This window comes from Oenanthe melanoleuca, chromosome 11 (genome assembly GCF_029582105.1).
Source record: "Oenanthe melanoleuca isolate GR-GAL-2019-014 chromosome 11, OMel1.0, whole genome shotgun sequence".
NCBI lineage: Eukaryota > Metazoa > Chordata > Aves > Passeriformes > Muscicapidae > Oenanthe > Oenanthe melanoleuca.
In genome coordinates this window covers 14096174-14167527 of record NC_079345.1, presented here as the reverse complement: position 1 = coordinate 14167527, position 71354 = coordinate 14096174, and the positions used below count along the sequence as shown (strand labels likewise).

Here is a 71354-nt window from a genome sequence, read left to right as displayed (position 1 = left end):
TCAGTGGAAGCTGGGAAGGCTCAGACCTCTTAAAATCAGGTCCATAAAGACTAACACCTAGAGAAGTGTGTCCCTAAGATAGCCAGAAACTAATTGGTCATGGATAATAATATAACATGCTTGCCCTCCACCATTAATATGAGGCTATATTAATATATCATGGCTTGGTAACATAGTATGACTGGAATCTATATCAAATGATTATGTCAATGGTCCATTAAGCAAATAGTACATTAAACCAATAGAAGAGCATTAGGTGTTTGCTCCATAAATGGGTATATAACAGCAGATTTAGGATTTAAGACTCCCCAATAAATGCAATATTATATAAGCTGCAGGTTAGCAACAAATTTGCTCTACCTCGTTGATTTCTATAGAGAACCAGACACAAGGAGCCATTTTCTATCCTAAGGTTTGCACTGCAGCCAATTAATATGAAATATTTTCTTATGAAAAGCCATACAAACATGGCCATTTAATTCTCTTTTAACAGAAATGTTTCATTAGTGTTTCTGATAGAGGTCATCAGTTCTTCTTCATCACATTACTTCCTTCTTGTCCAGCAATTATTTACAATACCAAGGACACCAAACACATCTCCTATGCTTTTTCTCCCCCACCAATATTTGGGTTCAGCTTGTCACAAAAGTTTAGTGATGATGAAAACTCTTGGACAGGAGCCTGTGCAGAATGAAACCCTTCCTGTAGTTCCCTGATGTTAAAAGGAAATTATTCAGATAAAAGAGGACCCATTCCCCCTGCAGGGTTGTGATGAGGACTTCCATAAAGAAAAAAAAAAAAGAAAGAAAGAAAAAAAAAAACTAATACAACGCACCACAACAAATTCAAGTTGTGATTGGAGATATTTAACCACATTTCCAGGAATGCATTGAAATTGCAACACTTGCACAGGTCACAACTCAGCCATCAGCTGACATCTGACCCAGCCACACCAGCTGGGAGCTGGACAGCAGTGTCAGGGTGAGGGGCACCACATGACAACAGGAAGGTCACAAAGAGCCGAGTCCTCCAATGTCTCTGGACACAACATTATTCCCAAGTCACTTTGGTGGTGTTTTGCTGCACAGCCTCTGCCAGGCACCCCCCAGATTTGCCTGGCTTCTCACTGCAGCTGCCAAGAAAATTCTCACAAGAGACTGAGTTGCTCTGTACCTCCCCAAGCCTTCCAGCCCTCATCTTCAAACCATCTGCAAGGAAAGCCCCTTCCACCTTATAAAGAAAACACAGGATACATTCTTCAAACAAACAAATAAACTGAAATTAAATTATAAAAATCTTTAAGCATGTTTCCATGTCCCACCAGCAGAGCACAGGGCTGATGTCCTTCAGCACACAGCTAAGTCATGGCAGCAATCACTCCCCCACCAGCACCTTCCCAACCTGCCTGTCCTGCACACTAGATCAAGTGTCACCTTTTTGTGTATCCCTTAACAAACACACATAAATAAAAGCCCTGTGGTAATGATAGACACTATGACTCTATAAGAAAGACTTCAAAAAAACAACATGTATAGGAGATGCAGAACCCAAAGATTCAGGCCAGCTATTATAAACGAAAAAGGAATTTGAAAATAAACCACTGAGTCACTTGGTACACGCTGCAGCTGGGGGTGGGGGCCATGTCTCTGCTGCTGCACAACCTGAGGAGCAGCAGAGCTTTGGGGGGCACGTCCCAGAGCTCCCCCACCACTGCTGTGAGGTTCAGGTGCCCAGCCCTGGCTTTGGGCAGCTCAGCTGCAGGTCCCTGCCCTTTCCCAGGCCAGGCATCACTCAGTGCCTGTTCTCCACAGCAGGGCTGTCACCAGCACTCCCTTGCATTATGCTCCTGGGGTTCCCAGCACAGCTCTCCCACCTCTGCCCCCCTCAAGTGCTGCCCAGTGCAGTTTCCATGCCCCTCTGCTGAGGCTTCCCCCAGCCTTTCCCTTCCTGGGATTTTTCCCCAGCACACACAAGTTCCAGCTCCTCTGGTTCTCTCACACATCCAGTGCAAATCGCTCCCCTCCATGTGTTTTCTGTTCGTCACTACACGGATCTGGTGACAGTAATCCTCTTTAGTTTCAAAATGGTTAATGGTTTTGGGCTCAGCTTCTCTCCACTGTGTGTTCAGCTTTCTGGCCTCTAAAAAGCAAGCATAAAACAGAGTTTCAGACACTTCTGTTCACTGTGCACAAGAGTAAAGTGCTTGAAAAGATGCAAGATAGTGAAAAATCAGTGCGGTGTGTTTCTGCCTCATTCATGCCTGCCAATATCATTTTAAAAAAATCAATAGATTGCAATTTGCATTCATTTTAATACATTTGCATAAACTCAGGCAAATACATTGAAAGCTTTGTCCCTAACAACTTTAAAGTTATGCTGGAGCAAAGCACCAGCACTGAGAGCTCACTGGGGCTGCTGCCTTGGGGGTGGTTAAAGTGGGCAGGATTTCCTCTCCTGCTCACAGCACCTGGGCAGGCAGCGTGGGCAGGGAGCAGGGCTGGGCTCTGCCCTGGCAGCACGCTGGGAGGGATGGGCAGGTCCCTGCTTACAGCAAGGCAACCTCCTGGTGAGCCCTGACTGGTTTTATGGCTGCAGGTGAGTTCCCAGGCTCACACTCTGAGTAGTCTGTGTTTTGTTTCACTCCCACGTTTCGGAGCCTGGTGTTAGGTCCCTGAAGAGCTGATCTGGCTCACACTACCTGCAGCAGCCACTGAGCAGGTGATAGTTCAGGGACACACAGAAACGTGGTTTGATATTGGGACATTGAGGCTGGAGCAGGCTAAAACAAAAAAAAAAAGCCTTTCTTCCCTTGACTGAGCCTCTAGGTCAGATCTGTGAATTCACCCAGCTCCACCAGCAAGTGTTTCTCTTTCCAATAAGTTATGTTTCACCTCCCAAATCCATAGCTGATCACGTATACAATTTGGTGCAAGGCTGTGGGATTGCTTTAAAAAGCATCAGGTTTGCTGGCTCTCAGCTGTGTTCAGCCAGAGCAGCATCCTCTCAGCCTGTGGTACAGCCTGCTGCACACTGGGGCTGTCCCATGCCCTGCAAGGCACTTCCTGACATGGCCCAGGTAAAACTGGGCAGGCAGGGCAGTGCTGGAGGGACCCTCAGGGCATGTCCAGAGGAGGGAACAGGGCTGGTGAGGGAACACAAACCCTGTGAGGAATGGCTGAGGGAGCTGGGGGTGCTCAGCCTGGAGAAAAGGAGACTCAGGGGTGACCTGATCACTCTGTACAGCTCCCTGAAAGGTGGCTGTGCTCAGGTGGGGTTGGTCTCATTCTCCAGGCAGCACTGGCAGAACCAGAGGACACAGTCTTAAACTGCATCAAGGGAAATACAGGTTGGATATTAGGAAAAAGTTTTTCATAGAAAGGGTGATCAACTACTGGAATTGTCTGCCCAGGGAGGTGGTGGAGTCACCATCCCTGGATGTGTCTAAAAAAGCCTGGATGTGGCACTTGGTGCCATGTTCTAGTTGAGTTGTTGGGACATGGGTTGGACTTGATGATCTTGAAGATCTCTTCCAACCTAGTGATTCTGTGAATTCTGTGAAAGCCACAACCCCCCATTTCCACACTGCCCATCCCAAGGGATGCAGCTCAGCCCCTCAGCAGGGCACACAGCCCACCCCACACCCAGAGCAGCCTCCTCTCAGCATGGAGAGTCTGACTTCTCACTGTCCTCAGCATGGGGAGACAGCACCAAACCACACTGCTCTGCCACAGTGATGCTGGTGACAGACAGGCACAGCATGGTACCTTCAACATCAGCAGTCAGCCACGGGCAGCACCAGCAGAACCTACCAAGGTTTGAGGGAAGAAAAACAATGCTGCTTACAGGCCTAAAACAAAAAATGCAAGGGTAAAAAATGAAATGAGTAACAGTTTTTCTGCAAAATGTGTAAAATATCATTGAGAATAAAATCTGCACTTGGCTGGAATATGAACCATAAAAAAATTCACAAATGCACCAAGGCCTTCAACATTGCATCTAGACCAAAGAGGAGCAATGCGTTGGAAAAAATTCTTTCAAATTCAGTTCAGAGAAGCTGATTTCTGATGTTCTTCAACTCAGAACTTGGAATAATTTTTTCCCCTGTAGGAACTTATACAAAAATGACAAAGAAGGAAAAATATATAAAAAGCCAAGAAATAATGACTTTTTAATCTTTGATGATATCTACTCAGAGGGTAACTATCTATAAGGATTGCAAAATTTAACCTATCATTTCCATAGTGACAACAGAATTTATAGATTAAAGATTTATAGAATTTAAACATTTGGAACAAAACCATCTGGCTGTGCAATAGCCAGCCCCAGACTTAGTGCTTCAATAGCTAGAGCTCTTCTCACTGAACAAAAGCCAAACCTCAAGTCATCAACAGCATCTGGCTATGATAAAGCCCTGCTCCAACACCAACTATTCAGGGATGCTCTGCTAAATTAGCAGGATGAGCCTGAGAAGCTGAACTGCACAAAGGGGTAAGTGGAGGCACAGTAGGTGTCCTCTGGGGGGCTGGAGAAGGTGCTGAGCATGTGCCTCATGGGGCAGGAGGAGAAGGGTTGAAGCTGAGGAGACAGACTCAGTTTTTAAATCTGTTCTCATAAGGGTCAGCTGCTGTCTGGGTGCTCACAGATGTTTCCAGCTGGGGAGGGGGCAGCCAGCAGGGTGGTGCCATGGCAGGAAGGGTGACAATGCAGAATCCAGCCCAAGGAAGCCACCTCCACACTCTGTCCCTGTCCCCATCCTGGGGCTGGGGACACAAACCACCCAATTCCCCATCAGGGAAGCAGGATCTCCAGGGCTGGGGTGTCCAGAGGCTTGCTCCCCACCCAGCCACCAGCCCATTTGGAAGCCACTTCTGTTCCACAATGTTAAGGTGGAAATGGAAAACTTGAGACAAATCTCTGACATTTTATAACTGAATTTGCACTAACAAATGTAGACGACATATTTATTGACATTGTAACTACTCCTCCAGGACAACTACATTTTTAAAAAAATGGAAGAATAAAGATAAATCTCCCATAGATATTGCAATGAATCTTACCCTGACATCCTAACAGCTCTGATTCAATCCTTGAATAGGGAAGAGCTCATTAAAAATATCTTCCCCAGCCTCTGCATGAGGCCGATGGCTCCTTCAGCCCAGCCCCAGCGACTCCTGCATGCAGCTGGTGATGCCAGACAGGCACAATTTATGGTTCCATGAATTTGATGAAGTGATATACACACTCAGATTAGTACGTTTGTAAGAATTGTAAAGGTTTCAGGCCCAGATTTTGTGAACTACGAGTTTAATTGGCCCGCGATTACCGTGACTGCATATGCAAATTAGATCAGCGCAATTTCACATGTAAATGGCCGTAAATTGGGCACGCCGAGCCTGCTGTGGCCTCACTGCCACTCCAGCCAGCCCCTGAGCTCTCCACACCTGCATCTTGCTGCTGCTGCCCCCAGGATCCACCCACACAGCTCCACCAGTGTTTTTGGAAACTGCTGCAGGCTCAGGGTGAGGGAAGCACAGAGTGATGCACGACCGTGGCATGGCAAGGAGGCTGCTTCTCTCACCTTGTGAAACCCTCACCCAGGCTTCTGCCAAGGGCTTGTCCACCCTGGTAACTCACCAGCAACTAGCAACAAATTGTATCCCAAAGTTTTTCATACAGGCTTGGTTGTACTTCAGGATTTTTGCAAGTTTTCCAGACTTCAGCACATTCCCCCAAGACAGCCTCTCCCCCCTGGGTTTTGATTCAAGCCAAGAAGTGTCCAGAGCTGATGGAACTCCTGAGCCCCATTTTAAGGCCATTTGGCAGTTTTGAACCTGGACTGTGCATTCCCACCCAGGGTCTGGAGTTTTGGTGCACTGCAGGGCAGTGTCTTGCCTTGCTGCAGGGATGGGGACACCCAGCTTTGGGGCCCAGGGGGTGATGCTGCAGCACCTGGGGACCCTGCAGAAGAGCCACCCCATCCAGATAGAGCAGCTTCTGCTCTGTTTCCCTAAATATCTCATTTGCACATTGTAGTTGTTGTTGCTCTTTTTAATGAAGAAAGACTTCAGATCTTCAGCCATGGACTTGGAGCTCTTCAAAAAGAAAAAAATTCAAAGGCTAAAAGCCTAATATTAATGAAGAAAAACAGAGCTATGCAAGCCTGAGACAACTAATAACCTATTCAGAGCAATAAACTGATAAAGATTTGCTGGTCTTTAGTAAGAAGCAAAGCACCAAGAGTTTTCATATAATAGGAAGACTCCAGCATTCAGTCTATCTGAACAAGATGCCTTAGGCTTAGTTTCCTCAAGACTTTTGTGCCATTTATGGACCATTTCTGCATGTAAAACTGGAAATTAGTGCACTAAAAATGACTTATGCACCAAATTAGTCTGTTTTCATACCCACAAAATCCCAAAGCAGCTCTATTTAACTCTGACCCAAGTATTCACCTCAGGGGTGAATTACCTAGAGAAGCTGGAATCAGATGGAAAAGCATTTGCAGCTTTAGAAAGCTTATTTTACATATTCACCAGTAACTTCACGTTGTGGAAACAAGTGCAGATTTGGTGCATGTTGTGCCATGACCCAGCATGGCAGCAACCCAAAATAAAAAATGAAACCAGAGTACCCAACCTCAGTAACCTGCACAGGCTGCAGTGCCACAATTTCCACCCCCTGCTGCTGCTGGGCTGTGAATCTCACATGGGGATGGGGACACAGGTCTTGTATTCCCACAAGGAAAACTCCCTCCACATCATCCCATGCCTGACACAGGGGCTGAAGGCACTTGGGAAGGAAAGTTCATGTTGTACAACAACCTCCCAGACTGTGGAACTTGCTCCCACCCACTTTTGGGGCATTTTCCAGAAATAAAGATATCCTCCCAGAGCAGGATGTATCACTCAAAACTTCCCTGTAACTGTTGTCCAGCCTCTGGGTGGGGATTAGTCTTCAGAAGGTCACAAGCAAGAGCTGGAATAGAAATTTGCTACTTTTGCTCCCTTAAACTCACTGCAATCTCCTCTGTTTACATCTGCTAGCTACATCAGCAGAAACATCCTGCACAGATGAACTCTACGAGTACATAATAAATAAATAATAACAATAACAGTTTGTGTTAATATAGCACCTCTAATCCAATTATCTGAAAGCTCTTTGCAAATACTAATTAATTAAGTCTTGCAACACCCCTGTGACATAGGTTATTATTATCCCCACTTTGTATATGATAAACGGGAGTCACTGGAATTCCGCTTCCCTGGAGCACGTGTTTAGGGCAGCACGGCCAGAGCCACGGGCTGTGCTCCAGCACCACACATCACATCACTCTGAAAAGGGTTTCTCTTGGTAAAGACCATCACACTACAGCAGCAGAAAGATGGGAAGAAAGATGGGAAGCTTCCCAGCCATCTCAGGCTGCCAGCAGAGCCAGCCCTCACCCATAGCCGAGCACCAGGCTCCTGCTTGCTGCCTTCCCCAGACATCCCTGCAGATCCTCACCGAGGGAAAATGAGATCACACCTTACCTCTCCAGCCCTCAGCACAGCATGAAGCAATAATTATTTGCCTTGGGTCTAGTCCAAGGCCAGGCTTGCCAAACAAAAAGGTGCAGAGAAAGAGCTCATGCTCCAAAAGGGCTCACAGGAGCACAGGATTCTTTGCTGGCTTTGGTTTCCTTCAAGTGCCATGAATTTAGCATCCCCTGAAAAGTCTGTAATTTGTGACTGGTGGAGCCATTTGTGTTTCATCAGGAAATGGTCCATCTCCAAAGCACAGGTGGGTGGAGGTTGGAGGCAGTGGTGCTGCCCAAGGGCTCCCTCACCCTCTTGCCTGTGGAGATTTGGGCTCAGCCTCAGCTGCACAGATAATCCACCCTGCTTCCTTTTATTTGTCTCAGTTTCAGTGCTCACTTTTTTCATAAACCTTTACAAGACATCCTAACATCATAGAAGCAAATAATTTTTTGGCTTCCATTTAATGAAAAATTAATTGTTTAAAAGAAAAGAGAGTTGCTGCTTGCTCTCTGTGGAAAGCAGGCTGGGTTGCTTTATGTATCAGGAAAACTGAGGCAAAATACCTCTGAAAATGGTTCTGTTTTGCTCCCTTCTGACAGGGAGACACATATGAAGGCCTTCTAATTTGTTAGAACCCTTTTATGCTCACACTGTTTTTAATCATCTGCTGTAGTCTGGGAAAGCTTTTGGAGCTCCCTGGATCAACCATCCAAGTCCTCAGGTACACTTTTGGCAGCAATGTGCTTGGAACCATCCATCACCTCATTTCAGCTTACCCCAGCACCAATGAAATGGTGTGAAAATGGAAATATTTTATATTCCTGTTGTACCTTTTCAGGAACATGCTGACCTTTGCCCCAGAAGTGTGTTTCTGTCAAACCCATCCCTGCTGTGCATTGAGCTGTAGTCTGCTTACTACTACCAGGGGGGAACCACCCTTTCATCCACAGTGAAATCCATTCTCCCCATTTTTAACATCCAAGTAATAAAATTCACACAGCTGAATGAAAGATGTTGTTAATTATTTTATGGACTCATTGCCAATTCATTCTCTCCCGTGTTAAAGTGAGGTCAGTTAGGTGCTGCTGGGGAAGGGAAGCTGCAGCACCACAGGTGCCATGTGGAGAAAAATGGGCAAGAAGGTGTAATGCTTTAAGTCAAACAAGATAAGGTGTGTTTGCCAGTTGATTACTAAGCCTAGGAAAGATCAAACGGCTCCACTGGAGGAGAACTGGGTACAGCAGCTCATAGCAAGTGCTGTGGCTAATTCCAGACCAAAGGGGAGGCAGGATAAGAGGAAATTTATGAGTAAGCTCTTGAAGTAATGAAACGAAAGTAATGCTGATTGGCCTCATTTGCAGCAGTTCAAAAGCTGATCAGCATCGCTGAAGTAGTGAAGGATCAACTGACAATCATTTCCGTGGTGAGGAGCGGAGCTGACCCGCGGAACACGGCACGGGTGGTCCGGGCACGGGGGCACGGCTGCCGCTCCCAAATTCCCTCTCTGCATCTCCCAGACATCCATCCTGCTGGTCCCAAATTCCCTCCCCGCATCTCCCGGACATCCATCCTGCTGGCCCAGCTTCCTGGGGAAACAGAGGATGCAGCGCTGCGTGCTGGCCGGAGCAGCTCCCGGGGATGGGGAGCCAAAGCCGGAGAGTGGGGAGCGCCCAGACACTCCTCCCGGGAGCTGAGCATGGAAAGCGCTGCCCCAGGGCGAAGAGGAACCTGAGACCAGGTGGGCTGCACAAGGGCAGGACACTGGCTGAGATCCCGCCGGGAGCTCCTGTCCTTGGCGCTGGGGGGCTGTGGCAGCCCGGGGGGACCATGGCCCCGGCAGAACACGATCTGCCCTGTGCACAGAGAGCCAGGAACCAACAAATCCGCATGAAAGCTGCTGGATCTTCAACTACCCCAGAGCCTGTGTTTAGGATAACAACAGTTTGTGGTGTGCTCGCTCAGAAATAGGACGGGGAGGAAGAGTGGCACATTTGTTACTAATATACTTTTGCTTCAAGACTGAGTCTGACCCGTGTCCCGGTCAGAGTTGTGTGGGAATACATTATTTGTGAACATGGAGACATCTGGAACACATGTGATTCCACTGAATTTGGACAAAACCATCTGCCTATAGGTTGCAATGAAACGCTGATGGAACATGCAGTTTATGGAAATGTTTGTCTCTTCCTGGCTGATGTGCTGTATTATGACTAATTTTTGAAGCCCACATTGCATTAAGTCAGGATGTGCAGTGGAAACAACATGCCTGATAAAAATCTTATGTGAGACAATGATTTGTAATATGTAGATTTTAAGACTGTGGAGAAAAAACACCAACCTTTTTCATCTACATATTGATTCAAGTCCTTACGTAAGCACAAAATCACTGACCATAAACAAATAGAGCCAAAACTATTGTGTTTCCAGTAGTGTTTCACATACCTGGGAGGGAAAAGAAAAGATTAACCCCAAATTAGCAGAGTACTTTTGAGCTTTTTATTTTGGCACTGGACACAGTGAGCTGGCTTAGCTTAGTCACTGTAATGGGGAGAATATTAATCCACTCCTGCACCAGCAGTTTTACAGGACACAGTGGTTGTGCCTCAATGAATTTCTTCCTCACCAGACTTTATTCGTGTGGAGAACAAAATCCTCTGAGGGTCCAAGGGTTCCCGTGTCTGAGGGGTGGCCCTGCGTGAGGCTCTCGGGGCCGGGCTGCTCCGCCAGAAATTCCCCGCACGAGAAACTTGTTCTTTTGGGGTGGGGGGGATGGAGTGGCGGGAGGATAGACGGGAGTCTGCGGGTGCGGTGCGGGAACACGGAGGATGCGGTACCTTGCGGAGGGCGTAGTACCGCGGGGAGGATGCGGTACCGAGGGTGGGATGAGGATGCGGTACCGGGGGAGGATGCGGTACCGGGGGAGGATGCGGGGCGGGCCCGGCGGGAGGTTCTGCGGGGCCCGGCTCGGCGCGGCCCACGAGGTGGCAGCAGACCCTTTGGAATGCGGCGGAGGGCCGGGCTGTCCCGGCAGAGCCCCCGCCCGCCGCCGGCCCCGCCGCCTCCGGAGGGGCCGCACGGAGCAGCGGGACCGGCCCGCCCCGGCGGGGCTCCGGCAGGGCTGGGCGGAGCGGGAGCATCCCCAGGCGGCACCTGGGGAGGAGGGACAGCATCCCCGGGCCGTACCGAGCATCCCCAGGCGGTACTGGGGAGGAGGGACAGCATTCCCGGGCTGTACCGAGCATCCCCAGGCGGTACCGGGGGAGGAGGGACAGCATTCCCGGGCTGTACCGAGCATCCCCAGGCGGTACCGGGGGAGGAGGGACAGCATTCCCGGGCTGTACCGAGCATCCCCAGGCGGCACCTGGGGAGGAGGGACAGCATCCCCGGGCCGTACCGAGCATCCCCAGGCGGTACTGGGGAGGAGGGACAGCATCCCCGGGCTGTACCGAGCATCCCCAGGCGGTACTGGGGAGGAGGGACAGCATCCCCGGGCCGTACCGAGCATCCCCAGGCGGTACTGGGGTGCGGAGGGCTCAGCCCCAAGGAGCGCTGCCCGGCTCCAGCCCCCGCTGCCGCCTGCCCTGGGACTCCCTTTCTGCTGCCTCTGCACAGCTGCTGCGGGGCTGCCGGAACCAGAAGGAATTTAGTGTAGTCGAGGTCTTTTAAACGTTACAAGAGGAGGAAATTGTACCTGGAACACCTGTGGTTCCCGGGGACAGCCCCTCGGGGCGAGTGGGGGACAGCCTGCCGGGCTCTCGGGGCAGTGGGGCTGCTGAGGGCACGGCAGTGCTGGGGCTCACACGGGCCCTCGCCCACCCCGTGTGCCACAGGCCGAAACAAGCTCCTCTTTTCCTCTTTTTCTACTCATCTGTCTGCCGGGGCAAAATTAAAACCGAGCAGCCCTGCACTGTCCATCCTCCTCCGGGAGCCGTGTCCTCGGGCACCGCTGCCGTGGGGACGGGATGCTGGGGCTGGCAGGGTTGAGTGTCAGGGTGCCGGGGCTGTGTCAGGATGCTGGGGCTGGCAGCGCTGAGTGTCAGGATGCTGGGGCTGTGTCAGGGTGCTGGGGCTGGCAGCGCTGAGTGTCAGGGTGCCGGGGCTCTGTCACGGTGCTGGGGCTGTGTCAGGATGCTGGGGCTGTACAGGATGCTGGGGCTGGCAGGGTTGAGTTTCAGGGTGCCGGGGCTGTGTCAGGGTGCCGGGGCTGTGTCAGGGTGCCGGGGCTGTACAGGATGCTGGGGCTGGCAGGGTTGAGTGTCAGGATACTGGGGCTGTGTCAGGGTGCTGGGGCTGTGTCAGGATGCTGGGGCTGTACAGGATGCTGGGGCTGGCAGGGCTGAGTGTCAGGGTGCCGGGGCTGTGTCAGGGTGCCGGGGCTGTACAGGATGCTGGGGCTGGCAGGGTTGAGTTTCAGGGTGCCGGGGCTGTGACAAGGCTGAGCGGGGTCCCCGTGCCGGCTGGCACCACTGGGGCAGGGTTTGGCTGCAGCTACAAGGCACGGTCAGAGGTGCAAACCCAGACAGGGCACCGCCGAAATTCAGCGGCTGCCAGCCGTATCTGGGGACCGGCGGGGCGGTGGCAGATGGCAGAAGGAGTTTTTTTGTAAACTGAGAATGCAGTCGTGGAATTGCTGTCCACACTGATTCTCCCCCCAAAAGAGCCCGCGCGCTGATAGAGGCTGCCGCACATCCCCGCAATTAAGCAGCCAAGACGTGGTGAATAATAAATGAGCGCAGAAAGGCCTGGGCTGCAGCTGGGACCGGGTCCCCGGTGAATGTGACAAGTGCACAGGCACACGCTGGCAGAGCGCTGCCAGCCCGGCTGAACAGGGGAGCTCCCTCTGGAGAGAGCAGCTTTCCCACCAGGCCAGCGCCTTCTCCTTGCCCCCACCAGCACGGGGGAGACCCCCAAGACCTGATCGCTGTCCCCACCCGTCCCTCTCTGCTCACAGGCTCCCTGCCACCTCTGCACCTCTGACACACGGACCCGCTGCTTTAAATGAGCTCGGAGGTAGTCTGTATACACGTGAGAATAAAGGAAAAGGTAATTAAAAGATATGACCTACATCAAGCAAGATCATCAAGTGCCTGTTACATTAAGTGAGGTGGATGAGTCCTCCATCCTGCCTGGTTTTAGCACTTATTTTTGGGCAGAGCATTAGCACAATGGCATTTTACCTCCCCCTCCACTCTTTGGGTGGCAATATACCTTTGCTTAAAAGAGCGTAAGGAGCAGAGAAGTGAAAGGAATGAATGTGGTTTGAGGTTATTGCTTGAGTGGACAGAAGAACATGAAAATTCAAAACATCCCAGCAGCCTATAGATGTAGACAAACTCCTGGCTGTTCAGGCAACTGATTGCTCAATAAATGCAAATGGACAAAGCAAAGCATCACTGAACTTGAGAGATAAAGGTCCCCTAACAATAGAGGCTTTTTACAGCATTGAGTCCAATTTTTTTTTTCCTGTTTGTATAAGTAAAACCCAATTTGAGCAACTGAAGCATCAGCTCTTTACAGTGAAAGATAATTTGTCTGGAGCAGCCAATAAGATAGTGTAAGATCCTCTAAAGAAAGCCCAAAATATGTATCCTCATTTCATTAATAAATTGCTTGAATCCAAGCATAAAAATGATGTGACTTTAATGGTTTTTCCAACTGGTAGCCACATTCCTTGTTAGTGAGAGATCCCATGTGGGAACATTAAAGGGAGACAACCCCACACAGGCTGGGAGTGATGAAACATGACCCAGCAGCTTCAGCACGCATCAGAGGATGGAGCTTGGTAATAAAATATTCAAATAAGCAGTTCAGCCCTAAATGATGCTCACTGTCCAGATTTTGAAACTGGGGTTTGAAGAGCTTCATATTTTGAAGTGCCAGGTTTCCATAAGTAAATACGAAACTGAAAGTCAAAAGCTGGTGATTATGATCTGGCTGTACCTGGATATCTGTCTGGTTAATTTAAACATGCATTTTGGGTTAGTCCAGGAAAACTATCAAAATCTAGCTTCTCTTTGTGAAGAAATCTTTGTGAAGTTGGCATGCCACAGGTAGGAGAGGGGTCATGTGATCTGGTATGTTCTCATTTTTTGCTTCAGTAGACTCATTTTTTATTGAATAGCAGAGTAAATATTTAAGCAAAACTAGTGTAAACTGCTGGCAGGTATGCCATGCTAAGTAGCAATCATTTACTTTTAAATAATTAAAAGTCAATATACAAGCATAGCATTCTTGTTGCAGTGCAGCACATGGTGCCACTGCTCTACCTACATGTCACTTCAGAGCCTGGTTTACTAACAAAGCATTCAGATCAGCTCCTTTGAGGAAAAAAAAAAAAAAAAAAAAGAAGAAAAAAAAGGAGGTTTTTAATAGCCCACCCTCTCTGTGCAGGTATTTTGGCTATCAGACCCCAGCTATTTCTAAGTAAGGCTGAGTCTGCATTACTTGTGGGGCTGGTAAGGAAAGCCCTGATTTCCTTTGCATTATGCATAGTGAAAGTGTCAGGATGGCTCTGATGGTGTTTAATTAAATATTTGGCAGTGTTTAATTAATTAAATATTTAAACATTAAATACTAAATAGGATGTGATGTCTGCTTAGTGGACATTATGTCTCAATAGCCATTAGTCATTAAATAGGACTCAAATTGGCCCTAGAAGACTCCCCTTAGCTAAGCAAGGTCTTAAGTACATGCACTTTTGGATCTTCATTAATAAGTAATAGAGGCCAATTCAGACTATGTAGCAACACAGAGATCCCTATTAACAGAAATTAATGTCTCTGTTTGAGACCAGACTCTCCAGTGCAGACAGCAGATGAGCTGCTCAGGGGTGAGGGGTGGGATGGGGCTGTGGCCAGCGTGGGAGGGCAGCCACAGCAAAGGAATGGCCAGCGTGGCTGTGGGGATCCTGCCAGCACAGCAGCTCTGGGCAGGGACAGGGCTGCAGCCAGCACGTGCCTGTGCTCTGCCAGCACCACGAGGTCTCCGTGGGACTGTTTTGGGTTAACTTCAGGGGGTTTTCAGTTCATGGCATGGTTCAGTGTTCGCACACACCCAGGCTCTCTGCACGAGCCTGCCCGCCCAGGGAGCCCTGCACAGCCACCTCCAGCTAAATGAGAGTCAGGCTCCTCACGCCTGCCCTTGGCCACGTTCCCACGAGTGCTGGCCACAGCTGATCCAGCCAAGCATTCCCACATGGCAGCACTCCCAGCCTGCACTCTTCCCACAGCACAGCACAGCAGCTCACACGCTGCACACTGAGCTCAGGCAGAAGTGGGGTCTATAAAAGTGAGGGGAGCTGATGTTTTAAAGATTTTTCTATAACATAATTTCAGCAGGGAAACAACATTTTACAGGCCCATGTGGTTTTGAATTTGCTAGTTTATTATTCTCTATTCCCCAGACAACCATTAGTGACAAGCACTTCATACTTTTCACCTCGGTGGTATTTTTGGTAAGATTTATCGGTTTTACCACGAGATCCAGCGCTGCCCTCTAACACACTGACACTGCCTTCCAGCACCTCACTGCTCAGGTTGTGGAGCCCACTCTGGGGACTCAGGGACAGCAAGGGACCTGGCACCCACCCTGCCAGTGACTTGGGGCTTTTCAGGGTGTGATAAACTGATTACAACTCGAAGCAAGTCTGAAGTTGTTTTAATTGATGCTAAAATCAAATTATAATCCAGCAGGGGGATCCCTAATTAACTCAAGGTTTTACTTCTTTGGGGAGCTGTGGTAACAAGCCATGTGCCATCAGTGGGACTTGTGGAGGGCCAGAGGTGGGCAGGCAGCAGGGTCACTGCATGGAGCCTGGTGTGGTCCTGCCCTGGTGCTTCTCTGTGGATCCAGCATTCATAGATCTCCTGTGCCTCCCAGGCTGCAAACACGCCAGTAATCAGATTGTGCTCTGCCTAGTAGTTCTTACTTGAAATATCATTGAGTTAGCTCTTGAGGGATTTGTGTCTGGTGACATATATATTGGTACCAAAGTCAGAGGTCGCCTATTGCAAAGATCATCTTGATAGGATGATTATGAAAAAAGCCATGCTGGTTAGAGGACCCTCTAACTAGATTTGGCCATCTTCTTTCAGCTCACATTAGCGGATCCTGGTTTCTCTCTCAGTTTTAGTGATCCAATCTTTCTTCTCCTGAATTTCTCTCTTGGGAGCTTTCTACACAGACATTTTAATATATCATGCTATTCTCTGCAGAAATCATTTGCTTAATAAAGAGACTGGGTATTTTTTAATTGTAACATTAGCAGTGTTCAAGAGCAGCCACGATGCCCATACCTACACCTGGCACAGGCTGGGAAGGGCAGGTCCTGGACCAAAGCCATCACAGCAGTGAGTCAGTGCTTTCACCTTCACATTTCCACCATGCACAGCTCCCAGGGCTGTGGAGAGGATGGTGTGGCTGCTGGGAGCAATGCTCTGCACAAGATGTTCCTCCACCATTTTGCTCCTTGCAAACTCCAGCTGGACCTTTTATAGTTTGTGATGAATTGTCAGTGGTGGGATAGGCACTATAAAGCAAGCACCCTATCAAACATTAAGTCACTGAATTACCAGCTAACTGCCACACACAGGTTTATTTTTCACTTTCAACACTACTTGTTGCACAATGTAAGCTGTCAGAAGACACTGCCTGCAGAACATAAAACAAATATCAGTGCCAAACTTCCTAACAATTCAGAGAGCCTGCTCAGCATCCTCTGCCCAAAACCCCTTCCCAGGTGAGCCCACATGAGCTGCAGGTGGGCTGTGCTGCTCCCTGCACTCCCTGCTCTCCCAGTTATTTCTCCTGGTAGCTTTGCATGCTTGTTGCACGCTGTTAAAAGGCTTTTCATTTCCTGACAATTTATAAATATGTATTGGGCCTGAAGGATGAGGGTAAAGCAACTGCTTTTCTTTTTTTAAAGAAAATTAAACATGACAAACTTAGTTATTCATGCAAACCATCCGCCTGTTATCTCTGATTATGCAGGATCCAAATGGTGAAGCTGAGTGAATGAGTGCATTCATCAAAGTAAACTGTCAGAGGCAGGAACACTGGCTTTAACCTACCCCTACCTATTCTCTTTTGTACTTATGTTTCATCATCTTCAACAGGCAGTGCAGTTGCTTGGTATCAGGAGCACCTATTTCACTACCCTCTCTCTCTTTAAGGGGGTTAATTAGCCCCCAGAAAACAGAAGAGACCCTGTGTGTAGTGCTCTCCTGCTTTAAAACATCACCTCACCAGGATCTTTTAGGCTTTTAAGGCCAGATCATATGGTATTTCAGGGGCAGAGGCTGGTCCCCCAGTGCTTGTGTGTCCCTGCACTCACCCAGCATGAGAGGAGCTGCAGTGTTTTGTTAAGCCTTGGCACTCATGCATGTGTACATATGTGTGGGAGAAATAAGTAGAAATAAACTTCACACACTGGAAAGTGACAGATTGATTCTCACCCATGCACCAACCTGCCTCACAGCAACAGGAAAACCCGGGACACATAAACATGAGAAAACAAGAAAGATTGTTTCATACTGTCTGAAATTTGTGGCAAGCACCACTGTTGGCTTGTCTATTTTAATGCAGAGAAGCTGCTTCAGACATCAGCTCTTATACTTAGGAACAGCTTTGATGTATCTTATGAGGAAGGTGCCCTTTACCTGGCCTGGGAGGGTTGGATGGGGCCAGGTCCCTTCCTGAGGCACCAGAATCACAGAATGAGCTGTGTTGGAAGGGACCCACAAGGATCATCGAGTGCAGCTCCTGGCCCTGCTCACTCCATCCCCAAAAGTTATACCATGTGCCCAGGAGTGCTGTCCAAATGCCTCTGGACCTCTGTCAGGCTTACAAGCCATCCTTTCTTCTCCCCCACAACCACTACCAGTGCCCTGAATGGCACCTCCTAACTGCATGGTGCCCCTCTGTCCTGCACTACCTTCACTGTCAATTCCACTCATTTTGGTCCAAGCCAGGGACCAGAACTTTTAACTCATGGTGCTGTGCCTTGCCAGGGGGGGTCGAACTGGCCAAGGATTTTTAGGGTGGGCTGGAGGGCAAGGAGGACTTCTTGCAGCTTTCAATACCTTCTGTGGTACAATATAATGCTTTAGCACCAGGAAAAAGCCACAGCACTCTCCCAGCATGATTTACACTCTGGTTGAGTCAGTGTGACAGCAGGACTACTTAACGCTACCCTCCGCCCCCACTGTTACAGAGTTATGACTTTAAACGCCAAATATGAATCAAAAATTTCCTCTCCATTCAAATCCTCCTTCTGCCCTTCTTATCTGACTCATTTCCAGGCTGCCCACTGACCTTCATGCTAATTGATCATTACTAATAGATAAGGGTAATGCAGCTTTTGAGCTGTGCTTACTGTGTGCTTTGTGCTTCTTGATTGGCACAGGCGACATTTTTTTGCCTGGACTGAAATTAAATCAGAAGCTGGTGGACAATACCCCTGCTACAAGCACTGGCTGAAATGGCTGGAAAAGCCCAATTCCATCAGAGGTGGGCATTTGCAGGAGGCTGGCTCTTCTCTAGCACCCCCACAGAGCACCCTTACTGTCACCAACCCTCTTCCATCACCACATATGCCCCAGGAAGGTGCCTGAACTCACTGCTGTGAGTGTAGCACTCCCCAGCTGCCCTTTCCTGGAGGCTGAGGTGTTTCACAGCTGTCAATTAGCTCAGGAAGCCATGCAGCACCCCGGGTATCTGTGGAGCTGAGCCATATCTGCCTCTGGATCCAGTGCTCTGGAGAGGATTTAAGTGACTTGTCAGGAGTTACTGGGAGAGCCCGAGGTGCAGCTCAGATCACACTTGCTGCCCTCAGCCTCCTCTGCAGCTGTCAGATAATGCCAGCCCTCTGCAGTGCACTAATGCTGGGGAGCAGGTTTCATACACACATGGATTATTACTGGAATCCTATAGATAAAGCCATTCATCTTCTGAGGCCCTTGGGAGTCTGAGAAGTTAATACACATCACAGCAATAAGACATAAAGCATGCAGCACAAAGACACAGTGAGAAGCACCTGCAGGAGTGTTGAAAGGGAGACAAGAGCCAGAGCAGGAGAGCAAATCTGCATGAGATACACGGATGTACACACAAACTTCACCAAAAATCCCAGATCTTCGAGCACTTTCAGGTGAAAGTCTTCAGAAATAACATGAGCTAAAAACTTCAAACTCTTTTTGTTCAGCCACCAATTTTCTTGGAAAGACTGTCAGTAATAATAGCAATTACCAGCCTTTTTCTCAGACTGGCCCACGCATGGGAGCAGTTGCAGGTGGGAGCAGGTGCTGGTGGCACGGGACACCCAGCCTGCCCAGCCCAGGTGTTTGTACATCTGCCCCTTTATCCAGCCACAGGGACAAAAATAAGAGCAGAAATCCCAACGCCCCATTTTCACCAGCTTAAACCCTGGTGATGAGCACTCTAAGAACCCATTTCAGGCAGAATAGAAAATTAATGAGGGAATAAAAGAGGTTGAGTCACACATCTTACATCTCAAATATGCCTTGCACAAATCGGCCGTGATGAATTGTTGTATGAAGTCTGGGCAAGGCTCCTCGCTGGTCAGAATACAGATAAAGCATGTGTGGGGCTTCTCACATGTTAAACAGAGCTCATTAAGGGAGAGATGCTGTTTATCCTTTTAATTCTGACCACATCATTCATTCGTCATCTTATTTAGACCCTATTTTTCCCCAGACTGGCAGGTGATATGATTGCATTGGCCTCAATACAATCACAGCTCACACTTTGCCTGACAATCCAGCAGCAGTGGCCAGAGCTTTTGTGCTGGTGCAGCTGGGAGAGCCGAGTGCCTGCTCACGGACATCCCAGCCCAGCAAAGCCACGGCCGGCGTGGAAACAAAACCAAAAACTTTCAGTGCCTGAATGTACTGCTCAAAAGGAGCCTCTCCAGCAGCCATGCCAAACGTGCAGATTAATGACAATGCCCTGCCTCTGAAAATGGCCTTGCTCAGTCCAAACACGTCCTCTCGAGGTGCCAGATTTTGTAAGTTAGCAAAAATGTTGAGCTGTCTGTTTGCTTTTAACAATTATGTCAGCTCTGCAAGTAAAATATGTTCCCTCGCCTGACCTCTCCATGCTGATAGGTAGGGCAGCATTTGGCTGGTTTTTGCTTTAATACAGATATCAGGGGACAGCTGGAGACTTTGCCTGAGAGAAGGAGGGCACAGCCAGCGAGGGGAGAGGTGGCAGGACCAGCAGCACCAGCAGGACCCTGCAGCAATGAGTGCTATCACCTGTGCATCACAGCAAAGCCCTAGTACCCCTACAGAGGTAAAAGCCCTGGCCAGGTGTGGGTTTAAGTCTTCAGTGGCAAGTAAAGACAGACCTGTTTTCAGAAGGCAGCTCTTTAAGCAGATATCTGGTGCCACACTTTATTAAAAATACAGTCCTAAAGCAGACAATACAAAGAAGCCTGTTGTTGCTGCTCCCACCTCTCTCCCCAAGGGAGAGCTGCTGCAGAAAGAGTGATTAAATGATTTATCCTAGGTCACAGTAGAAGTTAGTGTCAGAACTGGGAATTGCAGAGGCTCCCCAGGGTGCCCACCCAGTACATTAAGCACAAACTGAACCCTCTTGCCCACAGCACTGGGTGAGAGGCCAGGTCAGGCATTCCCTGCACTGGGACAGGCTGTCAGAGCCTGGCACTGGGCTGCTGAGCAGGAAGCACTGGCTGTCAACACCAGGGGCAGAGCAGCAATATTTATATCAGAGCTAATGGAGGCAAACACCCATGGCTTTCCTGTGATTTACACCCAACACACCACAGCCAAGCTGAGCCAGAGGAGCCCATCCTTCCACCACCTTTCCAAAACCAGCACCCCAAACCAATGGAGCCAGGCTAGAGCCACCTACAGGGGATTTTCTCATATGAGCAAACACTCACTTGACAAACACTCAGTAAAAGGAGTCACAAAACACAGCTTACCCTAGGGCTGATGCTTGGTGTAAGACCTCATGAGGCTCCCAGGCTGGAAACACTGCTTGGACAAATCTGAGCTAGGTAGCAACAGCTTTGAGTGAACGACATGGAAATAAAAGCAGAGGCAAGCTAGTGACAGTGCTCAAACACACATCCCAAATATTTCATTACCAGTATCTCCAGAGCCCATCTAGTCAGCTTTCTGGTATGCAGAAAATCAGGTTTGGGAGAGAAAAAAAATAAATCCAGAATTGCACTGGGAGTTGTGCTGAGATGGTTGATTAGAACATGAGACAGTTCTGAACAGATGGAGGGGGAGAAACCAAACCCATGGGAAAAAAACCCAAACAAGTAACCCACAAGAAAAGTAAAGGGTTGTTCAGCTCTGCACTGCACTGCAGGGACTGTGGGATGGCACATCTGGGAGTCCCTGGGCCACAGAGCTGCTCTGCAGGTCTCTGCTCACACAGAGCTCCCTGGCCTGACACAGAACCCCCTGCACCTTGTAACTACTGATTCAGAAAAGGAGCTTCTTAGGATGCAGCTGCATACAAAGCCAATATTCACCTTGTCTCAAACACAGCAAAAAACTGTGTGAGAATACACAACTGAAGGTACTTCCCATGCTATAATCATGTGACAGTTCCTCAGAGAGAACAGAACTGTGCAACAAATCCAAAAGCCACGACACTTCTGACTGTGATGATTTCACTTCCAAGCTAGCAGCAGGTGAGGACAACACAGTTTGCTCTTTCCAATATTCAAAGACAGTTTAGCATCAAAAAATCTTTCAGAGTGATCACAGTCCAGGAGAATACATCTAATTCCCTTTAAAATAATTTGGAGCTTCACTGGGTAGAAAATTGCTATTTCTGCTCCAATGCCAGAGAATTCAATTTTTAATTATAGAAATTTCTGTTATGCACAATTATAATATTCTTTCATATTCTCCCTCACTCCTAGCTCAAACACACTATTAGCTACTTAAACTACTGCTATGCATTGAGCAGACATAGGTCACTCCTGCTGCACAGGAATGCTGGTGGTTCTGCCTCCACAATCAGCTCAGACCAAATAACAGAGGATAAGGCACCTTTTTTTTGTATATTTCAGGACAAAATCAATGACTGGATGCAACCTTCAGTCAGATGCAATTAGAACATAAAAATATTAAATGCCTTCTCCAGAATGCAGATATGTGGGCTGATGCCTTGTGGAAGGAAGCTAAGGACCAAATTCAGTGAGCAGAGTGAGAAATGCAACATGAGAATCCACAGCAGAAGTCAGTGAGAAAGAGTAGCCCCTTGCTACTGCCTGTGCTGGCAGGATCAGGAAATAGAGGGATAAATTCTCATGTCCCGAACCAATAAACACAAAATCATCTTTGCAAAATAATTAATCATCCTGTGGAATGAATCAGCTGAACCAAAAAATATCAACCTGTTTCTGAGGAGCTGTTAGGGGCAGCAGCTGGAGATTCACAGCTCAAACCTGTCAGATGAAAGGAGAAGAACCCCAAACACACAGGAGTGTGTCCACACACACATTCCCAAGATTAGTGTTTGCAAAGATACAAAGATGATGAATGAGTTGCTTTAATCCATGGCTGCATTAAACAGATTGTCCCTGTACATTTAGTACCTGCTTTTTCAGTTCCAGTGGGAATTTAGTACCTTTGCTGATCAGAATCGATAACTTTAATTGGTAGTTTAGAGTTAGGGGTGAGGTGCATTGACACTAATGAAAATTAGTTGCTTAATTTGCCAGTGACACCAGGGAACATGCTCGAGAAGGTGATGGGAAAGCCAGGCAAGGCTGCTGCTCTGTGTGCCCCACTCCTTGGGCACTGGGATGGGGATGGGGATGGGGATGGGGATGGGGATGGGGATGGGGATGGCAGCCTGAGGGTGTGCAGGCAGCTGGCCAAGCACACCCAGGAGCCCAGACAGGGGCACATCACTGCCTGGGTGGACACAGAGCACAGAGCAGTGACCCAGGTGCAAGTGCCTAGGAGAGCTGTGCTCCTCCTGCTGCCCTGGGAGCTCAGCACACATCAGTGCCCAGGACCCGAGGCTCCCCAGGCTGCTCTGTACCATCAGGGCTTTCTGTGCACCAGGCAGGTCCCTCCTCCCTGGGGAGCAAACCCAGCAGAGCAGGGCAGGAGAGGAGGCAGGCTGTGCCCACCTGCACACAGCAGCCCAGCTGGGAGCTCCTGGTGGCCAGGACAGCCACCCCACCACACCTGGACCACTCTGGCCCCTGCTCTGGGAACAGCCTCTGCTCATCAAACTGCAGAGACCACATGCATCAGTCCCCCAGGATCTTCCAATTAAGCTCTTTTGGTGTGGATCAAAATTAAACCACAGCTACCTTGTGGGCACAGTGGAAGCCTCACTAGCCAGCAATTGAAAGGGTTCTGGCTGGCCCCATTCCCTTTGAAGCATGCCTGTTGGCTGTAGGTTTCTCTTGTTGCTCCCTTGCAATTACAGCACTTTTCAGCTTCTCTCTCTCCTTTTTTCTTTAATTTAAATAGATTGAGAGGAATTAAAAAACTCTCATCAATCAGATTTATCAAATAAAACTGTTGAGGTAGGGCCAGCTGCAGCTACATATGTCAAACTCAGCTGCAGATATGAAAGGAGAGACTGTAATTCATAGGGTGCTCAGCTTTTTGAGGCTTTAGCAGCAAAGCTAATCCCACTGCTGTATTCCTAAACCTATAGAGATGCCTCCAAGCTAGGCAAGGATCAGTCCTTGAACACACAGGTCTGTCTGGACTCTGCCCCTGTGAAAGGGGTGTCTGTGCTGTACTTGCTGCCTGGGCACATTCCTTCAAGCTGCTGCAGTGTCCCCCTTCTCAGGGCTTGGGAAGGGCTCAATAGACCTTTGGTTTCTTTCCTTGTCCTTGTACCACTTGTGTGGCTGCAGAACCTGAATATATCATTTGTCTGAGACAGTGTGCACAGGTTACTCCAGTTGTAGGAGCTCAAGTGAAAGAGAAGAGTAACAGCAAAACTTCTCATTGATTGATATGGGTCAATATTTCTCCAGCTTTGTGAATTTTGGTTCAGCAGGGTCCACTTTTGTTGAGCACTGTTAGCTGAGTGACAAAGCAGCCAAAGAAATCCAAAAGCAGGTAACACCCCCAGACACCTGCACAAGGATCTTGAGGTGTGGGTGAGAGCAGTCTTCAGGGGCACAAGCTGAGAATGATGAGGAATAGACATCAAAGAGGTGGAGAAGTCTTCCCCCACACTGTTAAAAATACTGCTCTTACCAGGTAACCCCCAAATGCCACTGTCCTGGGACACAAGTGATGCCCATGATTCTCCTGCAGATCCTGCTGGCCACTACTTTCTGCAAATACCCTGATCACAATCCTCCTTCTGTCACAGCAAAGTGTCAGGGGGAGCAGTGAGAAACCACAGCATCCTCTCCTCTCCCTCTGCTGTTCCACACTGCTGTGGAATGTCCAACTCCCCTGTGCAGGGAGCATCCCAGCACCTGCTGAGCACAAATAACAACCCCAGGAAATTCAGGGACAAACACATGTAACAAGAGACACTCAGGGATGCAGAGGTGTGGAAGCACTTCATGGTTTTCCTCATGGTTATTTTAACAAAAGCAGAGTTTAAAACCTAAAAGGAGAGATGAAAAGTTTCCCATGCAGTGGAAATGCACAAACCTGGGGCAGGCTCTGCCCCTGAGATGCTCTGACCCATCCCAGCTGCCTTTGGGCAGTGTCCCAGTGCTGAGCAGCTCCTGGTGGGGTGGACAGCCCTTGTCCCCTGCTCCAGCAGTGCCAGGGCCAGCAGGGCTCACTGACCCCAGGATGTGCTCCAGGGCTCCCTGCAGAGCTGCTGACACTGGGGGACAGCAGAGTTGGTTCTGCAGCTCCCAGCAGAAAGAGGCAGTGATGGCACGAGCCCTCTGACCACTCCTGGCCAAACCCCTTCAGCAGAGGCACAGGACCCTGCTCTGATCCCCTGGGCCCCACAGAGCTGCTCTCTGCAGCTGCTGCAGCATCCACAACTTCTTCAGCAGAGGCTTCCAGACCACATCTCTCATGGCAAAGGCTGTCAGCCCTTCCTCTCACACAACAGAGCTGGTTCCTCAGGCTGCTGCCAGGCCCTCGTGTCCTCCAACAGACTCCATCTGCTGGTTTTTCAGACAAGCAACTCCTGCAAGGACAAAATATATCCAGTTAAATAATACACACTTCATCTTCTGTTTCTCTCAGCAAAACTGTGCAATTTTTGGAGATATTTTGTAAATTCAGATTTATGATGATTATTTTTCATGCTGTGGCTACCACAGTGACCATAGAGAATTTATGGAGGTAATAATGTATTTAAATAGTCAATTTTGAAAAAAACTGAGCCATTGCAATGGATTAACACTCAAACCATTAATATTCAAAGATATTAAGTCACTTGAGGGATTTTTTTGTGTGCATGCATATTTTGGGGTGTATTCTCCTCATAATACATGGAGAGAAGATATGCTTTACTGTTGACATTTAGCACATTTTCTTTATTGCTTTTCATTTCACTGTGAGTAAAAGCGTTATTTGTCCACCCAGCCTTCCTCAGGACGAATGCCATCATTTCTGTTTGCAGAAGCAGCCAAAAATTAAAGGAGATATTTTAGATGTCAACGTTAAATATCAAAAACTGATTTTAAGTAATTAGTAATACCCTAGCACATATGCATTTTATTCAGAAAATTTCTGTTAAAAATATTCATTGGGGGATATTCAAATTTATTATGTAGAACAACACGGCATTAACGTGCTGGCTTCTACTTAATGCTTTGGTTCATAGCAACAAAGATACCAATGGGAAATCATTAAACAAATATGAGATTTTTTTGCGGTATAATGGGTCTATGTTTGGTATCACTTGAAAAAAAAAAAAAAAAAAAAAAAAAAAAAAGAAAAAGAAAACCCTCAAACTGACAGAAAAAAAATGCAATGATCAGGCGAAGTACAGCAACATTATAAATGTTAACAGATCTCAGAAAGTGATTTTATGTTAATTCAAATGTTAGCGCTGTCCGAGGCTGCAGAAGGGAGGAGATAGACGGGGCCGGCAGCGAGCACAAAGGGCTGCTCTGGCCGGGGGGAGTTTTATTAATTATATTTCCTTCGGAGCCCTAACAAAGCGGTGTCAGCGATGCAGACATTCTGCATTAATTGCCGCTAATGGCCGGGCCGGGCGGGGCCGCCCCGCGCCGTGAGAATCGCGGCCGCGCCGCGTTCCGCCAGCGCCAATTAACCGGGTGAGCGTGGGGCCGCATCCACGGCGGCACCCTGCGGCCCCAGCCCTCCGCACAAAGGGACATTCACCGCACGGCCACCCGGCACGGTGGCACTCACCGACACGGTGACACCCACCAGCACCGCCACCCCGGCACGGTGACACTCACCGACACGGTGACACTCACCGACACGGTGACATTCACCAGCACGGCACTGAGCGCCCAGCCAGCACCGCCACCCCGGCACGGTGACACTCACCGACACGGTGACACTCACCGACACGGTGACACTCACCAGCACGGCACTGACCGCCCAGCCAGCACGGCCACCCCGACACAGTGACATGCACCAGCACGGTGGCATTCACCAGCACCGCCACCCCGGCACGGTGACATTGACCAGCTCGGTGACATTCACCGACACGGTGACACGCACCGACACGGTGACACTCACCAGCACGGCACTGACCGCCCAGCCAGCACGGCTAACCCGACACGGTGACAGGGGCGGGTCCCTCTGCTCCCCCCGACACCCCAGCGGGGGAGCATCGGGGGTGTCCGTCCTGCAGGTGAGCAGCAGGTCCCAAAGTCACACAGCCGGCCCATGAGCTGCCCGTCCAGCCCAGGCGCTCAGCAGAGCCGGTACCCAGCTACAGCAGGCAGCTGATGCCTCTCAAAACCAGCCCCTGCCTGCTTGTTGTAGTAGCTTCACCTGTGGGGCCACTCAGCCAGCACTGTGTCCCCAAATCCCACAGTTTCCACCTCTGGAGTCACCCCTTCCATGACAGCAGTCCCTGGAAAGGTGGTTTCTCTTTAGGCAGGCAGCTGGAATAAAGTCCAGTGGGCAGCAGCAGGATCCAAGCCCACTGCAGCTCCTGGCACTTCCAGACCTTTGCCGGTGGCAGACAGTCCTTGGAAAGGGCAGGAGAACCTGGAGCCCTGCCACACTCCAAGAGCACACAGAAGCTGCAGCAGCAGCACCAGGCTGCTCTGGGCAGATGCAGGATGGCTTCCTGGAGTGTTGCACCAGTGCATTCCCTGCATCCTCCCAGCACCATGGTATGCAAGGAAGTAAAAAATGCAAATTTCTCCACGAGGACCAGTAACAGATTTGCTTTTGTGTGTGGCATTTCCTCCCTCCTTGAGGCTACTCTTTGGCTCTGCTCATCCCACTCCAATGCCAGATTGCATCACAACGGCCACTGCTACAATTCCATCTTCCTCTCTTCCCACCTTTGATCCTGCCAGCTCAGATCCTCCACCACTCATCCAGGGTGTGGCCAAGCACAGAGCACAGTGGCTGAGCCTGTGTCACTCCTTCACAGAGGATCAATGCCTTGTCTGACTCCTTTTTCTTCTTACCTGCATTAACAGGAGTCAGATCTTCTTTAAGCTGTCCAATGGAGGAAGCCAAGAGACAGGGAAGTGGGGAGAGGAACCACAAAAAAACCCCATGAGTTCAGATTTGGTAGGAAATCAGGTTAAAAAAACCAACCAACTCAAGCAAATAGCACCCCCTATTAAGGGGTTTCTAGACCAGCCATCCCACAAGCAGCTCCTCTCCCACTCCCAGCAGAACAGGGTGGCCCAGGCAGCAAAACATTCAACAAATTGTTCCGTTGCCACTTCTCAGGGGAAAACATTTGCTTAAAAACAGTCAGATGAATTTGGAGTGATCTATAGGGCACTTTGTTATGTTAATGACTGTTACCAACTGTCTGTTCTTTATATTAAAGTGTTGACTCATTGTCAGTTGGGGCGAGACAAGACAGCTTGCTTGTGCCTTGCAGTCCTTTTGCACTCACCCAAACTACTCATGTGAAGACACTTTAATATGAAGAGACACTGTCTGTGGCTATTATTAATCTCCTGACTGAAGCCCAGAATACTAATAACACCATGCAGGATCAGCTAACCTTTCCTCAGAGCATTCTTCATTCTGCAAGATTTTGGCCAAAACGAAAACATTTTTCTTTGCTCTCACAAGGCTGACAACCAGACTTCCCAATCAGAGATGTAAAAAGGTTTTCACTTGCCCTCTCCTGTGCTCAAATAACATCATCATCATCATTATTCTGGCAGAGGTAAGAGGGGTGCCTCCTGTGAGCCCAGAACATCAGCTTTACCCACATCTGACAGCAGCATTTGGCAGGTCTGGCTGAGGTGAGAAAGCAACTTGTTTATTCTCAGACTGATCTTAAACCCAAGTGTAACAACCAAACCTCACTGTGAGCAGTACAGTCCAAAAATGACATGGGCATCTGCTAAGAACTGGAAGATGGATAATGGGGTGAAAAGATAACCTTTATCTTTTAACTCTTGTCACGGTCAATAATTCTTGACACGTAGAAAAATTGGGCTGAGGTGCTGAGCTGCAGAGGCTGGTGTCCTGACAGAGTGCCCCCCCTCAAAAAAATCCAAACACCTTGCACAGAACTGCAAAATAAAGCACCATATTACTCTTCTCCATCTGATGTTGCTGCTCTGGGATCCAATCCAAGAAAGCTCAAACCATTTATCCTGGTTGCACGCAGAGCACACCACAGGTAAGTTTGTGTAACTGGAGTCTGAACACGATAACCTGAGCAAATCACAGCTGTCCCTACTTCTTCTTTTGCCTTGGGGGGAGCCCAAACACATTCCTACACAGTTTCACTACATTTTCACTCTCTTCTTTCCAGCCAAGCCACTTATTTTTAGCTGTATGTGAGGCTTCTTCCATCCCTATTTAAGAAAAAAGCAACAATCCTAGATCCAGAGCAGTGTCTGCTCCCTGCTCATGCAGGCCAGCCAGCCTCATCCTGTCAGCTTTAGTGGACTTCACTGCTTGTTCCTTCTGAACACTCACATCTGTACATAAGTTATTTTGTGCTCCTGACCTTACTGAAAATAAAAGAATCTGCCCCTCCAATTGAAGAAAATAGACCCAGTTATGGGAAAATCACATCTGTGGGGTGGCTGTTAACTCCGTGGTTTTCCAGAAAATGTTTAGGCTTGTTGCTTTTCTCTGTCAGGAAAATTGTTCAGCTCTTTATTAAACCCATTATCATTTATTTTCAAGGAATGCTACTGTATACAGTTTGTGAGATTCCCAAACATTTGATGCTTTGATGTTGCCTTTATAGGATAAAAGTATAATACATATGACCAAATACTGATTTTTAAATGATGAGTGACCAACTCTAATACTGCCAGAAAGACATTAAGTGCATTTAGATTTACAGAAGCATTTCCCCTCCCCAGCCACTGTGCATAAACAAAATAACTTCCCTTCTTTCAAAAGTCATGGGAATTCAAGAAAGCAACAATACCCTTACTACTTTAGCCAAGCCAAGGCAGAAGTTAACATTTGAGACTCAGAGTACAGGAGCACACACTGATAAAGGAAATCTTTTCCCCTCAAATAAAGACAGTTCTTGTCAGGCACCTGCTCTCCTCCATCCCAGGAGCAGGGGCTGGGGCACATCTGACAGAACAGGCACCAGGTGGGAGAAACTCCACACATAATTTTTCCTCATATCCCAGGCAAACACACATGCTGAGGCAAACATTTAGGATTTCATATTTTTCCTCCTTGAATATTATTGCCATCATGCTGAAAATAAAAAAATAAAAAAATCAGTGTATTATAAAAACATATTTGCTTTCTTACTGCATGGTTACATTAGAATATGTTTGGCTTGGTAAAACATAGCCAGTTTTCAAGCAGATTTACACTTCCAGTAGACATCTGCTCCCCTGCATTGCCAGCATCTGTAGGACTAAAGCCCCTGGGATCAGAAAGGTTTTCCTTCATTCCCTAATAGCAATCTCATTTAATTTTCCCTCAAACACACCAGTCTGTGGAGTTTTGAAACCCCTGGTTTTACTCAGCCTACAAAGAATACTTCTTTTCTTTTTCTAATGTGAAACTCACCTTTAACAGAAATAAAGATCTTCACATACAAACCTACCCCTTTGTGCTTAGCATAAACTTATTATTTCAAAAGATTGAAAGGAGATATAGCTCATATAGCATTTCAGTATTCTGCAGTCTTAGTTAAATGTTTGATTATGTATAAGTTGTGACAATAGTGGACTACTCAAAATTTGAGAGAAACACATGTTGTACTTTAAGCTGGTTTGCAGGTAATGTGGCTGAAAGATCACAGGATCATCATCAAAATACTTACTGCTCATCAGCTCAAGCCAAGTAGCTCTGCTGTTTTAACTTCAAAGCAGAGAAGTTTAACAAAATGCTATAACAACAAAAAATGGACATAAAATTCTGCTCATATTTGTACATACATTTCTCCTGCCATTTCACAGACACACCAAAAAAAAAAAATCAAACCCCCAGACCTCTCAGTGTCTCCACCTTGACTGGCCACCCCACAGCTGAGGCAAAGGCAGGACAACCAGAAGGGGAAGAGCCCTGCTGCTTCCTGCCACAGGCAGCACATGACAGAGCTACATCCTCTATTTAGATGCCAAACTGGAACAGAGGCTACAAGAGTCCAGGCCAAGCTGTCCCTGGCCTTGCCAGCAAGGCAGAGCTGCTCTTAATCCCCAACAAATTCAAGGCTAGACAAAGCTAACCTGTGATATTTCTCAGCATATGCCAGTGTCTCTCTTTTTGATGGCTTGTGGAAGATGGGATATGAATGGTCTGGTGCTTTAAATGCATGTTGGTAAATACCTAGAGACAGCAGTTCCCTGAATTCCCAGAACAGGAGGTTCATACCAGCAAACAAGGTGAGCAGGTACATCCAATGTCAACCTGCACACTCACCATCCCCTGCTGCACTGCACACTGACCCCCAGCTGTTCCATAAGGCTTCTCCTTGCAGGTGCTACTCCAAACAAAGTCTGGAAAAAAGCCCATTTGTAGGCTAGGGCAACTCCCAGACTGCAGTTCAGCTTCCCTGACACTTCTCCCCCCAAGGGCAGATGCTGCTGTAAGCCTTGCACACCAGTGGTGAGGTCTGACCTGAGCCTGGCTGAAGGCAGTGTTCCACCCACCCAGCCTCCTGGATTCAGGCTGCTGCTGGACTGTGTGGGTAGCAAATAGCACCCAGGAATAGAGAGAGCCCTGAGCCAGGCCATGAGAGCTGGATCTTGCCTCCAGCTTGTGCAAGCAGGGATGTAATGAACCCCTCGTGTTGTCATTCCTGAGAACCAAGAGGAGATGCTGACCTGAGACCTAGAAATAGAACCAGAGGAAGACCACCCTCCTGCTACATGGCTTCTCTGCCCTAAAGAACTATTTCTGTGACTTGTTTATACCAATAACTATTTCTGTGAGGTAGCTACAGCATTTACAAGAGCTGAGCATCTGGCTGACTCAGTGGGTTCCACCATGCCTCCATCCTTTCTGCTCACCAGCACTGCTCCTCTCCACCCCAGCTCATCTGGGGCTGTTTCCTTCAATACACCCACAGCACTCCCCAACTTCCAATTTCACAGTAGCAGTAATGCAAAATTAGCACTGGATTTATTTCTGCTCGGTTTCTCCGATGCCCCCAGCTTTCAGACCAAGGTGAGGGTTTGATGCATTGTTATGACAAACCTTTCAGGAGCAGAAGATAATCATGCACCACCTGGGTTACTGCAAATTCAATTTACTTTGCAGCATGCTTTATGCTGGTCTGGAGCTATTAAAGAGAGACAGTTTCCAGTTGAGGAGTGTGCAGCACTGCACAGCTAAATTGCTTTCTCAGGGTCACCAGTGCTGCCCCTCCTGCACCACCCTGGAGCTGCTCATCCCTGGAGGCCTCTCCCCACTTCTTGGGGTAACACATCTGGGGGCAGGAACACAGGATTTGGTATTAGCCCATCTCTGTTGCACAAACTTCAGCCCAAACACCCCAAACCTTTTTCCCTTACCTAACCAGGCAATTGTCCCCTTACTTCCCCCCACCAGACTGGGCCAGGATCAGAATTTAAGAGAATAGAATCCACAAGCAAATAAATAGGAAGCAAACTCCCTCTTTGAGGTGGTCGTTTTGTTTTTTATTTTTCTAAAAGGGACAACTATCTTCCTTAAGCTTACCTTCACTCTTCTTCTCTAAACTTTTTAGCTTGTGGCAACCAATGCAAACTTTTTTTCAAGCTACCCTAGAAAGGCAGCACCAGACAGACAGACACAGTATCCATGTGTTGCAATAGCCAACCAGAAAGAGATTCTTATAAAAGATGAGATAAATTATGAAAAAGTAAGAAAGTAGCTCTCAAAGTAAGTCCCCCTAGATGGGACATACTGCAAAGTCATGATCTCCACACTCTGAACACACTGCCTGCCATCAGAATAATGATAATAAAGGCTGACCTTTCACAAAAGAAAGAATTGCAAAATTAGCAGGATTACGAAGCAGAGATCACATTTGGAGAGGCCTGTTGTCTGAATAAGTTCAATTCATAGTTGTATCTGTCTCTCAGATCCTGGTTTTCCACAACAGCCCAGAAACACATGGAACATCTACATTCACTCTTGCATAGGTATTAACCATAGTTAAATAATTAGCTGAAACTGCTTTACCATACCTATAATATTATTACAGGATATTTTCTTGAACAGTTAAATGCAATCCCCATTTTTAAGAGGACAGTTAGAAATTAAAAAATGGAATTGTGGTTTTGCTGTAAAACATCTGAAAGGAACTAAGATCTGAAATCAAACTCCAAAAGGCCTAGGACTGAAGCATGGTTGGTTATTTAGGAATTAAGCCTAGAGACTACTTTTCAGGATTAGTTCCCTCAGTCACTTGCATTTTGTGTTCTACATTTAAGGACAAAGCACCAAAATGTCTTGGTAAATCCTTCAACAATCAGCAAATACTACATCCCCTTTGTCTAGGGCATGTAATCCTCTGAGAAATTAAAACCTCTCTAAACTGACACCAGCAAACATGTTCAGCTCACATTCGCACTTGTTAGCACAGAACTTACAACCATTTATTTCAAGGAAAAAAAGCCAGCAGCACCAAAGAATTTGCTTACCATTGATTACCATTGGCAATTTTATTACATTAAAGCTTAAACATTTATCAGAATCCTGGGTCAGGGAAGAGAAAATAGCAGAATAACTTAAAAAAAATAATAGAAAGCAGCCTTGCCAGGAACTATTGTTTAAAAAAAAAAAAAAAAAAAATCTATCCGAGAACAGAATAGGAGCTTCCTGAAATATTAAGTGTTGAGGCATTTAAGTCATTTGCAGAACATGATGAACCCTGGTAGTCTCACAAAATTTTCAGTGTTATTGAACAGTCCTTCAAAGCAAGCACCAAAAAAACATGCAAAAAACAAGGAACCATTAATTTCTGTGTTCCACTCTTCTCCAGAACCGTAAGTTTCCAAAAAATGTCCCACTAGGACGTCTGTGATTCTCAGACATTGCAAAGGTCAAAGACTTTCCTGTAAAAAGGCACATACCTCTCCACAATCTTACTCTGCACACGATTATTTGTCAAATACTGTGCCAAATGCCCAATGTTTAAATGATTATTTAAGAAGAGGTAGACTTCTCCTACTGATCACCTCTCACTGATCAACACTCAAGGGTAACAATCCAGACAATCTGATTCAAGAATTTCCCAGTAAGCTGATCATCACAGAGTATTAAGAAAGGATTCCCCATGTATTTGTCATGTTTATTATCCCCTTCCCAGCCTCCTGTACCTGGCTAGAGGGAATCCAAGTAGCCCAACATGACAATTTTACCTCAGTACCTAAATAAAGAAGTTTCCATGGATAAGCCAATAGTGGTAAATAAATAAAGCAATAGTTACTACACTATTCATCCCCAACTCCCACACTTATTAATGGTCACAGTCTGAAAAAATCTTAACTGATCATAGTTAAAAGAAATATAGAACTATACATAAAACCAGCTGTCTTAGACAGCATTTTTATTAAAAATGAATACACAGAGACATAGCAGCTTTTACAATAAAGAGTTTCTTAAAAGGCATCAAGTTGTAAGCCAACCATTCGAAAAAGAGGCTTTGAAATGTTGTCTTCCACAGCACTTTTTGCCCATTTGTCAATGAGGAACAGAAATCTGCAGATCACCCAAAAGACAAACAAGCCAGGAACTAATCTAAACTTCAAGCCCTTTTTCTGAACAGTTGATCAAGCATCACCCTCCGTAGCAGCATCTGGAGCACACTTCAGTGTTCTTTCAAGTGGCTGGTGTACTTGATCCATTTCTTTAAAATATTTTAACATTCAATAAAACTATTTCAAATAGAAAAACTTCCGTCACATGAAAGTAAGGTTTCCTTTTCAGATTCCATGAAAGCTTACAAACTTCACTGGCAGCATTTCTGTAATGGAGCAGGAGCTAAAACCAGCAGAACAGGCACTTCAGCAAAATTGTCCATCAACAATTCCTCAAGTCATATTGATTGCAGTCCAGAAGATAGTTTCTTACTACTTTGTGGTGGTGTAAGGACACCAGTGGGGAAAGGTGAAGTCCTATTTTGCTCAGCCAATATGGCTTGTTTTGCTTGAGCTCTGTCCTGAAAGCACATGAAAAAGAGGAAAAAAAATCTTTACTTTAGTGTATCTATGCAACAGATCAATATAATTCAGTGTTTTACAATCTGATTGTTAATCTGGAAATGCATATCCATATCTAACCCTCCTAAAAGTAACTGATCACACAGTACACAGTAGTTACTTGTAGTACAACTCCAAGAGATCAGTATTAGTTTTTGGAATGTGATGATTAGGTATTCATAACATACAAGCACTCCTGTACCTTCAAAAAAGCAAAATTCAGAAATAACTGAGCAGGAAGAACTACAATTCAATAACCTAAAGAGAAAAAAATAACACAAATAGCTTAAACCACAATTTGTTGAACAAGACTTTGATCCCCTGCAAGTTTCTCACACTAAAAACCACTCCTGCTCTACCACTTGTAAACAACCACTCACCGTGATCAATCTTTATTTTCCTCTGGATCAGACAAGACTATATTAGTGGTATTTCCTAGAAAGTCTACACATGGTATTCTCTACCCAAAGGGTAGAGAAATGCTTCTGATTTCCAGGGTAATTATATATATATATATATATTATAATATATATATATATATATATATTATAATATATATATATATATATATATATATATATATATATATATATATATATATATATTATAATATATATATATATATATATATATATTATACAAGAGAGGCTGAAGGCATGAACACCTTTTTAAACTACATACGGAACAAGTCAGTCCCAAGACAAGTCTTTGTCTCATGAATTTTTGATCTGGACTACAACCTTGTGCCTTTTATCATCTTCAGTCTCAACCTGTTAATGCCTAAGTTGACTGTATATCCTCACCAAAGACTTCAGAGACTTCACAGGCAGGTTTTCACCCTTATTGTGCACATACATACCAGCAAATCAAAGCTGTTCATGTGCGTCTGTATATTGTGCAAATCTTCAGGAGCTATCCCGCTAAAGTGTTTGAGTTTGGAGCTTCCTACTTCCCTCAGGGCCATGGCAAACGGGACCATCCATTTCACACAGTCCTCTATCTCACAGAATTCATAACCTGCAACACAAGACACATCTCAGGCTCATCTGCCTGCATGAAGACAATAACATTTGTCAACACACAAGATTTAAGTTTACAAATGCCAATACCTGAAACTTTCTGCATCAACTCAGATGAAGAGAAGTGATACAAAGCAGAAGCTGCAAGTATTCCATAGGTGTATTCCAAGCAGCCAATATCCAGCACACAGAGATCCAGGAGCTAGAAAACAATAGATGTTTAGTAAGCCTGACACAAAAACACTTCTCCAGGTAAAACAGCATTTGAAGGAAATCAGTCTTACCTCTGTTATTTGTACAAATATCTGCTGTGGATATTGTGGCAGCATTACCTCATAAAGATCATTTAAATATGCAACTTGCAGGTAAATGTTTAGCCACGATACAACTGTCAGTGGATTTAAGTTCCAATTAAGAGCCTGAAAGAACAGACATACACAAGACTTCAGTGCCAATTTAAGTTCCTAACTTAAACCATGCAAGATGGTTTAACAATCAGAAGCTCTAATTCCAGTTGGTTAAGGCATCTTTAAAACATCCAAATCAAATACTCTCCTGTAACTCTTCCTGCTGATACAGTCAGAACAAATGATTTTGTTAATACATACTGGTGGATGCTTTAGATCACGTTATCTAGAGAAAACACTGCTTTCTGATTAGTAAGAGAAACTGTGCCTCTTAGCAGCACCTAAGAATAACTGAGGAGCTCTGCTTTTATTCTGATTTTTTAAAAACTAATTCCACTTTTAAACATTACCTTCATAATGATCAATTCCATACTGATGATTTCATCTTCTGTGCAGGCTCCATCTGTAACATAAGCAAACTGGTGCAACTTTGGTGGATAAATTTCCTGAAAAATAGGAGGATCAAGTATTTAATTTGTGGAATAGGTTGCAATTACTTTCATGCGTTACTTTAATAAAAAGTAAAGGAATAAATAGAACAAATACTGCCTCAGTCTTCCAAAACAGAAAGGGGATATTTAAATCGTGGTATTCTCTGCCTTTAATAGACACAGATTTCTGGTTCATCATAGCCTTCACCTTTCACTTTGGATGGAGCAGTACAAACCCACATTGTTTGACTACAGCACCACTGTGATTGTATCATAACTGCCATCAAGTTTTTTTTTTAATATCCTAAAGAAAGGGCTTATTCTCTCTTACTTAAGAATAGACTGAACAGCACCTCTCTTAAATGACTAAGAGCCTAAAAAGCACTGTGTATTTTAGTTCAAATTGTTCCATAAATAATAACTCAGACTATCATGCAGTAGGTACTCTATGGCAGTGAAATTGCAACAAGTGGTCTCTGTATACAGCAGCTAAAAATTCATTTAGCAACTGCAACTAAAACTTTAGATTTGTTCTAACACCAAGTTCTCTAATGAGAAAACTAGCTAATCTCAGTATAATTTTACCCACTTCTAAAAAACAGGAACATTGACAAGGGGGGAAAAAAAAAAAAAACCCAAACTTTTTTCTGTCTCCCAGCTGAAAAAACGATAGCAGCTAACTCCATAAAGCTTTCCAGAATGAATCCAGCATCCCATAAGTGTGCTGTGTGTCCATTCACATTTTTATGTTAACTAAAGCAGGAGATACTTACCTCAAGCTTTGCTGCTATGAATAGAGAAGTGACACCAATAAGCTGCAATAGTGTTTTTACAACATCCTGTTGTGTTGCCATAAAGCGATCAAAGAAATCTTGTGCTAAATAAAAAGTTTCTCTGTGAAGTTTGTAGGCTTCACAAACCTGGAGAGACAGATTACAAACGTCAAAAACAGTGTTAAAAAGTGAAAACTAGACACTATATATGTATTTAATATGAGATTGACATAAAATTTATATTGGCTTTCAATTTCACTGCTATTGTGAAGTAACATGTTAACTAAGTGCAAGAGTTAAACAGTTTCCTTTGACATAAGATGTCAGAGTGAACTCTTCTAGGAAATGCAAGCATACTTCCAACAACGCCAGAATATCAGTTCCTCACTTTTTGCAAAGGTCCATCATTCCAACATCTCAAAAAAGAAAATTCTCACAAGCAATTTAAATTCAAGAACAGAGATGATGCCACCAAGTCACTCAAATAGCAAAGATGACTCAGACACAAGAGGAGTTGTAGCACATTTTGCATGACAAACAGATAAAAAGGCTGTGAGATGGATCTGATCTTAGAGCTACCCACCTTCCTTTTAACAGTGACTTTTGCAATTATTTGTTCAGCCTTTGTCTGCTTAAAAGCTTATCCTATGCTAGTGACAAATTGATTATTATCAACCATCAATCTAAATGAATAACAGAATATATTGTCAGTTTGCAAATCATCAGTTCAATACATCATATATTCTTTAAGTTTAGTGCCATTCATTGACAAAATTTAAGATGAAGACAAGTATCTGGAGCTAAACATGCTCCTGAAGTGCACTCATGACAGTTATTAGTGCACTTCAACAAAAGCACACTTGAAACACTCACAAGCACAGAAAAGCTTACCTCCATTAGCCAGTCTAGAAGGATGGCTCTCATTTTAGGCTGCAGCTGGGGGTGCCTTTGCATGTAGAACTTATCCCTCACGTAGGTCTCTTCTTTGCTTATCATATTTTTCCATACATCATCCCTGTTTGCCCAGCTAAGAGAGACCAATGTTTAGGCTTGGATCATGAGACAAGAGGAGGGCAGAGCAGCAGCAGCCAGCACACTCACCCTAGAGCTGGCAGCGGGGTGGCTCTGGTGGGAACAACGCTCAGATGGATAAAGCGCGAGTAGTCAACGTGAACGGGGTCGTCGTCTTTGTCCGGAGTGGGAATCAGCATGTGGGCATGCTCATGGATGTTATTCCAGGACATCTGTTAAACCAAACAGCAGCTTTTACACTGTGCTTTCTAAAGTAATTGTTTGAGTTGTAGACAGAAATTACTTGCAATTTGTCACAATTTCTTGCCAATGTCTCATCTCTTTAAACTGCACAGAATCACAGAATGGTAGAGGCTGGAAGGCACCTCTAGGTCTTTTTGTCAACCTCCCTGCTCACACAGGGCCATCAAGAGCTAGTTGCCCAGGACCATGTCCAGAAGGCTTTACAGTGTCTTCAAGGATGGAGACTCCACAACTATTTTGGACAACTTGTGCCATGCTCAGCTGCCCTCAGAGTAAAAAGTGTTCCACAACATTCAGAGGGAACTTCTTTTGCTTCAGTTTGTGTCCATCTCCTCTTGTCCCATCACACAAAGAAGAGTTTGGCCTCATTTTCTTTACATCTTCCCTTCAAATAGTTATAAACAATTGACACAAATTTCCACGGATCTTTTCCCCAGGCTAAGCAGCCCCAGCTTCCTCAGTCTTTCCTTACAGGAAAGATGCTCTGGTTCCTGAATTATCTTAATGGAGCTTTCTGGACTCTTGTACGCTCAAGTCTCTTCTTTTAGTGGGGAGCCCACAGCTGGACACAATATTACAGATGTGGCCTTACCTGTGCTGAGTAGAGGGGGTGCTGCTTATAAGCACAGTAGAGAAAGTTTGGAAGTAAAGTTGGAGAACATTCACTCTGTTCTCCTTCTGAAGGACCACAACTGTTTCATGGAAGAATACCCAAGTCAGAGCCTCCTACTCTCATGCTGAGTTTTGTTTCACCAAAAATATACTTGCCCTTAGGTAAAGAACAAGCAGATGGAACTCAAAGACCCAAATATGAGGTCAGGACTTTGGTAAGGAATATGTAGATAATATGCCTGAAGCTGCGCTTTCATGCAAAGCATCTCAGTGAACACAACAAAACAGTTTGTAGAATTTTGTACTCATTCATTTAGCAGAGTTAAGATAAAAACCCAAAGCATATGTGACCCAATTTTCAGAATACAGCCAAGTACAAGTTAAGCAATTGCTACTAAATTATCAAGCTGATAATTTTGTACCTCGAATTCTGCCATGGTCTGCAAACAGATATTCAAAATTTCACCTAGAAACTTCACTGTCATGTGATTTCAAGTTTTATTTGGACCAGAACTTACGACCAGGCTTACTCTTCTATCATCTAACTCTTAAACAGGATCTTGTACACTTCACACAGTGCCCCAGGAAAATACTGCTTTATTTGGAGTAGAATACAAAGCCAGCACTGTTGTCATCATGCTTAGGCAAATTAAAATTTGGCATTACTGTTTAACACTGAAGTCAGACATCTTGATGCAAATTGATCTGCACCACTTAAAGGACAGACCTCCCTAGTAAATTTCTAATGTACTACAAAATTAATTAAAACCAAGTTCAGAACAATCAATAGGCACTGTCAAGTAAAGCACAATATGGAACCTCACTTCTTGCAAAAAAGCTTCCACAGCTGATTTTTTGCCATCATTCTTACATATACATCACTTTCCAGCAAATGGCTCCTTCCTGCACCAGTCTCACAAACAGAAACCACTGACTTGATGAAACAAAAACCACATCTCACAGTTCTCTCACAGCTAAGACTGCTTTCCACTTTGAGTTACTGACACACAGACCAGTCTTTTTTCTTCTTGGGAGTTCTACATGCAAATATAGCATAGCTACATACCCATCATGCCAGGATCTAATTTGAGTGGGGAGGAGGCAAAACAAGAGAATAGTATCTTTATCTTAAAAATTACAGACTCCTTACAAACTGGAAGTTCAAATGAAAATGTCACACTGGCATTGCTTGAAGTTGATGTTTGTCCTTCCTCAAAACTAGACTTTAGTCACACTTTGTTCTCCAAACTGCACAGCAAGCCCAGCTGCCAACAGCCTTTGGAGAAGTGCTGTCTTATCAGTTAATCAGCAAACAGCAAAGCAGCAGATTATGCAGTATCTATTTAAAGGTGCCTTCTATACCAGCAGCTTCTGAAGGACAAGAGACTTGCTCACAAAGCTCTCAAAGCAGACACATCACATACAACAAAACTAAAGACATTTCACCACCCAAAATTTTCTATAAGGAAATAGAAATCAAAGTTCAAGAGCCTCTTAGGTGTTTTGAAAAGAAGGGAAAACAAAGTTTTTGACAACACAATGTCACTTAAGACACTGGGGAAAAGATGTGAGCAAAACTGCAAGTACACTGCTTAGCTAGAGACAAGAACAAAACTTTAGAGCTCAAGAACAAGAACAAAATGTGCAGGGCTCAAAAGAAAGCCTACTGGGGAAGGAGACAGGAGTTAATTAGTGTAGGTGAGGGAGCACCATAATTCTGGCACAGATTTTGGTTGGGAGAATGAACATATCAATCAGGCTCTTGAGTCCTTAAAGCAGATTTAGCAAGACACTCAATTGAAAGTAAGAAACACAATCAAGAAACTGCATTACCTCACACTGCAACTGTAAGGAAATAGGAGCCACCACTGAAAAAAGGAACAGTTTAAGGTGGGAAGGGTATGAGCAAACCATGAAGAACTTCCTTTGGGCTTGCACAGAGCCAATCCAAAAGTGGAGACCTATCAGAAAGCAACAGATGTTACCCAGAATCTGTGCTGCCTAACAAAGGAAATACTACAGTCCTGAGCTTACTTCTGAGACAAACAGGAGCTGAAGCATGCAAGCAAAGTCAGTGGGGAGAATGGCCTCTTCAAATCTGTGTGGAGCCCAGAAAAAAGCTTGGTGACACCCACAGTAATGTTCCAGGTACAGGAGCAACTAATCAGATGCAAATATCTATCTCAGAGCTAAGAATAAGACACAGCATGGAGAAACTGAACTAAGCACATGAGTAGGCTCATTAGGTAACAGGGTACCAAGAGAACAGAAGGTGAGTGATAAGCCCATTAGAGCACCCAAGCCCATAGAACTCCAAAAGGAGAAAATCCAAGAATTCAGAGGTGGGGTCTTTTTAAAGCTCAAACATTAGCAGGCCTCAGTTTCCTGCAGCATGTCACCATTCATTATACATCACATATTTACAGAAATTAATCTTTTTGAGCCTTCAGGATATAGATCAAACACAAAACAGAGCAGGTAGTGACCACTGGGATTATTGGTTATAGGCCAGGCAGGGCCTTCAGTGAGGGAAAAACACCTAAAAATACAAACTGCTGGAACACTTAAGCACCTCAATGTGAGCCACCAGAATGAGCTTCCACTCAAGTAAGGAGTGCAGCAGGAGGAAGAGAATGACCCAGAACTGCCACATCAGAGGTTCTTCAGCACAGAAATCAATGGCAGCAGAACAGGCCTGTTTGTCAACCTAAAAGCAGCACCTTATACCAGAGACAATGGTATCACTTCCAAGCCCACAGCCTTAGTTTGCCCAACAGAAATAGCAGGACCTACAATTCTAGCCATTTTTCATTCATAGGATGCACTATTTTGAAGTATTGAATTTTTCTTTGCCAACAGAAGGGAATTCCAGATTTACTAAACAGGACAGAAAAGAGCAACTCACACTATTAAGTTGTTCCAACCCTCTTGGGACAACATAGGAGCTTTCACTCCTTTTAAATAAGGGTCTAAATGTCCTGATCCAGATTAGAGCCAAATCAGATTCTCAACCTGGGTGTAGTTTACACTCCATTCTTGTGTGGTTAGTTTTTTTTAATTGAATCTTCAAAAGCTAATCTAGATTAGTCAAAGAAACTTTTTGGACAATATTTTCAAAACACTTAGGTGGAACACTTTGACAACACTAAAATTAGATTCTGGAAGTCTAGTGAGGAACTCATCAAAACTCCTTCCTGAGAGCTTATTCCACCTTTACATGAGAAAACATTTGCTAGTTTCATCTAAAGAAACCAACTTCTAGATTCAATTGTTCACTTTACATGGAGGTGACCATGCAACTTGTATCACAATTACACAGATTATTCTAATCTAGTTAGATGAATTTTGTTTTGCATGGAGCCTTGGAAGTATATTCATCCCCACAAAGCAGGCAGAATTAGTATGAGAATTGCTAGCAGAATTACAGCAGTGCCAGTTCTCCAAAATCAAACACAGAATTTATGCAATATTCTGCTGTCACAGACCTGATGATATAGCTACCCTTTCATCACATAAAGGGTAACAGCATCCTAATTAAGAACTGGGGCCTTATGTTCCACAGAAGCAAACTAATGAATGGACTATGAAGATGTCATAAAGTGGGATATGACTCTGATATTTTGCCTTGTGGATAAACTAGTGTCAGTAAACAATTTATTTAATGTAGAAGTCATGTGGTATAGGCTGCAGTGGATTTATAGCTGCTTGCATTTTAGAACTGTCGTGTCTCCACAGAATAACTGTTGCCCTGGCTATCATTCCAGCCTGCTATACTGTTGCTGGAACAGTAAACATATTCTCATTAGTGGTCCATGGCAATTTATATCAGAGAATAGCTTGTGTCACACCATAGACTGAAGAGCTGCTGCTGTGCAGCCAAATGTTAGCTTTTTAACCAGATCTGGAACAATCTGGCTACTTTGTCACAACAAAAATACCTCCTCTATGTAGGCAAAGATATATAGGAATGATATTACTTATTGTTTATAGAATAAAAGGGTCAAATTCCACCTAGAAGCATCCTATGACTACCTTGAAAAATTCCTAAGTAAAGATTTTTGAGGCCTACTGCCTAGATTATCTAAGTTTTAGTTTACCTATCATTCCTGAAGTAACACTGAATGGCTACCAGACCAAGAGCACAAACAAGAAGACAAAATTGGAAGTCGTTATCTGCTTTCAAAGTTGAAGGTCAGCATATGCAAAAGTTTCCTTCCACTTTCTTTCTAGAAGACAATAAAATTGAGTCCCTGTTGAGACTTTCTAACAAGCACCTTGCTATTATGCAATAAACATGCACAAGAAGGCCTTGCTTAGTTTAAACAGAATGAATCTTCTGGTGAAGGAGAAAGCTGCAGTGAAGGACAGGCAGCTCTTCCTTGTCAGAAGTGAGAAATTAGTTTAATATACTGTGCAAAAGAAAGACAGAAGGGAAGGAGAGATCCCCTCATTAAATGCTCACCATTTGAGCCCTGCTTAATATGTTGACTGATAACTAGTGTACGCAGTTGCAACAAGCAGAGGCCATTCCAAACAATGATGCCCATCTGTTATGGTAGCACTTCAGTCTTAGAACTTCCAGCTGCCACTTCGGGTTAGATGTGCCACATTATGCACAGCCTTGCCTACCAAATGAGGACAGGCTGCACACCCTGACCGTGACTTCTGCAACTGCAGCATCACCCTGTGTGCAGTGACAGGCTGAAGCCTCAGGGACAGTGACTGAGCAGGTGTGTGTGCTCAGGGAAAAAAGGAGGGGAATGAACCTATTCCAGAACACAGGCTACTCGAGGTACAACAGCATCACACTTTCAACACCACACACCAACACGGCATCCAACAGAGAACCAAAAGCACTTGCTTTTCCAAGAATATGGAAAGTACAATGGGAACTACAGGACACCTGTAAAACTAGTTTTGACTTTATAAGTCAGCTCATTGAACATGCCTTGCTGAGAAAGCTGGCAATGGTCAGTACCAACCTTCACAGCAGGATTGACTACTCACAGGTAGAGTACCTTTACAGAAATATTCCTTCATTCTGCAGAGAAACAAAGCCTATTTTACTACGCCATGAGCACCTAGTATACAATTCCAAGTTCTAATCAGGAGCTCCTTATTGAGCCTGTCTGATAATTACCCTTGTCAATGGGAATAGAGTTGATGCTGGAAGAAAAGGGGAAGATTTTCTCTCTCCCAGATGATAGAGAAGTAGAAACATGACTGCAAAGAGAACCACCTCAAGAGATGATTCTGTCTGCACACTTAAGTGTCTTGTGCTTTGGCCATCAAGCTACAGGAGCACATATGCAAGGTATACAAACACATGACTGTACTTTTGCATTTCTCCAGAGAAGTAAATGCAAAGTAGGTCTAAAGGCTTGTCAGGTACACCCCAGCACTTCAACATTAATATAATGTTTCAAACCAACACAGGCCTTGTGTCTTGCAAAGGCTTCAAAACTTCATATGTGTACTGTGTTTTGGACATTCCATCATCAACCAGGGCCAACAGCTCCCCTTGCCCACTGCTATGCAGCATGTGGCAGCAGCATATCTGTTTCACCACAGATATGCTAATATAAATAATGAGGTACTGTAAAGTAAGAGCAGGGTTAAGTAAGATTACAATATTTACATAAAAAGCCAATTCAATTACCTGTTTGTCACACGGCTTTTTTCTAGTCATCTCCATCTTGGCAATTTCTTCATCAGGATCCTGTAAGAACTACAAAAAGCGACATATGATTTCCGGAGCACAGCCGCGGGACAAGCAGCTGTTGGCCGCCGGGTCCCACAGGAGCCCAGCCCCGCAGGCCCGGGCCACGCGTGGGGCCCGCACCCCAACAAAGGCGGCGAGGGCGCGGGGCCCAGCGCGGCGGCGGGGCCGGGCCCGCACTCACCGTGGCCACATCAGCTTTCCTCTTGCGGGCTCGCATGGCGGACTCGGCACCCGCGTCCCCCCTGGCAGGTCCCTTCTCGTCCGCGCAGTCGCTGCGGAGAGAGCAGAAGCTGAGCGAGCGCCGGCCGCGGAGCCGCCGGCTGTCCGGCCTGCAGGGCCCCGCGCAGCCCGGCCCGCACTCACCTCTCCCGGCGCATGGCACCCGCCGCGGCGAGCCGAGCGGGCCCGGGCCGCACAACCCCCACAAGGCCGGCGGAGGCGCGCAACGGGCGGCCGGACCGGCCCCACCGGCTCCCCCCGCCCCGCGGCCGCCCCCTGCCCACCCGCGCTGCCGCTCACTCACCGCCGCGCCGGCCCTGGCCGGCCGGGAGCGGGTGGTCGGCGGGTGCCGGGCCGGTGGGGCAGGGCGGGAGGCGGGCGGGTTCCGCCGGGCGCCTGCTGCCTCACGGCGCGGCCGCTCCCGTCCCTGCGCGCGGCGCGGGCCGCGCCCGGCGGGACATTTAAACGCGCGGCGGCGGCGCGGGGCCGCCTCCCGACCGCGCACGTGGCCCCGCGCGCGGGCCGGGGCGGGGCCGGCGGGGCGCGGGAGCAGCGCGGGGTCCCGCGCGCGGCAGGGGGCGGGGCCGGGGCGGGGCCGGCAGCAATCCCGCGCGGAACGGGGCAGGAGGGGCGGGGCTGGGGCGGGGCCGGCAGGAATCCAGCGCGGAGAGGGGCCGGAGGGGCGGGGCCGGGGCGGGGCCTGTGGGATCCCGCGCAGAACGAGGCTCGTGGGGCGGGGCTGAGGGCGGGGCCTGTGCGATGCCGCGCGGAGCGGGGCCGGAGGGGCGGGGCCGGGGCGGGGCCTGTGGGATCCCGCGCGGAGCGGGGCCGGAGGGGCGGGGCCGGGGCGGGGCCTGTGGGATCCCGCGCGGAACGGAGCCGGGGGCGGAGCCTGAGGGGCGGGGCCCGGACGCGGAAGCGGCGGGAGCGGCTGTGGCACGTGAGTCCGCGCGGGGGTGAGCTGGGGTGAGCCGAGCCTGGCCGAGCTGAGCTGAGGCCTGAGGATTCTGTCCCGGACTCGGTCCGGCCCTGGCCCCCGGCCCGGTCCCCGGCCCGGTCCGCGGCGGGAGGCGGGCCGCCGCCATGGCCTGCCCGGCCCGGCTCCCCTCACGCCGTGCTTCCCTCCCCGCAGGCCATGCAGCGGCCCGGGCTGTTCGGGCGGCTCAAGCCGGCGGTGGTCGGCATGGTGCACGTGGGAGCGCTGCCAGGTAAGCGGCCGGCGGCACGGCCGGCGGGACCCGGTCCAGAACCAGGACCGGGACCGGGACCGGGTCTGTGTCGCCGCTGTCACCCCTGAGCCCCGCTGCAGGCCTCTGTAAGGCTGTGCCTTCACCGCAACCACCGGCCCCTCACGAAGCGCTGTGGGTTTGGGCGCTCCCCTTTCCAGAGGTAAAAGGGCGGGAATCAGTTCCACGTGGGGACCTGGGCTGAGCAAACAAGGATTGGGGTTTGGTGAGCCGTGTGCTTCGAGAAGCGGGGGTAGGGATAGGATGGAGGTGGGATGGAGCTCTCTCGTGCCCTTCGAGGCGCTGGGAATCTCAGACAACATGCAGAGCTGTTCCAGCCTGGCTCCTCGTCCCCCTTTCCAGGGGCTCAGGGTGGCAGAGATGAGTAGGACAGCCTCCTTCCCCTTGGCAAGCTGATGCCTGAGCTCGGGGTACCCTTCGTTTTCCCAGAAGCAGCCCCCAGGTACAGCCAGCTCACCCTGTGTGAAATCAGGCCAGCTGACAGAGCTGACACAGGGCTCAGCACAGTCCTCATTTCATTGCCTAACCTTAGGAGCCCAAAGATCAGAAGAGACTTTGGTCTTAAGGGAAATTCATTGAACTCCAACAAAATCTCCGTGTATTTATTTCTGCCGTGAAGATCAGATACAATCAACCTTGCAGTTTAAGGATAGTGTTTACTGGTTTTAAACTCACTGTTGTTTAGCATAGGTGTTCTGTAGTGACCTCGAGGTCAATCTTGTCCATAGGTTGTATTGTCTGGAGCATCACTAATGCATAAATTATAAGAACATGAAGAGTAAGCTAAGAGCAGACCTAGTGCAGCAGGGGATTGATTGTAGCAGACATTCCTCAAGTTTGTGAATTAGATTTAGGAGCTGAATGGTTGCAGCAGCTCTGCCAAGTTCAGATAAGGAAAGAAACATCACTAAGGTATGTCACAAGGAGATAGGGCAGCCTTGGAACAAGTTTGCCCTTTATGTCCCTGTCTCAGTATGCAACCTCATATGTCCTATCCAAATCTGTTACTGTCCATGGGTTTGGTTTGTGCATGCCCTGGGGTAAGCAGCATTGTTCTTGCAGGAGCACCAAGAAGTTCTCTTCCATTGACCCAGATCATTGATCAAGCTTGTCAAGAGGCAGAAGCTTACAAGGATGCTGGAGTTGTAAGTTTTAAGTTCTTTCTTCCCATGACAGCCATTACACTAAACCATTTCTGCATGGCCAGAATTTTAAATCGAGCCTATAGTTCATCAAAAGCATCTTGAAGCTCATCGATGAGGGAGATGCTTAAATCCATGTCTTTCATTTCAACATAGGAACTAGACCTTCTAGATTACAAAAAAACCCTAAGATAAGTATCACCTGCACCCAAAACAAATGAAAAAGCTTGGATTCAAATTGTACCATTCAAATTGTTTGAGTTGGATGAATCAAGTCAATTTAAGGAGTTAAAAAAAGTGGCCTGAAATATGGGCTGTTGCTGGCATTCAAGGTCTCTGGCTGTAGAATGCTTCATCAATCCAGTCTGACAAGCAACTGTATTTTTAGCTTTGTACAAGACTCTGGTTTCCTGAGGTCGTGGAGGAATGCCATGTGCACAGCTGATACACTGCATGCATACCTCAGGAACCTGGAGGGAGCAGGATCACCCCACAGCTGTGTTTGTAACAAAACAGCACACACAGTTCAGAATCTAAAAAAAAAAAGGCTCAGGCCCTTTCCTGCCCTCTCTAAGCCTCTCTCCAAGACCCTGGCAGCAAACATGCCTACTCTGCACGTCCAGAAGAGCAGGCCCAAAAGGCCAGTCTCAGCCAGAGGCAAGAAGAGACTGCTGTCAGAATTGCTGTTGGACCTAAAGTAGTGTAGTAATCTTCATAGGTCAGTAGATTTTAACAGGGTGCATGTCCTTTTGAAAGGTCAGATATGTTTTAAACATTTCATTACACCTTGTCTTGGGGTGTTGATGTGCTTTTTCTTTGACCTGCCTACAGCATTATGAACATTTTCTGATGGTGTACTAATGTCCAAGGTTTGAAAATGTCTTCAGTGAACAAGCTTTCACTGCTCCAAGCTGCTGTTTTCAGAAAAAAATCTTTATTAACAAGCTGGTTGTAACATTTTTAATGATACTATACAGAAGAACAAAATTGAATCCAAGAGCTTAGTTTAAAGAACAGAAGACCAAGGTCAAAATGCAATACAAGGCACACAAGGCAGGTTATGAGCAGAGCACTGGTAAGGCTAAATTAGGAAAGAATGCTGAGAATAGAATCATTGTAAAGATAAAACAGCACTGGAGTAAAATGATGCTAGCCTGGTGGGCTTCAGAACCAGATGAACAAATGTGTGAGATGCCCACCCAGTTAGAATAGTCCCTAACTGCAAGCTGAACAGAGCAAGGAAGATTTCTTCCTTTTCATTCCTCCTGAAAGAATAGGTGTGCAGTAAGTCCGTATTCTGTACTTTGCCTTTATATTTTGTTGTTGCAGCGTCACCATGAGGTAGAACATGATTTGCTCTACATCAGAAGAGTGGCAAATGCTAATCTCTGCCTTCCTGTGCTTGCACAAGTAATCTATAGCTCATAAAGCCATTGCTTCACATTCCAGTGCCTGTTGTCCATTTTCTTACACAATAATTACACATTGAAACCTTCAACAGCAGGGGGAAGACACCAAATATTCCTGAAGGTGAAGGAAGGTACAGAAGCAGTTACTTCCATTGCTGGCATGCACAAAGCTGGAGCAGTTTTGAGATAAGCTTTAAAATCAGTACTAACACATAGTTTAAATTTGGCTTTTAGACCTTGTCTTTTCAACAGTTGTGCTGAATTCTGCAGTTCCAGCTCTAACTGGTTTACCTTTTCTGCAAGTGCATTGCAGTCTCTGAACTTGAATATATCTTTAAACCTACCTGTCAGGTAGACACATGAGGTGAGTGCAGCCATTTCTCTACACATTTAGATAAACTCAGGGCTTAGAGTTATAACTAACCCATTTTCCTATAGAAGTCACAGGAACATCGATATACTTCCACACCAGTCTTCATTCTGAAGGTCTGTACAGTGTCAGAGAATAGAACAGAACAGTGTTAGAGAAATATAACAAACAAATCCTTTATTAAGGACATACGTCTCAGAGATAATCAGGAGAGTCTCCACAAATATCAATAGGGTTGCTTAACACTTTCTGCAATTCAATTCTTTAGTTTTTTGTGCTACTTTAAGAGAAATGCAAGTTTTCATGATAGATGCTTCAGGAGCTTCCCAGCTTTTACACAGAGATCACCACTGCCAAACTGTTCTGGAATGGGAATATATTTCTTCAAAGGAACTGTTTAGCTGTCCATTTTTCTTGTGGAAGAAGGGCTAAAAAAAGGGTTTTTTTCCCCATGGATATTTGTACTGACAGTGTTCCCACGTGCTACCCACAGTAGCCCTTAAGAAGATATGTAACCATTTGCTGCTATTTAGATGTTTACATATTGACTCAAATTGTTCAAATTGGTGATAACATTTAAAAATAAAGTATATGGTCTTGCTCACTCCATCTGCGTTGCACTTGGAAGTAAATCCTGCTATATTCAGAGTAAGGTGACTTGTCTGGCACATTCTCAGCTTCACATAATAAATATGAAAGATTTGTGATATTAGAGCATAGTAATGAAAACAAGTGAGTGCTCAGTTAGGAAGCCATCTGCTCAAAATGTATATGCTTTGTATTTGTGTGTTGCTAAACAATGAAATTCCCTAGACAAGATTTTATAAGCAGCAGGCTATGAGGCATTATAATCCCTCCAATTTGTACCTGCTTTTCTTTAAGGAAGAGGCTAAATATATATATTCAGTTTGATTTTTATTCATTCCATTCAGCCTGGCTGACATTTGTTTTGTAGCTAGTTCGCACTTGGCTGTTTGTTACTGTTCCTAACTGTAGTTACTGGAGTAGCTGATGTTAAAAACAGTTACTAGTGTTTATTTTACATTGTTGTTTTTAAAAAATAAAAGAGTGGTAAGCCTATTGCTCTTATAACTACAGTGATAACTGGAATTCACAACACTTAGAATTTAATAACAGTGGGGACAGAATAAAGTAGTATTTCTGCACAGAAACATGTAGGTAGCTTTCACTTGGATTATAGAGGTTAACATTTCAAATATCAGCTGTATTACAGGGAAATAAAGCAGCAGACAGACTGCCCACAGCTACCTCCTATGGCAAGTGCAGGAGAACATGAGATAGCAGCCTACTTCTCTTAAGGCAGTGATCTGCTCTGGAGGAGAGTTTTTAAAGAAATTGCTAAGAGCTGTTCTTTACAAACAGCAATTAAATGCTCTGTAAATGCAGATTTCTTTTATAAGGAGTACATAAGGAGTGTAGGGGTAATTGCTGTCATTGTTTTAGTCCCCACCTGAGCCTGTATAATAATAGGGATGATGCAAGCCCTCTTCCCTTTCTAGAGGAAGGAGTAGAAGGGATGTGTTTGGAGAGGTTTGTACTGGGGTCTACGTTTGCAGGTAAAGCCTTTCTCTGGGGAGAAGCACTGGGGATAAAGTTGCCCTGGGGAAAAAGTTAATGTTAGGTACATACTGAGTTAAAGCCTGTGCAATTGTTACATCAGTTGTGGATTATAGTGTTGTTACTGTTTTGAGGCTTTTCTGCTGTAATATGTGTGCAGTTGAAGTGTTTTAAGAGGTTATTTCTGTAAGCGGAATGCAGCTAAGGAAATTATTTTTCATTTAGTTGGAGAGCTATTTAAATGACCTGTTTTTCAGTAGCTAACTGTGATACAAAGGGCACTTCACATGTGTAGCACTTCAGAAGTCATTCAAAGTAAAAAGAAAATATATTGTTTGAAAATTACTTATAATAAGGCTATTGCATATAAGTAACACTTAAGTTATCTTAATATTCAGTGGAAAAGGAGCACAGAAGGTACTTGCAAGAGTTTTATCTCATACTATCTACATAAATCCTGCTTGGAGGTTATAATGCAGAAGCTGTTTCCATAGGCTTCTAAACCATAAGCTTAAGTTCCAAGAACTTTATTTTAGCATAACTGTTTTCTTTCCCCCCCATTTTAATTAGCTGTCTGATAGTACTGAAGTTTGTTTCATATACATATCAATTCAGTAAACACAAATCTGTGGTGTTATGTTTTTATATAAAATATGAAAGAAAGCTTTGACTTAATGCATCTGTAATTCAGCTTTCTGTATTGCAGAACATATGTTGTTCTCTTTTTAATTAAACAAAGCGTAATATGCAAAAGAACAGTCGGATGGTACCAAAAGAATAACACATTATTAAAGTTCTACCAAAAATATTCACTGTAACTGTGGACCTTGAGGCCATAGGAGAAGGCAGTTGCTGAAAAGTGAATATAGTAAATTTAAAGCAGGAGAGGAACTGTTGCAATCCTCCCATATGCCTGTATTTTGAGTTAGAATTCAATAAGACACTTTTTATGTGCAATACTATGGCTAGGGGTTTTTATTAAATGAATTAATTCATTAGTGTAGCTAATGGAATAATTTGCTTTATGCAAATCTAGAACTGTTAAAGTAGTACAAGTTGTGAAAAGCTCAGTTTCACTGTGGAATTTCTGTGGAATTCTGCCAGCCCATTCTCTTGCTTGTTTTGGTTACTAGTGTGGCTCTTTAGGAGCTGAGCATTTTAAAGCCCCATTCCCAGTTGCCTTTCTTCCTGTTGGGACTGACTCTTGACTGCCTGGAAGCCTGGGCATTCAGTTTTGCAGATCCTGGTTCCTGGCCCTTATGATAAGCTTGGAGTTTCCCTGATAGCCAGATTTGGCTGAAGTCTGCCAAGTGGAGCATTTCTGAGCCAATGGCTTCCAGGGTTTTTGGCCTCAAGGCCAAAATGGTTCATTGCAGTTTTTTGTTTTGTTTTGTTAAAGTATTATAGTTCTACCTTAGTCCTTTTGCCACTTGCAGCTTTACATTCTTGCTTAGACTGACTTAATATATATATGTGTAGAGAGAGCAAGAGGCTACAGGTTTTTCTTTCTGTTGGTACCACAAAAGATTCAGTAGCTGTGCCTCAGATACCAAGACCATCTGGTCAGTTCAGGTTTGTTGGAACAGTCCTAACCTCATTCCAGAAAAAATGACTGAAAATTGTGTGGGTTTTTGGTGGTTTTCTCTCACTTTTCCCCACCCTCTGTGTTGGCTGTTCATTTATGATGCCTGTGCCTTAGCCTGTAATTCAGCCATTAAATGCTGACACTATTTTATATACTGTCTTATCTTTTACAGCCAGAAGAGCTTCCACAGTACAACAAAGATTAGACAAGTGTTACATATAAAAGATTTTTAAAAGGAAACTTTTTTTTTGTTTCCCCTTCCTGATTCTCTATGTTACTAATAACCAAGCTGCTATGTTTAATCTCTAATTGTACTTTTTCCCCAAAAAATATTCCTTCGATTCTTGTTCAGTTACAATATCTGTGAAAGGTAAAGCTCTCATTTTAAAGGATTAAGATGTGTGATAAAACTCTAGAGAGAGTAGAATTTATTTGCTATGTATACAATTAGTTTGTCTATTAAACTCTTCACATTTTTAGAATTAGGCTGGTGAGAAATATCTGATTTTCTTTTCATCTTCTCACTGCTAATGCAAGATACCGGGCATGGAATATGTTTCAAGGCTCTACTTTTACTCTTGTTATTAATCCTTGACAAAATTATATATTATCTGCAGTTGTTGCAAACTTTTTGATATAGTCTCTGCAATGATTGGAAAAGTGAGTGGAATCAGTTAATGTACAAATTGTATCAGCAGAGTATCTTATCATCACTCCATTGTGTGCTAAGAGTATGTCCATGTGGATGGAGAGGTATAATAGACAAAAATCAGGAATATCTTCCAGTAATTCTGCATGCCGAATGGGAGAAATAGCAATAGTTTGTACCATGGCATTTGGCACAATAATAGTCTAACAAAAAATTCCCTTATTTATCCAAAGTAACATTTATTTTCTGACATTAATTGAATTGAAAATTGCCCTGATTATCTCAGAGTCCTCTGGTATCCAAACATATTCAATATCCTGTATTCCCCTTGGATAATTGAAGTTTGACTTTACATTATTTTTAATGAGGTATAAGATTTAACTCATTTGCCTATAGTTCACATTTTAGGATGGATCAAAGGAACCCAAATTGATGAATGTATAATTAAAATCACATTTATTTCCCTTCATGATTTCACTGCAAATACCATGCTGTTGATGAAAGCACTTTTATAAGTGGTTGTGTGCATCAACACAACTTGCTGTAGATAATCCTTCCTTTGAAGGAAAACCTTTACACTTGTGTGTAACACACAATATATAATGGCAAATTAGCCATGTTTGTGCAGTGCAATGATTTTTTTTGTAATCCTTTCCCAGGATGGTGTGATGGTGGAGAACATGCACGACGTGCCGTACACGGTGTGCCCGGGCCCTGAGGTCACAGCTGCCATGGCAGTGCTGGCTGCTGCTGTGAGACAGAGCTGTCCCCACGTCCCTCTGGGTGTCCAGGTGCTGTGTGCTGCCAACCAGCAGGCAATGGCCATTGCTCTGGCTGCAGGTAAAGGAAAGGGTTCCTCAGGTATTCCTGCTGTGCTGCGGCGTTCACTGCCCACAAACTGCACCTTGTGCTGACTGAGATACCATGGAAAGCTGTCTGTACCCTAAACTGCACCTTGTGCTGACTGAGATACCATGGAAATCTCACTGTACCCTAAACTGCACCTTGTGCTGGCAGACATACCATGGAAATCTCACTGTACCCTGAAAAAGCAGCAGTTAGATTTTGAGAAAGAAGCCTTGATACGAATGGATGTGCACTGCTTCAGTTGGAGGCTGCTAAATGCTGCCACCACAGATTTCTAGGTGAAACCTGTTTAAATGTAATGATTAGTTTAAATCTGCTGGTGTCTAAAAGCCACCTTTGGTGTAACTCTTATTTACTTCAGTTATATTATATGTGAGGATCAATTTAACCCATGGTGGTCAAGCATCCTCTTTCAGCATCTAGTTACATGTTGTTGCTGCTACTGTTATCCATTAAAACTAAGTTTTGTCTTTTTTTAGTGAATGAGTAGAATGAAGCTTCATAAATTGAGTGTACAGATAGCCAAAGTACTTAAAATTAAACTGCATTTGGGGAAATTAAATATAAATTAATCTATCTTTATTGCACAAATCCTAAGCTTCCTACTCCTACTGTTTGCTGAAGTAATTTTAGTTTTTCATATGTAAACCTCCATGATGTAAAGATGAAGGCTGGCTTAATATGGAAAGCCTGTACTTGCCAAATTTGTAAATTTGGGTTAATGCATGTTTTTGCCCAAATTGACTGTCATTATGGTAAGGCTGGTGTTAACTGGAAGCCATATCTCAGGTAAAATTATGTAGATTAACCTATCTGCAGTGGCAGGTTTTATTATGCTGAATATGTTCTAAAAGCTTTAAATTCTTTTTAATAGATGTGTTTTCAATTGAGATTTGTTTTGTGAGCTTTAAAATCAGACATTGCCATTTTCAAAGTATCTAGCCACTTGACAAATTGAGAAAACCTAATTTTTATTTCTGCATTGGAACCTATATGAAAACCTCAAATAAAAATGGTAACAGAATCCAGCTTTAGTTTGTAGAGGCTGCTGCATGTGGGCCACTTGAGGTACATTGGTATTTGGAAAAATAGCATATATCCTATTTTTAAAAGCAGTCATTTGAGGAGCAAAAATCATCACTAAATAAAGGATATAGTCTGGGAACAATGTATTTCTCTTCTTTGCAATTATTAATGAAGGAGAATTCCTGGAGGGCTTGGGTTTTGCTCAGCTCTACTACTGTTCTGCACTATTTCCTCTGTAACTGGAGAACACCAACCAGGAAGGGCCTGTATTTAATGCATTTCATTGCACTTCTCTAAAGATGATTGTCTCAAGTTCACTGAACAGGAAAGCTAAAAGAAAATTACTTTAAGCAAAACCATAGTAAAGTGGGTACTACTTTGTTGGTAGCAAATCTTTGAATAGTTTTTCTGTAGCAACTTAGTAGTGACTTTAATGTCAATACAGTTTTAACAGGTGACTATTAACAAAGCAAGTCCTGTATGCTTTCACTACAAAAATAACTTGCTGAAGGTGTTCTAGCTAAAAACCATATGTAGCATCCTCTGCCTACTCTACAGTCATTTCATTTTCCCTGTGGAAATCCCTGTCTTTGGTAGGAATAACTGTTCCTAAGAGAACCACACAGGGAATTTATAACTGGTCTCTAGGAGAGGGTAATGATTTTATTTTGTAAAAAAGGGTGGAGGGAAATCCACAGGTCTGCAGTGTGACTAGGAACTCAACTAGCTTGAGCAAGGACTGTAGGGTTGTGAGCCTGGGTCACTCATCATGAATCAGGGCTCAAGTTTTAAGTTTATCTTCTCTCATAAATTTAGAAAAAAATGGTTCAATTGGGAGGGTCTTTAAACAGTCATCTAGTCCAACTGCATCTCTTCCTCAGGCTGCCCTTTTTCCTTTAAGAATCAAGTTACTGAAATTTCAGTTATGAGTCAGTCTTCATCAACGATGATGACACAGTTGGTAGCTGAAATGAGGCTCCATGTCAGGAGATATCCCACATCTCTCTATGTCTTTTGTAAACACAGCATTGCTGTCTGAGCCCATTCCTTCCCTCCTGCACCAGCAGAGTGGGAATTCACCTGCTATCATCCACAATACGGTTTAGGGTAAGACAGAATTAGGCAGAGTTGTGTACTATGGTTTTTGCAATCATTTTTTACTGCCACCATATTAATGCAGTGGTGAGGGGAGGCAGCTCAGCTGAGAACTGCAGCAGGGAGCACCCACAGGTGCTGTGAAAGGCAGGGGATGCTGTGAATCCTGCTGGGAGTGTGCAGACCCTGCTCCTGTGCCTGCAGCCCATGCTGAGCACGGGAGGGGCTGCTGCAAAACAGGATCCTGAAAAGTATTTTTGCAGCACAGACACACTGTGCCTCCAGTGTCAACAGCTGACAAACTCAATGCTCCTCTAAGGGTTCTGTTTATTAGTTTTCATTGGATATTCCCTATTCTTTTTCCAGTGAAACTACAAAATGTGTTGTTCCCATATAAGTCAGAAATGGGACTGCCTATTAACTATCCAACAGCTATTACTTTTCAACTTGCCAAATGTGAAAGTAAGCAGTAGTATCATTCTCAGAATTTTATGAGCATAAAAATGAATTCATTAGCAGAATCTGATTATGGCTTCATAAAACAGAAGGGTAATGATATGGTGCCTGCACCTATTACACTTGGTTAAAAATTATATTTTCATGGCCTCCAAAAAGCCAGATTGAGAGTGCAGCCTTATTAAACTAAGTACAGTCCAATGTTTAGCAGAAAGTCTTATATTACTGCACTAAGGAAACACAAACCAAGCATCAACAAACAATGTGTAAGCAGCAACTTTAATAAATTAAATTATGCAATGAAGGGCCCTGTCCTAAGTTAAACCTTGACTGCTGTGAAAGTGTCACGTTTCTAGGCTCACCCATAGTCTTGTGATTAGAGAAATATTTATTGTTATATAACTGAATTGTACTGTAAGCTTGGGTGATGCAATGACAAGCTATAGCTTTTGTTCCTAGCTGTAGGAATCTCAGTTTAGCTATTTGCACTGTTTATCACCCAGGGTCTACAAGCACCTGCAATGGTACTTGTGGCACACTCTTGTCTTTGGATCCTGAGACTACTCCATGCTTTGCACTTGCTAATCTCAAGGCACAGGACAGCTTGCATTTGATTTGGCATCCATCTGTGATGTTTCTTGTTAGCTGGAGTCTGTGTTGCTAAGCAATACAGGCTCTTCTCTATCAGGCATAAGCTTCTGTTTCTGCAACTTCAGGGCTTTTGGAATGAAACTGGAATTTTAAAATAAACAGACACCTTGCCATTTGGTAAATAAATTTTCAAGATCATCTATGTTTATAGTTGGAATGTACTAAGGTAATGCCTCTGTTGTCTGATCAGTTCTCTGGTGGGTAGGATTGCATTCTTGATTAATATTTCCACATGCATTGCTTTCCTTTGTATGATGTCAGCTCTAATTAAATGTGCATCTGACTCCAAAGCTGGAGCACTAGCAGAGCTTCAGCAGGGCTTAGAAGACACCTCCAAAGCAAGTGGAAGAACAGCAAAACTGCACAAGATGAGTGCAGAGCTTTTAGACAGATGTGTAAAAGAGACAGGTTTTAAGTGACAGGTTCAGGGCTAATGAAAGACAGGAGAGAAGTGGGGAGTGCAAAAAAGGAGTCAGAATTAAATCTTGTGCCTCACAGCTGTGGGCTTATTGCTCTGTAGTCCAAGGCTTCAATCTTACAGCAGAGATATTTCAAGGCTGTGAGAGGGCCCCTGAATGTCAATGATTGGCCCATGTGAAGTAATTACAATTCATAATCTTCCTCTTCACTATCCATCCAACAAAACCTTCCTATGATGAAATTTAATGAATATGGTGGGACCCAAGTTACTAAGGCATGGCAGAATTGGTGGTTGGAGTAGAATGGCAAATGTTTGACTCTTCTTAAGCCTTTGGCACAGCTCTAAAAGCAATTTGTTATGTGGTGCTGTGTAGGAAACACACTCTACGTTCAGATGGAGTCACTTGGGTTGCATATAACATGTTCCAGGCTGAGTTTTCTTGTCTAATTTCCTAAAGAAAGATGGCAGAGCTATTACTCTAGCCTTGATGCTTTCGACCTGATGACCAACTTCAGGCCTATTTAACGGGGGAATAGATATCAGAAAAGCAGTAATACAATGAAAGTTTCTGGAAAGAAGGAAGAGATGCAAGTTAATGACAGTTTTTGGAGAGAAAACACATCACTAGAATAATGGAGCAGTGTTTTGACCCACCTACTTCTCTGTCTGGCACATCATGGCAGGAGGCAGGCAGGGTGTGCAGCTGCCTGTTCTGAGCCACACAGGAGCAAACTGAGGGGCTGAGGGAGAGAAGGGGACCAGGGGCTGGGGGAAAACTGGTGGGGTCAGGGAGAGAGGTGGGAGCTGAAAGCAGTGAGATGGGAATAAGTCAGAGAGAATAGGGACAAAAATAAAGAATGGAAAATATGTGGAAAAGTGATGGTTAGTCCTAGAGCACATGAAACAATTTGTGTTGGGATCAAATAGGAAGGGCAGTAAGGTGGATTTTCGTTTGGGTTTTAGTATTTTTCTTTTCCAGTTCTCAGTTTTAGCTAAAATGTTGCTTTTGACTGTTTTCAGGTCTTGATTTTATCCGGGCTGAAGGATTTGTGTTTTCTCATGTGGCTGATGAAGGGATTATAAATGCCTGTGCAGGTGACCTGCTACGATACAGGAAACAGATCGGAGCAGACAACATTCAGATTTTTGCTGATATTAAAAAGAAACATAGGTAAATACAAGTAAAACTTTATGAAAATATGAATGAAATAATGATAATTTTCTGATTTTTTTTAATGTCAATTTTCTTCCAGGAAAGTTAATCATATAGGGAGAAGTTTATTATTTAAGCATAATTATTATTATTATTTAACTTGCAGTGCTATAAGGGGATACATTTGAAAATAAATTTGCAGCTGTAAGTTGCAAGTTGCTTTATCTGTGAAGTTTGTAGTTGTTTAACCTTCAGATTTTCAGTATACCAGCTATAAAAGCCTTACATCTGGTATTGAGACTTAGTCTGCATGTGTATGTCTATTATGTTTAAAGAAGTTTTGTTTCTGAAAGTTAAGTATCCAAGGTTATTTTTTAGTTATGAAGGCAGTTGCCATATAAAAGCATCCAAGTGATAATATTTTGGCATTTTAAAAAGCTCTTCTCTTTCTTCTCCTTCCTGCCAATAATCTTGATTCCTGCTACTTAAATCAGTGCTGTCTATGTAAGGGTTATGTTCTATGATTATCAAACAGAAGGAACTTATGACAGATAAATCCAGTTTCTTTTCTGCTTATACTTTATCTTACCTGTCACATGGTACTTTCAGCTATTTAGATGTCACTCTTTGGATTTGTTTTTTTTTTCCCCCAGAAAAACTACTCAAGTGCTATGTATTATACATGCTAAATAACCTAATTAAAATGTTTGTGTGTAGCATGTGAGCAATCATGAGAATAATCAAGTTTGGAAGATCTTAAATACGTAATAAGCAGGTAATTTCAAAAGAGAAAGGAAACAATGCATTGGTGGTCAGATGAAGCTTTTCAGGTCCTTTCAGAGCAGTTTCTTTCTGATGATTTTTTTATGTTGATATATATATAAGTATATATATATATAATATATACATATAGTATATATATGTAAGTATATATAGTATATATATATAAATGCAAATACATTAGAGTTTCTGCAAATGAAATTGCATCATGTCATTTTTATTCTTGGTCTTGACAATTGATGAATTTATATTTGGATTACGCTTCCCATTTTTCAAAGAGTTGGCCTTTAAGAAAGGCAAAGAAGTTTTCATTTCAGCCAGAAACATAAGCTAAGAAGGAGATGCTGAAGGACTTGTTGGTTGAGCTTTTTAATGTAGAAAAATGCAACTGTCACTGAGAGCTGCTATGCTCCTGTTCTTTAAATGAGGAAAAACTGTTCTTGTGCCATCACCACTCAGCAATGCAACATTTGCCATAGCTGTTTTCTAGTCAAATACAGAAACAACAGTGTTGGATGTTCAACCAGCAATGGCTGGAATTCTCTCCAAGTCCGGGACCCCATAAATTAATAGCTGCTATTGCAATAGGTTTCAGGCACAGTGTGTCACCCATACATCAAGGCCTGCTGTTGAACAGCTGGGATGCAGGTGTAATTGATGTTTGTAATTGCTGTGTGAGATGATTCCTGTGGTTACATCATAGGTATTAACTATACTTTCTGTTAGTTGGGCTTGTGGAGGTTGTTGATTCTGTCCTAGGCAACAGGATCTGATTTATGAATGAGGACACATCCACAACTCCCACTTGAAGCCAGAGAGCTCTGTGTGTTCAACACTTCTGAGACACAGGTGCTTGACACGTGAGCAGCTGTCTCAATTGACACTTGGTGGTTCACACTTAGCACTCCCTCTCCAGAGCTGGGGACCAGAGCAACACCCAATCAATTCCAGGCTGGATTTCACTCCTGCTCGGGCAGCAGGGTCACCTGCCAGTGTAAAGCAGCCCAGGGGGCTGTGCCAGCAGCACTGGGAGGCAGGGTGTCTGTGTGTGTGTCTGTGTCTGTGTCTGTCTGTGTGTGTGTCTGTCTGTCTGTGTGTCTATGTCTGTGTGTGTCAGGCTGTGTGTGTGTCTGTCTGTGTGTGTCTGTGTGTGACAGGCTGTGTGTCTGTGTCTGACAGGCTGTGTGTCTATGTCTCTGTGTGTCTGTCTGTGTGTCTGTGTGTGACAGGCTGTGTGTCTGTGTGTGACAGGCTGTGTGTCTGTCACTGTGTGTCTGTCTGTGTGTGTCTGTCTGTGTGTGTCTGTGTGTGACAGGCTGTGTGTCTGTCTCTGTGTGTCTGTCTGTGTGTGTCTGTGTGTGACAGGCTGTGTGTCTGTGTCTGTCTGTGTGTGTCTGTGTGTGACAGGCTGTGTGTCTGTCTATCTGTGTGTCTGTGTGTGACAGGCTGTGTCTCTGTGTGTCTGTCTGTCTGTGTGTGTCTGTGTGTGACAGGCTGTGTGTCTGTCTCTGTGTGTCTGTCTGTGTGTCTGTGTGTGACAGGCTGTGTCTCTGTGTGTGTGTGTCTGTGTGTCTGTGTGTGTCTGTGTGTGACAGGCTGTGTCTCTGTGTGTCTGTCTATCTGTGTGTCTGTGTGTGACAGGCTGTGTGTCTGTGTCTGTCTGTCTGTGTGTGTCTGTGTGTGACAGGCTGTGTCTCTGTGTCTGTCTATCTGTGTGTCTGTCTGTCTGTGTGTGTCTGTGTGTGACAGGCTGTGTGTCTGTCTGTCTCTGTCTGTGTGTGTCTGTGTGTGTCTGTGTGTGACAGGCTGTGTGTCTGTGTCTGTCTGTCTGTGTGTGTCTGTGTGTGACTGTGTGTCTGTGTGTGACAGGCTGTGTGTCTGTCTGTCTGTGTGTGTCTATCTGTGTCTATCTGTGTGTGTCTGTCTGTGTCTGTCTGTGTGTGTCTGTGTGTGACAGGCTGTGTGTCTGTGTGTGACAGGCTGTGTGTCTATGTGTCTGTGTGTCTGTGTCTGTGTGTGTCTGTGTGTGACAGGCTGTGTGTCTGTGTCTGTCTATCTGTGTGTCTGTGTGTGACAGGCTGTGTGTCTATGTCTCTGTGTGTCTGTCTGTCTGTGTGTGTCTGTGTGTGACAGGCTGTGTGTCTGTCTGTCTGTGTGTCTGTGTGTGACAGGCTGTGTGTCTGTGTGTCTGTGTCTGTCTGTGTGTCTGTGTGTGACAGGCTGTGTGTCTGTGTCTGTGTGTCTGTGTGTGACAGGCTGTGTGTCTGTGTGTGACAGGCTGTGTCTCTCAAACTGTGTGTCTGTGTGTGTGTGTCTGTGTGTGACAGGCTGTGTGTCTGTGTGTCTGTGTGTCTGTCTGTCTGTGTGTCTGTGTGTGACAGGCTGTGTGTCTGTCTCTGTCTGTGTGTCTGTGTGTGACAGGCTGTGTGTCTGTGTCTGTCTGTCTGTGTGTCTGTGTGTGACAGGCTGTGTGTCTGTCTCTGTCTGTGTGTCTGTGTGTGACAGGCTGTGTCTCTGTCTCTGTCTGTCTGTCTATCTGTGTGTCTGTGTGTGACAGGCTGTGTCCCGCAGTGCCCACGCGCTCACGGCCGATGTCAGCGTGGCGCAGACCGCGGCCGCTGCCCAGCTGTTCCTGGCCGACGGCGTGGTGCTGACCGGCACGGCCACCGGCCGCCCCGCCGACCCCCGGCAGCTGCCAGGTGAGAGCACGGGGCAGGGGAGAGACAAGAACCTCTCCTGTGGGATTTCATCTGCTCAGAGTCAACAGATGCGGGGTGGGACCTGGATGATATGTTCTATACGTGACAATTATTCTAAAGTGACACTTATTCCAAAATGACAATTATTCCAAGCTCTTATAACACTGAATGATGCTGAGGCTGAAAACACTGTTTCATTGTGGACACTGCTGAAGGCCCAGGCACATTTCAGCCAGGCCTTTTTCTCAGGTTCTGAGTCTTTTTCTCAGGCCATGAAACTTTCTCTGCTCCAGCCAGGATTTTTCCCAGGCTAGAGACTTTTCTTTGCTGTAAACATAAGACAAAGAATCATAACAGAAATAAACACCTGCTAGATCCATGAAAAAGCCAGGGAGAAGAGGTGTCTCTTTCTCTGTCCAATGAACTGTTTGTATTTTGTTTTTCACGAAGTACCTTATTTAAAGCCATGGTTTCCTACAATAAATTGCTCTTTCTTGCACCAAGTAAGAAAGTTGCCTTGTTGCTGCTTTCTCTCACTGTTCTATAACCTTTTGTACAGCAACATTTCATTTGTAAAAAGCCCTCATGTAAGAAGAAGCCACTTTATAACCCTAGGAAACTAGCTGTGCTAAAACTAGCCATATTGAACTAACTAGCTAACCATAAATCTTTCCTGTGAAGGGTTTGGTGTTTTTATCTTTCATAGTTAAAACGGAATTCCTTCAAGAAAAGGGACGTTTTGATAAGGCAACATTCCAAATATTAATACCAGGGAAAATACTGCTTGGAAGATTTTCAGAAAGAACACAAGTTCATTGGTAGACAAGAAGATATTAACATCAAAATAATTTTTAAATAGTGTGGACTTTTTGTCAAGGGAGACTCATTTGACCTTTGAGTTCTGACCTTTGCAAAAGTGCTATGATTCTTGATATTTTTATATTGGCATAAGTTTGGGCTGTGTTCATGAAATGGTATTGCTCCCATGCCAGAATTAAAGTTCTATCATGGGGACATTTAATTTTCATCACTAATTTTAATTTAGATCAATGACTTGAATGTGAATGTCTCACTACATAATATAGAATGTGCGGGGGTTTTTAGGTTTTGCTTTACCTGGCACACTATAACTTGGCATGTTTTGAAGTTCCAGTGTACTGTATTGTATTCAACTTAAGTTAGCAGATCAGCATGAAAAACATACTTTATGTGCCAGAGATAACCAGAACCTCAACAGGTTGTATTTGTATCTTTTGAAACAAAATAAAATCCTTCAGTGTTTTCAGGGCTTTATGTATATCACACATGCTTAAAAGCATTTAAAATGAGCCTTGAACTTGTCAAAATTGTTATTTCATATATATTAAACTTTTTGCTAAAAAACAGATTATAAATTGCTATGCCTCAGTCACCAGTGTTATAAAACAATGATGTGTGAACACAGAGCCTCTTGAATTAGCTGGGTCTTTTGGTACAGTAAATTAGAAATGATACATGGAACAGGTGATACTGGAAGCTACGCCTGCTTTAGAGGCTGCAACATTTTGTTAGTCTAGAGATCCATCCCTGTTTGTACTTAATGCCTCCACTGTTATTAATGCAGATTAAATAACTTTTAAAAAATATTTGATATGTCTTTGGGCAAAATCCTAGGTTAAATTCTGCTTTCATGTATGCACATGCAAACTGTAGGCCCAGAGGCTTTTTTGTCACAGGACCCCAAGCAGACAGAACCATAGCTTCTGCTTTTCTTTCATGTGAACAAACTTGTCAGTCTGTCTCTTTCTCTTTCTGGGTCCAAAGAACAAAATGAATCAGAGTTGGCAGCTGTAACGAAGTACACATTAATTCTGTGTTTGGATTTGTGTTATGAAAGCAAGAGTGTGCTGATCATGGGTTTATTGTACTTAGATCACAGCATTTTGGATGTTAGCAGGCCCTCTCATGAGAAAGATGTCTTAAAACAGTTAAGAGAAGAACTTAAAAATCAATATTCTGCAGTATAAAAAATGACAAATTAGGCATATCTATGTCAGGAGAGTCTTAAAAGGATCAGATATACAGTCTACAAAGTTGGTGTTGATGTGAGTGATATTTTGCATTTCAGGAATTTATGCAGTGCCATATTACGGTGATACAATTGGGCACCTTTCATCACACTGCAAAGCAGCTCTTGAAAGCAAAGCTGAGAGACAGATGAGATTTTTGTCATGTCTTTTTTTCAGCTTTGTTGTGCAGTGATATAGAAGTGGTTTTGCCTTTGTGTCTTTGTGTAGAATTGATTGATTTGTGATGGGCTGTGGGAAGTGTTTCCCTGTCAAGGCAGAGATCTGTGCTCAGTCAGGTTTTGTTTGCAGTTTGTGTTGCTGCCTTCTCTAGTCAGGCAGCCTCTGCTCCAGGGCTGCCTGGGCACTCCAGGGCACCAGAGGTCGATGGAGTACAAGGTCTGAAAAATTTGTGTTGTTAAGAAGCAAGAATTATAGCTAAGCATTTTGAATTGCAGTTCATTGATAAGCCATCTTTTCATCTAAGAGGTTCTAGTTTTAATCTAGAAGTTCTAGTTTGCTGCCTTGTTGGATGTGTGAACCCATCAGTTTTTTTTCTGTGGCTGTAACTGCTGAAATACTTGCTTTGCATTCAGTTTGTATTTTGAGTGACCAAAGCTTTGCATAATGACTGCTCAGTTACCTATTTGAACAAAACAAAGTGTCTCAGTTGAGTAACCTGTGGAAAACAGGTACATAATGAAATCCAACAGCTGGCTGTGATTGTCACCTCCTTAATTACTGTTCATAAAAGGGGCCTCAAGACTGACTCAGCCTCTCATCTTTTGATGGCCAAAATAGAGGCTGCTGCCTGTGTGATACCCTCAGAGACAGGAGATGTGAGTGATCAGTACTTTTTCTGTTTAAGCCCTAAATTTAATGACAGAGAAAAAGTCTTTTGAATTAAAAAGCTCAAATGTGTAAAGAGTGGAGCATTACCATAAACAGTGTTGTGTATGGTACACTGATCACTGCAATGGCAAAGCTGTTAAAGAAGAGTAGTCGAGCAAGTTATTGGCACAGTGGTGCTTATTTTTACACCACTCTTTGCCATTGTTTTCAGGCTAGGAGCACTTGGCCTTTATTTCATGAAACTTATGCATAGCATAGTTCAAATGCTTTCATTGTGCTTTACAACCAAGCACGATTTCATTGGGTTTTATTAAAGACCTGTGTGCGGCTGTGCTGCCACAAGAAAGAGCACAGTGCCCTCTAGTTACAGGACAGAGAAATCTCTGTCAACTTCAGCACCTCGTTACTGTAACATCCCTAAACTGTCTCCTTTTTCTAAGCTGTGACTAAAAAGAATGCCAGGAAAACTGAGGGATTTGAAGCAGAGCTCTGTGTTTAGAGGTATTTTGACAGTGACTGAACATTGCCACACAAAAGCACGTCTCACTGCTGTTGCTTTATTTTCTTTTGCAGGTTAGAATTTGTATTAGCACAGCCAATAGACAAATCACCTTCTGCTAATCAACTTTAGGCCCTGATGTGCTTGGAAAGGACTTAAAAGTAGCATCTGTAGCATACTTAATGAGGTAACACATCTCACTGCACACTGAGCACTCCCTTTGCCATTCTTCACGTTGTCATTCTGGATAAATCTCCAGCTCCAGGAGATGTGTGTGTATTCTGTGTCAAGTGTAGATCACAGCAGCACTTCCCACTTTGGAAGGCTTTGGGTTGTTCAGGAGTTTCAGATCAATCTCAGGTTTCACTGGGTTTTTCCCTTTGCCCAGCAGGGCTGAGCTGTTTTCTCAGACCCATATACATGCTCTGTTTAATTATTTGGCTCTTCATTTTTCCTGCTGATGTGAAATAATTATGAAACAACTCCCTGCTAATGTGCTTTATGCACATGTTAGAACAAATATTGACTTTGAGCCTGGTTGTGACAGTCAAGTACTGTCACAAATCTGTCGTCAGATATACCTTAATCCTGCCCTGGTGTTGGTGTAAAGCAGATAGGATATTCCTAAGAGTATATAGATATTACATAAATAAAATTCTGGGATTTTTTGAACAGAGTATCAGTAATAATGCTATAAGTAACTAGAAATTAATTATTTTGTTGCTGTAAGCAGAATTACTAAGAATATCAAATATGCGTAGAAATAACTGAAGTTTTAATCATATACGCATGATCCATCTGATTTACAATTTCAGGAAGGGCTGTGTTGAATGGTTTCATTTTTGTGTTAAAATCTTTTTAAGGAGGAGTTATTGTTCCTAGATGGGAAAAATGGTAGAGCATGTGACCTAAAAAGAGATTCAAGAGCATTTTAATTGATCCCCTTTCTTCAGTGAAGTAGGAAGGTGATAAATAATTAGTCTTCCCTGAAGCATAATTAATAAGTTAGGCTTCTGATGAAACTTCATTTAAACGGTGTTTTGAAGCAGACTTTTATTTGTTGCATGTATGCTTTCCCTAGTTACCTCAAGCTATAACTACCTTACCATCAGCTTATCACTAATTAAACCAATTTATATGTTTTTAAAGGTCAGAAATAATGGCTCACAACATTCCTCTAAGGGATGAAGCATCCAGTCCTATGAGTCACTTTGGATGGTCAGTTTGACATAAAATGATGAGAAGGATGCTTAAGTAATTCTTGAACTGGGCTTTTTTTCTCTCCTCCCAAAGCTAGTACTGTATTTTGAGCCTTGTTTTTGTCTGTTTCTCCTCTTCAAACCAGGTAAAAGATCTGATGATTAAGTACCACTGTATATAGGAAAAATAAGAGGCTTTTTTATTCCATTGTCATTCCCCATACTGATAAAAGACCACTTCTCTTTCTGGCTTTTGCTTTCTGGAAAAACTAGCTGAACTGTCAGTGGTGCCTGTGTGATCCCTGCTCTCTTTCTTATACAAGCAAATATAGGAAGCATTCCAGACAACAGAATATAAAAAGTAAGATTTTTTTTTTCTATTTAGAGCTAAAGGTGTTTTTTCTAGAGAACCTGCTTCATTTTGCAGTAGAATTAATAAATACCACAATCACCAGTTTCTCAATACCTTTATTTTTCTGTTGAAAAGCTAGGCAAATTAGAGTCTTTATGGAGAGAGTTTCAAAGACAGGAATTAACCCTGATTTTGGTTTTCCTCTCTTCAGAGGTTAAGCAAGCTGTGAAGATTCCTGTGCTGATTGGGTCTGGAGTGACTCTGGAGAACGTGAGGAATTACTTGGATGCAGATGCTCTGATAATTGGTTCATATTTCAAGAAAGGAGGATATTGGGCAAATGCTGTTGATCCTGACCGAGTCAAGAAATTCATGGAACACATAAGTAAACTGAGGGAATGAGTTTGTCAGCAAACACTGCTTGTTTGTGTGTGTGTGTTTGTAGAAATGCAGTGGCCGAATGGCAAATTAAATTAAAGCACAAATGCATGGCTAAGTGGCAAATAACACCAAATAAAAATGCACATCATCTCCATAACTAGCTGGGAAACTTGGTGACATCCTTCATAATAAGCAGGTGCTCTGATGTTTGCTTCTAGGCAGCACATTTCTGTGGTGCTCAAAGCTACCAGCAGTGCAAAACCAACTCTGAAATCTTGTCTGAGTTATTCTTTCCTGTAAGTTAAACACATATGGAGGTTAAGAATGTTTAGAAAATGTTCATCACAGGTGAGCTGAGTTCTGTTTTGCCTTTAAGTACACTATGTTGCCCTAAGTTTAGAGCTAAAAGTGTTGTAAATTGGACAAGTTAATTAGCCTTTCAGTTTCCCATCTGTAAAATGATGATAATAGCACCTACATCACACAGGGGCCGTAAGACATAATGAATGAAAGAATGTACAGCACTTTCATCTCTCCAAATGAAGGGCTCTTTGAAAGTTCAAGATCATTATTTTTTCATTAGAAATGTGCATTTATACAATTGCTACATTTTTGTAATACCACACAAAAATTTAAGATAATTGGGGTATTGATTTACTTACAATACTTATTAGAGAATAAATGTAAATATTTAATTGCATTTTAAGTAGATTTGGAATGTAGTCAAAATGCTTTTGCAAAAACTGGAAATTTTAATAAAGGTTTATTATTTTTCAGCAAGCACCTGCAGGTTTGTACTTCTCTAGACTAGTAATAGAAATGTAAAAAACTTTCTTGGAGTGCACAATTACAATAGAAACCTTTCTACCAAAGCCACAGGTAAACAGAGATTTTTATTTTTCGTTTAAAATGTAGAGGAAAAATATTACAGTCTTACTATGGGTGTTTTAAGAGATTCTCCTCTGATTTGATCCTCTAGCTCTAAGGAATCATAAAAGAACCCAAGGAATACCTGTTATGTCATGGCTGCTCAAAATGTGGGCCTATGTTTTCATTCCTTGGGACTGGATGCTCAGTTTATCTCTGGGATCTCTCTTTTTCCTTGGTGTGTGCACATCAGGCTTCTGCTGATGGCAATGAAAGGTAAATTGTGGATATCAAAGCAAACACAGGGTTTGTGGCAGCTGGCAGAGCACCCATGCTTCTCTGAACAAGATCCATCCTTCTTCAAAAGACAAAAAGATTTTCAGGATACTTAGTTTTGTTAACGTAATGGTGATTCCAGAACATCACAGTATAGTTGATTTCAGAATGTCACAGTATGAGATTGTCTTCTCAGGTTTCTTTTTTCTGCTCTGGTCTGTTTCCCACATGACTCCCATCAAAGCAATGAAATCTTTGGTGTGTTGACCTGCTGGAAAAGAGGTTTCTTAGGCCCTGTGGCAGCCATGGCTTTTCTCCCTTTTTCTCCTAAATGCACTGACACAGCTTCAATGCATAGAAATCTTTTCAGGTGCCTGGTTGTTGTGGCTGGCACTGCTTTGTCAAAGTTCACATTTACACAAGCCCATTAAATCTGTGTGTAGTGCTGCCTCCCTCAGAACCAACAGTTGTGTCCCAACCCCATCCCTGTGCCAGCAGGAGCACCCTGTGGGTCCTGAGACAGGGGTCAGGAGACTGATTCCAGCTGGAACCTAACCCAGCTTGTAGCAGCCACGTTCAGGGGGTGGGGAAGGGAGAATTGAGGTCATCTTCCTCTGTCCTTGCATCTGCAGCTCTCACTCCAAGCTATTGGTAAAGGCAGTGCACAATTATTTAAGGATTGTGAAGATGCTTAATGAATTTGTATTCAACACAGCCACAGCACCTTTGCCAGGTAAAGCAATGATGTGGTTTAATCTTACAATTCTTAGCCTGAGTAATGAATGTTATTTTATGTCCCCTGTACTGTGAAAAACACCATATAAAATTAAAATAAAGGTAAATGCACTTAGATATTAGTAATATCAGACTGCTCAAATCAGTACATATGTTTGATCTTTGTGCATTTAGGATTTTTTTGTGTATGTTTCCATACAGCAATGCACAGAAGATGTAATGAAGGTTGTCCCAACAGGTATGCACTAATACAATTGTTAGCAGCTTTGGAAATTATTTTCAGTGAACCTGTGAGCTGGAAAGGCTGACCTGCAAGCAATGAGCACTGGTGCTCTAGTGCCAGAAGAATTAAAATCTTTAGTCAGCTGAAAACTGTAAGATACACTGATAAGGATTGTTCAGTGTTGATAGTTGTTTTCAAATAAACTGGTGCCTATTGTCAAAAGTCACATTCACAACTGTGAGTATGAGAATTTTGTGATTGCCAATGTGTTTCTTATATTGGTTTCTACTTAATCACATCCCAAAAACTCAGAAGTGCCTGAAACTCAAATGGGTTTTCATCTGAATAAAATGAGGGGGTAAGTGAGAACTTCCTCAGTGCTGTATGCAAGGTCTGAAGGCAGTAATATTATACACATTAATATTCTGTTTAGGACAGAAGCCTCAATGAGTTGGTGTAGTACTCAAAGTAATGCAGTGAATACTGTAGACAGCACTTTCACTGCCAGGATATCAGGTAGCAACACCAGCACTTGTGGAAGGAGCAGGTCATAATTTGGGTCTGTATTGTTACATATGAAAGGTAAGTGCAGAATTTAGGAAACAGAAGTAAAGGAAAGCTGATTTTCAAGCCTGCAAATGTGACTGATCACCAGCTCTGTATCATTTTTTGTGCCAGGAGTATTTGTCTAGCAGCATTAAGCATCTGCTTGCCTTTTTCACACACATGCTGTAAGTAGAATTTGACCTTTTGTTCAGCAAGTGTTTGATTATTTAACGTGAAAATATTAAGTTATCAGAAAGGCTGACTCTTTTGGGAAGACTGTTCAATTTTTATACAGCCCAAGTTGTTAAAGTACTTTGGAGCATGAACAACTTCAGAGCAGAACAAAGCAGCCAGTGCTAATGTGTAGAAACTCTAGAAGTAAATAACAGCTGTTCAAGAAGACTTCTATTAAATATGTATTAATTAACTTGAAGTGCATCACTTAAATATGTGAAGAGATTATCTTGTGTTAATTTACATTAAAACACACAGCACTTGTTAGCCTCATTACACCACCCTAAGTATATCCTAAGCTATCACCTCATCTTACACCGAGCATTTTGTTGGGTGTTGATTGCTTTCGATTTGCCCTTTTAAAATGTCAGATAGTGGCCTCCATTTCTTGTTGGATCTCTTCTTCCTCTCAGCTTTTGCTCTTGCACATTTACTGTTCTTACTTGTGTCTGTTCTGTGCTGAGCAGAAAGAAAAATAACAATAGGTTGTGAAAATATAGTGGTAATTGCCCATGCAAACTTCACAGGTGGATCCTGCTGTTAACCTATGAACCAGCTGAGAATGTAAGTGTCCATTTGTGTAGGAAAATTATTTTATATGAAGATTCAGTATCATCTTTAGACCAGGAAAGATACATAGTGAAATGGAGTCTCTTTCATGAAATTATAGATAAATAAAATATTAGCAGGGCTAATAATAGTGGTCTAAATCAATGTGTCAATCTTCATAAACTCATTCCATCCATAAAACGGGTATTTTTAGATAAAAACCCATCGTTCTTTCTATTTTGGTGTTGAAAATTTATAAACTTAAAAGTTTTCCCTAGTGTCATTTTAGCAGCCGATGCAGCTGCTGGGCTGTTCTTCCATCCATTATTTTGACTCCACAGACTCTCTGATCACAAGTTGGAGTCCAGTTCTTGTGCCTATCCCAGCACACTCCTCACTAGGGGGAGACTGAGGAATGTGAGAACTCGCAGACGGGCCCTGGCAGAGCAGGAAGGGCAAATGAAACCAAAATATTTGGCTTTAGTAGAATCTTGAAGTGCTCCACAAGTTGCTACAATGCATGTCTCTCCTGGGAGAAGTGAGTGGGGGCGTTTCCTCTATTTTAAGGTTGTTTACAGCCTCTTCAGTTAAGACTGTGAATTTGCACCTAGATTGTGTTTCCAAGATTGTCTTTAATGTGTTTGTGCTTAGGGAGAAGTTTTTTCCTAAGTGAAAGCTTTGCAAGGTACTTATGGCAATATGGGGAGTGCTGCCAGTAGAGAAATCCAGGCTTGGAAT

The 71354-nt window shown here is 44.3% G+C and overlaps 2 protein-coding genes across 4 annotated transcripts; one reads left to right on the top strand and one right to left on the bottom strand.

Moving 5' to 3' along the window:
• Positions 1–33587: 33587 nt before the first annotated feature.
• CCNE1 (cyclin E1) lies at positions 33588–45276 on the bottom strand. 2 transcript variants are annotated; one of them, XM_056500891.1, is made up of 11 exons: positions 45035–45276; positions 44693–44783; positions 44449–44517; positions 38004–38146; positions 37794–37929; positions 36903–37049; positions 36049–36144; positions 35576–35710; positions 35382–35493; positions 35132–35289; positions 33588–34232 (listed from the first exon to the last, which is right to left on the bottom strand). In XM_056500891.1, the coding sequence occupies exons 2-11, from the start codon at positions 44726–44728 to the stop codon at positions 34110–34112; spliced, it is 1155 nt and encodes a 384-aa protein (XP_056356866.1). In that variant the 5' UTR covers positions 44729–44783; positions 45035–45276; the 3' UTR covers positions 33588–34109. The 2 variants fall into 2 exon arrangements, with proteins under 2 accessions (XP_056356866.1, XP_056356865.1); XM_056500890.1 differs by lacking the exon at positions 45035–45276 and adding an exon at positions 44875–44983.
• A 347-nt stretch (positions 45277–45623) lies between these two features.
• LOC130257654 (uncharacterized protein F13E9.13, mitochondrial-like) lies at positions 45624–67969 on the top strand. 2 transcript variants are annotated; one of them, XM_056500417.1, is made up of 7 exons: positions 45624–45670; positions 45863–45938; positions 47040–47122; positions 53370–53550; positions 58247–58397; positions 61731–61858; positions 67017–67969. In XM_056500417.1, the coding sequence occupies exons 2-7, from the start codon at positions 45866–45868 to the stop codon at positions 67205–67207; spliced, it is 807 nt and encodes a 268-aa protein (XP_056356392.1). In that variant the 5' UTR covers positions 45624–45670; positions 45863–45865; the 3' UTR covers positions 67208–67969. The 2 variants fall into 2 exon arrangements, with proteins under 2 accessions (XP_056356392.1, XP_056356393.1); XM_056500418.1 differs by having other exon boundaries at positions 45668–45696.
• Positions 67970–71354: the final 3385 nt, after the last annotated feature.

Bases quoted from the DNA above. Each gene is read 5' to 3' on its own strand.
- LOC130257654 (XM_056500417.1), top strand. From the start codon at position 45,866: ATGCAGCGGCCCGGGCTGTTCGGGCGGCTCAAGCCGGCGGTGGTCGGC. The intron at 47,123-53,369 runs GTAAGTTTTAAG...ATCCTTTCCCAG, and splicing joins CTTACAAGGATGCTGGAGTT to GATGGTGTGATGGTGGAGAA. The intron at 58,398-61,730 runs GTAAATACAAGT...TGTGTCCCGCAG, and splicing joins GATATTAAAAAGAAACATAG to TGCCCACGCGCTCACGGCCG.
- CCNE1 (XM_056500890.1), bottom strand. The intron at 38,147-44,448 runs GTAATTGAATTG...TTGGTTTAACAG, and splicing joins AAAAGCCGTGTGACAAACAG to ATGTCCTGGAATAACATCCA. The intron at 35,494-35,575 runs GTAAGACTGATT...ATTGTTTTCTAG, and splicing joins TATTTGTACAAATAACAGAG to CTCCTGGATCTCTGTGTGCT.